This window comes from Notamacropus eugenii, chromosome 4 (assembly GCF_028372415.1).
Source record: "Notamacropus eugenii isolate mMacEug1 chromosome 4, mMacEug1.pri_v2, whole genome shotgun sequence".
NCBI classification, from domain to species: Eukaryota; Metazoa; Chordata; class Mammalia; order Diprotodontia; family Macropodidae; genus Notamacropus; species Notamacropus eugenii.
Window position 1 is genome coordinate 299,914,454 of NC_092875.1, and position 72,089 is coordinate 299,986,542.

General features: G+C 34.2%; 1 pseudogene; it reads right to left on the minus strand.

The window, feature by feature from the left end:
• Nucleotides 1-26,696: 26,696 nt before the first annotated feature.
• Nucleotides 26,697-50,376, minus strand: LOC140502519 (oligosaccharyltransferase complex subunit OSTC-like; annotated as a pseudogene).
• Between the last annotated feature and the right edge of the window lie 21,713 nt (nucleotides 50,377-72,089).

Sequence of the window (72,089 nt, forward strand, 5' to 3'; positions counted from 1 at the left end):
TTCAAATACAAAAATCAAGAGAAGCTTGAAAAGGTAAACAGGAGAGAGATATCGTAATGGACTTCCTAAATTTCAACTGTTTACAATCCTATATGGAAAGACAAAATTTGCAAATCTTGAGACTTTTTTCAGTACTAGGATATTTGGAGGGATTATATATACTATACACAGAGGACACAAGATGAGTTGAATATGAAGGAATGATATGTAAAAAAATAAAATTAATGTATGAGAAAGGAATACATTGGGAGAAGGAGTAAGAGAGAAACAGAATGGGGTAAATTATCTCTCACATAAAGCAGGCAAGAGAAAGCTTTTACAATGGAGGGGAAAAGGGAGGAGGTGAGAGTGAAAGAGTGAACCTCATTCTTCTCAGACTTGGATTAAAGAGGGAATAATATGTACACTCAATTTAGTATGAAAATCTCTTACACTACAGAAAAGTAGGGGGGAAGGGAATAAGTAGGGGTGGGAAGATTATAGAAGGGAAGGCAAATGGGAAGATGGACAGGGTAAAAACAGAAAATAGAATAAATGGGTGGGCAGAATAGAATGGAGGGAAATTATCTAGTTTTTCACATTATTATTGTTTTGTAAGTGTTTTGCATGACTACACATGTATAATCTATATCAAATTGCATGCCTTCTCAATGGAAATGGATGAGGAGGAAGGAAGGGAGAGAAGTTTGAACTCAAAATTTAAAAAATGAGAGTTAAAAATTGTTTATATATGCAACTGGAAAATAAAACATATAGTCAATGGGGTAGAGAAATCTATCTTGCCACCCAAGAAAATAGAGGGGAAGGGGATGACAGAAGAGAGAGGTGTGATAGAATGGAGAGCAGATTGAGGGAAGAGGTAATTAGAATTCACAGTCTCTTAGAATGGGCAGGAGGAAGAGAAGGGAGAAAATTTGGAACTCAAAATCTTGAGGAAGTGAATGTTGAAAACTAAAAATTAATTAATAAATTTTTAAAATAAAATAAAATAAAATAAAAACAGAACCAGTTACATGGGGAAAGAAATAACAAGCTTAAAGAAGACAATAATTCCTTAAAAATAAAATTGGTGAGATATCAAGAAACAATAAAACAAAGTCAAGAAATGGAAAAAAATATAAAAGAATTTGAAATATATCACTGGAAAAACAACTGACTTGGGATATATATTAAGGAGAAACATTTTATGAATTATTGAACTATCCAAAACCCACAATAAGTAAAAAAGCCTAGAAATTATATTTCAAGGAATTATCTAGAAAAATATCCTGTCCCAATATCCTGGAAACTGAGACTTAAAAAAGATATTGAGAAAATTCACCAATCACCCCCTAAAGAATATCCCCAAATGAACACTCCCAGAAATATTATACTCAAATTCCAAAGTTCCTAGATCTAAGAAAAATTACTTTGAGTAGTCAGGGGAAAAAAGATTCAAATCATGTGGAGCCATAGTCAGTTTCGCACAAGGTTTAGCAATCACCACTTTAAAGGAACAAAGGATTTGGAATATGATATTCCAAAACACAAAAGAGCTGGGATTGTCATCAAACATAATATATCCAGCCAAACTGAGTTAAATCCTTAAAAAAAAAAAAAAGGATATTTAACGAAATTGAGGACCTTCCAGAATTCCTAATGAAAAGTTGGCACAGAATAAATATGTGACTTGCAAATATAAGGCCCAAGAAAATCATAAAAATCTAAACATGAAAGAAAAATCATAAGGGACTCAATACTAAATCCTATACTTTTCTATATGGAAGATGGTATATGTTATTTCTAAGAGTTTTATCATTTTAGGGAACTTAGAAGGATTCTGCATAGAAAGAGAAAATTGGAATGAGCTGATTACATTAGGATGATGTAAAAGAAAACTGGATAAGGAAGAGAGAGAAATGCCCTGGGAGAAGGGCAAAGGGAGAAGAATGGTGAAACTTATTTTGCATAAAAGAGACAGACCAGGAATTACTTTTATAATAGAAAAGAAATTGTAGAGAATGGGGGCCAATATATATTTACACTCATATACACACATATATACATATACTCAATCTTAGTAGACTCTACCTTACCTAGCAGGAAAGTAGAAGGGAAAGAAGAGAATAAGGGGAGATGGTTTAAAAAAAAACAACAACAAAGGTGGTCAGAAGCAAAGCTGACTTTGCAGTGAGAAAGAATAAAAAGGGAAAGAGAAGGACAAACAGAAGAAAATAGGAGAGATGAAAATACACAGTAATCATAACTGCATATATGACTAGGATAAACTCACCCACAGAATGGAAGTGGATAGCAGAATGGATTAAAAACTAGAGCTTATTATTATTTTGTTTACAATAAACATTCTTAAAGAAGGACATTCACACAAAGTTAAAAGAAGGGCTTAGAGCAGAATCTGTTATGCTTCAGCTAAAGTAAAAAAAGGCAGGAATAGCGATCATGATCTCAGAAAAAGTAAAAACAAAACCAGATCTAATTAAAAGATGTAAACAAGGAAACTACTTAGTGTTAAAATGAATCATAGACAATGAAGTCATATTCATAATAAATATATACACACCAAATGGCAAAGCAACCAAACTCTTTAAAAAAAACTGAATGAAATGCAGAGGAAATAGTAAACTTTACAGGAGGTGAGGGGAGGGAACTTCAACATTCCCTTCTCAGAGCTAGAAAAATCTTACCATAAAATAAATAAGAAAGAAGTCAAGGAAATGAGTAGAATCTTAGAAAACTAAGACACGATATACCTAAAGAAAAAAACTTAATGTGTGTATAAGGGAGTATTTTTTTTTCTTAGACATATGTGGTGCCTTCACAGATTTTCATCATGTACTAGAATATAAGAACTTAACACTCAAATTCAGAAAAGCAGAAATATTGAATGCACCCCTTTCAAACCATAATACCGTGAAAATTACATTCATTAAAGATCTGTGGACACCTAGATTAAAAGTTAATTAGAAACTATATAGTCTCATTTTAAAGAATGAGTAGGTAAAACCACATTATAAAAACAATCAAAACACAGCAATGAGACAACATTCCAAGATTTGTGCAATGCAGCATAAACAACACTTAGAGGAAAATTTATCATTCTAAACATAATAAATTCAACAAAAATCATACAATGTTAACAATAGATGCAGAAAAATCTTCTGACAACATCCAACACTGATTCCTGTTAAAAATACCAGAAAGCTAGGAATAAATGGAACCTTCCTTAAAATAAGTAATATATATATATGTATATATATATATATATGTATATATATATATATATATATATATATATATATATATATATATATATATATATATATATATATATATATATATATATATATATATATAAAACCAAGGGGAAGTGTAACCAATAAGAGCGATAAACTTGAAGCCTTCTCAGGTAGATAAGGGATGGACAAAAAAGTGCAGTTATCACCACTATTGTTCAGTATTGTACTAGAAATGCAAGTTATTGCAGTATAATAAAGGAGATCAATAGAATGAAAAAAATAGACAAGGAGGAAACAAAACTACCACACTTTGCAGTTGATATACTTACATAATCCTAGAGAATCAACTATGAAACTAGTTGAAATAATTAACAACTTCAGGAAAGCTTCCACATATAAAACATATATATAAATTATCTGCATGTCCATATACTAATGACAAAATCTATCATTGAGAAGTAGAAAGAGAAATTCTATTCAAAATTATTGCAGGCACTACCAAATATTTGGGAGTCTACCTGCCAAGGTACTATATGAACCCAGGTACTATATGCACACAATTGCAAAACACTATTTACACAAATAAATACAGATCTAAATATTTGGAGAAATATTAGTTGCTCATGAGTAGGCTGAGCCAATATGATAAAAATACCAGTTCTACCTAAGTTTGTTTACTTATTCAGTGCCATACCAGTCTAACTACAAAAATTATTTTATAGAGTTAGAAAAAATAAAATTATTAATCTGAAAGATCAAAAGGTCAAAAATACCAAGGGAATCAATTAAAAAATGTATTTAAAACAAAGTGGTCTACCAGTTTCAGATTTTTAACTATATTACAAATTGGTGGCTCAGTGTAATAAATTAAATACATAATATTCAGTAGTACCTAACCATAGTAATCTAGTACTTGATAAGCCCAAAGTTTCAAGCAGGCAGTGGAAGACCCCACCAGTTCACAAAAATTGCTTTGACAAAAATTGGGATTTGGCAGAGACTAGACACAGACCAATATTTTATGTCATATGTCAAGATAAGGTCAAAATTGATAAAAAAAATTTTTAGATGTAAAGGGTGATATTATTAGTAAAAATTAGGAGAGCATGGAAATATGTACCTATGAAGTAAATTGGAGACCATGGTGTAAATGAAGAATAGGGTTTGATAATGGAAGACAGAGGGAGAGGAGAAAGGCCGATAGATTGTGTTCAGAGAAGACTATTTAAGGATTCTTGAACGTAGAAGCAGCGTATTTGTGGATGATACCAAGATAAAAAAAAATATGACTATTTTGTGTGTGATTGAGATTAGATGAAGGAATAGCTTATGGGAAGTGAGTAGATTGACGAATTGGCTGGTTAAGGTATTTGAGGGATAATTAACATGTATGCTGAAGTCTTCTAACACGAGGGAAGAAGTTGGAGAGGAAAGGAAAGTTGTATCAAATTCATTGAGGGAGAAAATAGAGAGACTACCCAATTTGCAGACAACACCTACAGGGACTTCAGTTGGGTGGTGGATATGAGTAACATGAAAAGTGGGGGTAAGGGAGAGGGGGGAGGGAAGGTTACTGAGTGAAGGGGGAAGTGGGAAGAACCTGGTTGTAGTGGTAAGAAGCAAGGAGATGAGATTGTGTTTGATCTTCTTTTGTCATTTTTTTTTTTTTAAATTTCACCACAGCATTTGCCAATGAGTTCCTTTTATTTAAAGCAAAGGCACGATGACAGTATGTAGCGGCTCTGAAAAAGGAATTCTTCTGCAGGTACAGTTTGGATTCAGTGGACTCTGAAAATGCAAGGTAAGTCAAAGGTCACTTTTCAGTCTGAGATTCTGTTATTCTGCTCTTGGCCAGAGAGGAACAGGCTATGGCTAACAGGTTCATGTTAGAAGGAAGCACATTTAGACCAAGCACCTAAGCTGGAAAAAATGGAAAAGGTTGGTTGAGGGAGTAAAACTTCTTTTATACTGGAGAGCCTGAAGAAGGGCCTGGATGAACACATGAAGAAGAATTATATATAGATTGTTGCAATATAAAGATATTAAAAGAGATTGTTTAATCACTTTATGTTAAGGGATTATGTTCTTTTAATTTTATAATATGATCTCATGATTTAATCAAATGATTGTGTGTGTGTGTGTGTGTGTGTGTGTGTGTGTTCTCCACTGAAAGAATGTAAGTACCTTGAGGACAGGGACTGTTTAACATTTGTCTTTGAATCCCCAGCATCTAATAATAAATTTAATAAATGTCTGTTGTGTGATCAGCAGCTACATCAATTTAGTGAAATAAGTTCATTGATAGATATTTCAACAAATGCATACTCCAAACAAACAAATAAATAAAATGCACATAAGTGAGGGCAAGAGTCTAAATAGTCACAGTGCTTCATTTATATAGTCATAATCAAATCAATTTTTCATGTTAAATGACTATCCTAGATGAGAATATGATTCAATATCACTCAGTTAATTACTGAACCTAGTAAAACTTTTTCATTAAAAACTTTCCCTTTAAATAAGATACAGTAACTATATTTTTGCTTGCACACATTTATCTGGTCCCCTATACATTATCTCTGTGGATGTACAAGTGGGGATTGAGTTTTGCTCTTGTCACAGGGCAGAATCTCTTTGTCCTTTTGCAAGTTTGCCTGCATCTTTGAGGTTCTGCCCCCCTCCTCATTTTTAAAGGATAGGATCTCTACTTGAAGTGGATATTACCTCTACTTGGGGTGGATGGCAAGGTAAAGCTATTCAATCTTATTTTATTTTATTTTCCACAAAGGAAAATTACATTGCAAATGATGGATCAAAAATAGCTAAAGAAAAGTTGAAATGCAAAATAAATAGAGAAATTGTAAGGGAGCACAAAGCTTTCCTTAATGACTTCAAGTCAATAGGCCAAAGTGAACTACTTGTGCTAGTTCTGAAAGAACTGGGAGATGTGATCACCACTGTCAGTGAAATTAAAAAGAGGGCAAAATGGGAGACAGATCACAAATTTGTAGAAGGATAAATGCTGGCTAATTTTGTAAAAAGAAAAGAGTGGCTTTAAGCTTTAGGTCAGCATTTTAATTTTTTCCCTAGGAAACTTCTATAGTGGATCTTGAAAGAGAAAATTGGTGACCATAGAGAAATGGAAATAAACATTACAAAGAACCAACATGGTTAATCAGTAACAGATCACCCCAGAATGACAAAATTAGTAAACTACTTTGCAAGGAGAATGAATTTATCCAGGTTTTAGTGAAGACTTTTGTGTAGCATACTATTCTTATAGAGAAAAGTAAGAGATGTATAGTGTATACTCAGAGGAATTTATAACTCATTTAATGCCTAGTTTCAGAAAGTACTTGATAATGAGTCAATTCTGATGTGTTGGGATGTTGCCATTTGAGTGCTCCAGAGATCCCTGTGTGTTCATAGCCTATTTAATATTCTTATCAACATCTTGGATAAAGGCATAGGTTTTATGCCTATCAAATTTTCAGAAGAAACAAAGTTGAATGGGATAACCACCAAAGTGAAAGAAAATCAGGACCCAAAAGGATTTTGACAGGCTAGAGGATTGGACTGTGTTTAATAAGATGAAGATCAATATGGATAAATGTAAAGTCTTGCCCTGGGTACAAAAATCAATTTCACTAATAGAAGATGGAGGAGGCATGGATAAACAGCACTGTTGTGAGAAAAAGACATTTGGGATTTTAGTGGATTGCAAGGTCAATATGAAGCTTTAGTATGATGTAGCATCTGAAAGAGCTCATGAGAAACTGGACTCTATTAAGGGTGGTATATCTTCCGGGAATGATAAGATGATAGTTATATACTGCCCCCCTCAGAACTCATCTGGGATATTGAATTCAGTTCTGGGTGCTGTTACTTTAAAAGGATATTGATAATCTGAAGGTTAACCAAGACAGAGAAAATGTCTGAGTCAATGACAAGTTGAAAAATGATTAAAGAAACTGAACCAACCTCCCTAGCCCATTGAAGAGACAACTAAGGGATATGATTACTATCTTTCAGAATTTGAAGCACCCCCATGAGCAAAAGGGATTAAGACTGTTCTATTTGACCTCAGAAAACAGAATCATGAGTCACTGGTAGAATTAATAAATGACAAATTTAGGTTTGATGTTAGGAAAAACTTAACAAATGAAGCTGTCTAAAATGAAATAGATTGCTTTGAGAGGTAGTAGGTACCACCTTTTTAGAGATTTTTAAGCACAATCTGGATGACCATATGTTAGGTATTTTATAATGTGGATTATTTGTGTGTGGGGGGGGCGGCTTTGGAGTAGATAAATATCGACATACCTTCCAACCCTGAGAATCACAAAGTCTGTGATCCTCATATTCAGCACCCTCCAGATTGAGACTACTCTCAGATTGATGCACCTCTCAAGATAGACAATACTGTTGTAAACAGGGATTTGCTCACTCATAAAGTCTGACTGCTTGCATCACATGTGTGAGGAAAGGAAAAATTAGACATTGACTATACCAGAATATTAAAAGCACAGCAGTTTAGAGATACAGGGAACCTTAGAGAATTAGTCTTCAGCTTTCTAATTAAAGAAATGCAAGTGCTGAAATATACCATTTTACTTTCATTAATATATACAAAGGTACAAAATTAGAGTTAAATAGAATTTGAATGGAATAACTTCAGATTAGAATGACTTTCCATTTTGAGACCCATCTTATTCTATAAGGGAGTACTGGGAATCTAATTAATCCTTTTGCTCTAATTGGTAAGGGTGTCAGGGTGAAGGTTACATTTCTGATAGTGCTTTTTAACACATTGTAACCTGGGATCACTAATATACTCACAGCTTCTACATTGCTATAAAAAGAGTGACTTTTATCTCCCTCTTAACTTCTCATCTTCACAGAGAAAAAGGTGTAGGTGCCAGATAGCTTTTATAAAAGTATTTTGAGTTCATTATTAAAATTTTCTACTAACAGTTTTGTTCAGTATAGTGACATTAATCCTGGATTAGGAGTTGTGAACTAATAATCCTAATTCTTCTACTTCTCGTCTTAACTCTACCATCGCATTAGCTATCATGGATTAAATTATCATCTACATGTTGATGATTCTTAGATAATATCTTTCCAGGGATATGCTGGTAAAGGTTTAATAATCAGCTCTTCTGAAAACACATCTGAAAATTTTTAAGTTTAACATGCTTTATTAATGTTTTTCCATCACTTCCTTAAATATGGAATAACCAACAAAATAATAAATCATGCCTCAGTTTATAGCATTTGCTGATTTCTGAGGTATAGAGAATCACACTGAAAATTTAACAGTGGGCTTTCACAAGCTAGTATGAGTAGGCTCCAGCACCCTGCCCCTTAAGATATCCAGACCAAACTTCCATTCTAACCTCCACAGCTGCACTTCAAAGGCCTTGATGTTGATTGTCCTTTGTTCTTGAAGAGGACCATGATATCAGGAAGGTGGTGCCATGACTTGTTATGAATTAGATTTAAGTGAGGGAGAACTGTGCAAAGTCCTGGAAACATTTTATTCAGTTAAGTCAGTTAATAAACTATTATTGAATGCCTATTACATTCCAGGCTCTGTGACAAGTGCTGGGGATTCAGAGGAATGTAAAATGCAGCCCCTGTTCTCAACGAGTTCACATTATAATTAGAGATACATGCAAACAGATGTATAAAAAACAAGCTATAAATAGGATAAAATGGAAATAATCAACAGAGAAGGCACTAGAATTAAGGAGGATCAGGGAGGGCTTACTTTGGAGAGCAAGGTTTTATCTGAGACTTGAAGAAAGCCAGGGAGACTAGGAGTTGGAGCAAAAGAGGCAGCACATAGTAGACTTGGAAAACAGTGAAAATGCCTGAAACTGGAAGATGGCATGTCTTTCACATAGAGCATCAAGACTCATGTCACTTGACTGCAAAGTACGTGTGTGTGTGTGTGTGTGTGTGTGTGTGTGTGTGTGTGTAAGTGTAAGTTAGGGAAAGGTATGTTTATGGGGGGGGGGGGAGTTTTTGAACATCTTTGAATGCCAGAGAATTTTCTATTTGCCTTTGAGGTATTACAGTACAAGCAGTACAGATTATTGAATGGGGGATAGGATGGTCAAACCTGCATGTTAGGAAGATTAACTTGACAGTTGAATGGAAACTGGAATGGAGTGGATAAAGAATTGAGGCAGGAAGACCAGCCTTGAGGCTATTGTAATAGTTCAGTCTTAAGGTGATGAAAGCCTGAAAGAAATATATACTAAAGTTTTACAAAGGTAAAATCAAAAGTTCCTGGCACAGATGAAAGAGAGTGAGGCATTGAGGATGATTCCTAGATTGTGAGCCTGGGTAACGATGATAGTGCACTTGATAATAGGAAAGTGAAGAAAAGGAGAGTGTTTGGGTGGGGGGCAGGAAATGATGTGTTTGGTTTTTAATATATTGAGTAATGTATTTTATCTTCAAAACATTTTTGGTATATGCCCCTTTTTATAGACCTTCATCTCCTCACAGAATTTTTGCAAGTGCCTGCTAATCCTTTTCCTTATCTCAATTATCTATTCACTCTGCCTGAGCCACTACTTAACTGTGAGGGAATTGACAAGATTAGGACAGCAAGTGGTTACTTGTGGGAATTGAGTGAACCTCACTGACTACACCTTGTGACTCAATTCTGGAGCTAACTCAGTTTCCTTTTTATTCATGGCTCTAGTCTAACTTCTGTCTTGTAGAAAAATTTATTCAATGGTGGGAATTGGAGGAAAAGAAACCTTATTGTCTTGTTGTTTTAGTGTAGTCCTGTGCATCTAGAAAACTAGACCACCTCTACCTACTCTTTAGAAACCTTTAACTAAAGACCTAGGTTATGCTAACCAGAAACTCAGTCAGATTCTAAGACTGATGCAAAGAATTTTCTTAGAATTATACATTTCAAGTAATCCATTTGTCCTATCTAAAAACTGGCCTTGTATTGATCAGTCAGTTATGAGTTTCATTTTTCTTTGATTGAATACAGACACTTTGGTGAGTGGGACATGTTCTTCCCTGATTTCAGGAAATTGCACCTGTTTGTTCTCCCCCTTCCAAGCTGGAAAAACCCTAATCTTTCCTCCAATTAGAAATCAGTTTATCTAATTTTGTATCCTGGTTAATTATATTCTTTTAATTAATTTATCTCATTTGATTAATTGTTTTAATGTATCCAAATCTATTTCCTCCTGTATTCAGGGTACAGCCCTACAATGAGTAAAGGGTCAGGTCCTGATTTGTTAGGCAGTTGGCAGGCATTGCTTAATAAAACAATATGCTTGGAAGCTCGAATCTTTGTTTCCTCAATCATTTCATCTTTCACCCTCCACAGCTATCAAATTAATTTTCTTAACATATGTATCTAACTATGTCACTCCCTACTAACTAAACAGCTCCTTATAACCTCCAAGATCAAATATAAAATTCTCTGTTTTATATTCAAATCTCCTCACAACCTGGCTTCCACCTACCTTTCCAGTTTTCTTACATCTCATTCACCTTTTCCTCATTTACTCTGAAATCCAGTGGCATTGACCTCTTCACTCCATCTCTATTTAGAAACTTCATCTCTACATTCCAGGCATTTTCACTGACTGTTCCTCACGCCTTGAATGTTCTCCTTCTTCATGTCTTCCTAATGGATTCTTTGACTTCCTTCAAGTCTGAGGAAAGAAATCATCGTCTATAACTGTCTTTTCTCATCACCTTTAGTGCTAATGATTTGTGTAAATTTATTACCTACAATTTGTCTGGTATATAGCTCATTTGTACATAGCTGTTTTCATGTTGTCTTCTCCATGAGTCATGAGCTCCTTAGAGCAAGGATTGTTCTATTTTTCTTTTAATCTTTCTTCAGAAGTCAAATGCTTACACAGTATCTGAGACATAGGGGGTGCTTAATAATAGCTTATATACTGCCTGACTGTGTGACCTTAATTGAATGTGTTATGCCTTAAGTATGTCCCTATTTGAACTTCACTTTCCTTATTGGCCATTTTAACTTTTGAACACTCTATGTCATACAGCTGATGCAAGAATATAGACAGGAAAAATATACTTGAAATTCTTTGTAAGAAATGAAGCTATATTTCAGGGAATAGTGTTACTGTGATTATTTGAAATGGAAGAAATAGAGTGAGATATATTGTGGAAAATGACCCTTGAGTGTATTATGGTAAAACCATAAGTTCAAGTAAAAGGTTTTGGTCTTAGCTTCCTCAGAATTAAGCTTAGAGGATTATATGATTTACTTATGAGACATAATGGAGTGTGCCCAAATCAACCACCATGGAAACACCCACATGTGGGAGAAGATAGCTCTGCCACTCTAGGAAAAGTAGCCTTCTTCAATTAGCTGCTTAGCTAAACAGGTTGAATTTTAAAAACTGGCACACTGTGACAGTCTTTCTCTCATTCCTCCTGTCTCCCAACAGTCTGAACTCACGTCACACATCCTGAACTAAACTGTTGAGTGGAAGAGGATTACCTTCTTTTCCTCTCTCCTTTTAGGTTCTGTGACCCTGAGAAACAGGCCTGAGTTCTTTGTGCTGGTTTTTTTTGTTGTAATTGCCAACCATGGAATACCCACTGAACCCAGAACTGAGCCACAGTCACCTTGGAATCAACATTTCAGTCAAGAAATTAAAGACAGCCAGTCTGGCAGGGAAGCTCAGAGAAGTTCGGGTGACTGGCATTCAAGTCTAAGGTAGGGATTTGCATTTGGGGCTTGGGATTGTACTATAAAGGAATTGAATTAAACTTTGAATTTAATCTTCTTCCCCTACTTGGAATATGATGTAAATCAGAAATAGATTATACCCCAAATATGTTTGTATATTTATTATAATATCTTTAAAAAGATGAGTACAAATGTTAAATGGTTATAAAGAACTGAGATGCAGGGGATGCTTCTAAAAATTAGCTGGCCTGAAGCCAATTGTAGACAGCCTAGACACTCCCCAGTCCTTTTAAGGGTACCAGAGAACTTTGGAGTGAAATATAGCATACCTGGACTTTAGGCAATGGGGATCAAAGTAGTCACTTTTAAATTTTTTAATATAAATTTTGGTTTTGATTTTTAAATTCTCCCAGTATCCTTGCCCCTCTCTCTCCCAGGTCATACTATATAACAAATACAATTTTTTAAGACAAAAAAAGAAACACAAAAAAGAAGAGGAAAAAATTAGCATAATTGATCAATACGTGGAAAAATTCTTAATAAGACTTGTGGATTTTCCATATTTGGAAAGTGTCACAGTGGGAATATAGTCTATCATTTTTTATCATTGTTTATAATTTTGGAACATTTGATTCTTATATTTTTGTGTATGACCATTCTTTCCTTTTATGTCATTGCAATTATTGTACATTTTGTTCTTTGGGTTGTGCTTACAGCATGGACATCACTTCATGTAGATTTTTTTCACACTTCTCTGTATTCATCACATTCATCATTTCATACAGCACAACAATATTCCATGATATTTATGTACTAAAATTTGTTTAGTCATTCCTCAATTGGCAGGTAGCTACTTTGTTCCCAATTCTTTGCTATCACAAAAAAAAAAAAAAGTTCTGCTATAAATATTTTGCCATTTTTGGGACCTTTCTTCTCATTGACAGGTTCCTTGGAGTATAACTTGAGTAATGGAATTTTTAGTAAAAAATTATGGACATTTGAAAAACTATATTTGTGTAATTATAGATAACTTTTGAAAATGATTGTGCTGGTACAGAACTCTCCCAATAATGAACCAATGGAACTATTTCCTCAATACCATTCAAAGTTGAGTTTTTCCATCTTTACCAATTTAGAAAGTATAAGTTGAAACCTTTGGGCTGTTTTGATGTCTATTTCTTATTGATTTGGGTTATCCATTTATATCATGCTTAAATATTTATAATTTTTTGAGAACTGGTCATATTGACTACTTATTTATTTGGACATATGTATGTATGCATGTGTGTGTATGTGTATATATTGTGTATGTATATATGTATTATCTATTGTGTATGTTTCTTTTTGTGACACTAATTGGAGTTTTCTTGGCCAAGACACTGGAGTGGTTTGCCATTTCTGTCTTCATCTTCTTTTACAGATGAAGAACTGAGGCAAGCAGATTTAAGTGACTTCTCCAGTCACACAGTTAGTAAATGTCTGAGATTAAATTTGGACTCAGGAAGATTTGTCTTTCTGACTTCAGGCCCAGTATTCTATCTACTGTGCCACCTACTTGTTGTTCTGTATATGTCTACATACATACATACTCACACACACACACACACACCCACACACACACACACACCAACACACAGACACATAGTTTATTTATACTGGATATAAAACCCTTATCAGAGAATTTGATGCAAAGATCTTTTGTTTTTTACCGATTTAACCACACCCCTTCTTATCCTAGGTGCATTAACATTCTTTCTGGACAAATTCTTCCTGTACATATAATCGAAGTTATCTATATAATGTTTCTAATTGCCTCCACCTGTTCTTTGGGTAAGAATACACTTACATATAGTAAAAGTTATATGATCTCCCTTTTCCTAGCTTTTTAATAGCACAATCCTTAATTTTAAGGTCACATATCCATTTAGAAAGTACTGTAAAACATGATGTGGAAACTTATGCTCAATTTCAACTGCTTTCTAGAAGTTTTTACCAAATAGGTAGTTCCTTTCTAAGTAATTTGCTTTCCAGTTTATTGAATACTGGGTTGATCATAGTATTTAGGCATGGAAAGAAGCCTATAGATGAGGAAATTAGTGTTCAGACATTGTAAGTGAATTGCCCAATATTACATAGGTGTTATAGGTTAGAATCAAACCTGGGACTTTAGATATAAATCCAATGTCTTTTCTATGGCAATAAAATCATTTCCATTCTTATATGTCCTCTATAAATATTTTTGGCCTTTTTTTCAATTTATTTTTTAAAATAAATATTTCTACTTTTACTTAAGGAGTCTCCAAAACATGTTCTCATTATGCAGGAAATCATATTAAGACCTTTCACCTCAACTAAAAATTTATAGTCCTATGAACACACAGGAAAGGCAAATATGGGAGAGAACATGAGTTCAGGACCACATTCCAGGAACCCATGTGACCAGGGTGACAGTAGTGAAAGCATGTCTAAATTGAACTGAAAGGCCTGAGTATACATGTGGCTAAGAAAAGGAATTCCTGTGATGCTACAGATCTGTGTCCTTTCCAGATAACATTATTCAGCTCACCATTCTCTGCTGAACGGTGTTTCTTGGCTCTCCAGTTGGTAGGTTGTCTTTTCTGACTTCTGTCATTCTTTCTTCTGGGAGTTTCCTCAATTGTCATGGTGGCCAAACTACTCTGCTTTCATCTCCTACACTTCATCTTTTTAGCCTTTTAATGGCCATTTAGACTTTGAGTCATCTGCTGCACTCTGCTACCATCTACTGGGGTGCAGAACCTTTATTGCCTCTTTCTGTCCAGCAGAGCTACCATTTTTAGTATATTCTAAAGCATCCTACCACCACTCCCAGTAATACAATCAACAAGAGCCAGCAGAATACTCCAAGCTAAGAATAGATCTATTCTTTTGACTCTTTCTACTGATGACTAGTCACAAGATTTTTCATTCCAGACAATTAACTGCTTTGATGTTAAATAATTCCTTTTAACTCCTATTAATTTCCTGATTGTGAATTTTCTTTGCTAAACCTATTTCAGGATCTCCATCATCCTTCTTTCTGTTCCACTAAAAATGCACAGGAGATTATTGGACAACTGGAGTTCTTCGGCTCTCTTTGTTTCCATTACCCTAACTGATGGGCAAGCAAATGAAACTAGCAGAAAGAACAAAAAGTTAGGCATAGAAGCATAGCAGTTCTTCACCCTTTCTTTAGATTCATTCTTTGACTGTGTATACATTAATGTCCTTTGCACTGAATTGTGGGTCGTATGAATCATGTTATTCTTCTAACAATTAAAATACTATCAGTGCTGCAAATATTTATCTGTCACTTTACTAAGGTCAAATGCACAATGAACAGCGTTGTTTCCATCTACTTTGCTTGTATGTTTCCTGAAGACCAATAAAGAATTTCCTGTCCCACACAGATTACTCCTTGACACACACTGGAACTGGTCTGTTTTCAATTAACCAGTCAACAAAAATTAATTAAACACCTACTATGTGCCAAATACTCTGCTGATTGTTGGACGAATACATTAATTTCTCACTTGCAAAAGTAGAAAGTTTTTGGTCAGAAACAGTACAAGATTGGCTCCATAGCCAGCATGTATATCGTCCTTTAAGGCTTGCAAAAATACTTTACATACATGACTTTATTTGATTTTAACAAGAAACCTGTATGGTAGTTTCTTTTATTATTCTTGTTTTATTGATGAGGAAACTGAAACTTAGAGGGGTTAACTAGCATTTGCCCAGTGTCATTAACACAACTAGTAAGTATCTGAGGAAGAGGTGAACTCAGGTCTTTCTGACTCTTTTATCAATATTCTGACTACTTTGCCATCTGGCTGAGCTACCTAAAAATCTATAATTTTGTGATTCTATAATAAAAGGCTTAATTTCCTAAATATAAGACTTATATAATTAAAGCAAGTTTCCAAAGATTCTAAAATGACTATGGATATTAATTTGAGAGTAAATTTAAATTGCAAAATACATTAGACTCACTGTTAGGGAAAAAATTAAAAACATACACAAAAAGAAAACTAACTCATTGCCATCTCAATTTCCAAAGGAAAGAACAAAGAGGAACACTAATTTCAATATCCACAGAATATCCCTTGGATATTCATTCACCAGTGAAGAGCTGTCTGTAGTTGTAGTCCCAACTAGGCTAAGGGACTTTAGGCAAATCAGTCTACTTTTCTTGGCCTCTTTTCCTCATCTGTAAAATGATAAAGGTGGACTCAAATGACTTCTAGAATTAAACAAGCATTTATTAAATATCTGTTATATGCGATGTGTGTGTGTGTGTGTGTATGGGTATTCCTCCTTCATTACCATCAGAGAAATGATGACATGACTTGCGCTTGACTTTGTTTTTTGAGTGAGGGAGGGCTGTGCAGGTCACCAGCCTCACTTCTCCTCCAGAGCCATAGGAATCCAGAAACCAAATATTCATCAGGATGACTGGAGATGACCCAGGATTAGGCAATTGGGATTAAATGACTTGCCCAAGGTCACACAGCTAGTGAGTGTCAAGTGTCTGAGGTGAGATTTGAACTCGGGTCCTCCTGACTCCTACACTGGTGCTCTATCCACTATACCACCTAGTTGCTCCTATATGCAATGTACTGTGTTAGGCAATGGTAGTTCTCAAATAGATCTCTGATGTTATTGAAATGGATGCTTTCTCCACTGATATAGATCCCAGCTCTTCCATGTGTGATTCCTGTCTGTCTTATGAAATTTATATTTTGTAGCTCATCCAATGTGAAAATCTTCTATATTGCTTTCTTCTCACATCAAGAAAGAGAGATATCAACCCTGCACCCTTTGCCCTCATCATGTGAACAGCCCATTATTTTTACTTTGGAGTGCATATTTCTCTTGAGACATCTTTTGATCCTTTGTCTTAAAATTTCCTAATTTGTTAAATACAAGTTTGCTCCCAACTACCCTAAATATGGGCATTGATCTCCCCATGTTAATAATTTTCAAATCTTTAGAAGGCTGCTGTATGCTGTGTCTCATGGCTATATAATAATATCAGTAAGATAGTTTTTTTTAACTGACTTTCATTTCAGGGAGAAATTTTATATCATTAAGGGAATTTTACAGTTTTTTAAAGATAAAACATTGTCATTTTCTTGCTTAATTCTGGACCTATTAATTTATTTTGTTATGCCCTCACGCACATACACATGTACACATTGCTCAAAAATGGACAACTTCCATAGGTTTTCCATTCATCTGCACCTTATGATCTAGACAACAAATATTTTCTTTTCATTTACATAGACTGTTAGGTCAAAGTCTTTTAAAATGTTGCATATTAAAAGGAGGTTCCATAGGACTCTGGATCTTGATTTAAACAACAAAATGTCATTAACAAACAGAACTGTTTAGAAGATATTTTATCCATAATGAATCCTACAGCTTATAATAAAAATAATCATGTAATGCATTAGATGGCAAACGCTTTTTATAAACAAATATTTATACCTATTTTATATCTAACCTGACTTTTATGATGAGAGCTTCATTAACCAAGGTTATTCATGCTGTTGTGTCTTTCAAGGTAACTTAAATGATTTTGATGCATGCAATTTGGAGAGCAAGCATACCCTATTGCAAAACACAATGTGGCAAGAGCCTGTAGGGGATTTTTTTTTTTGTTTTTGCATTGTCAGACTGTTTTTTTTTCTTTCTATCCTTGTTTTTTGTAATCAGTAATAGGCATAATCACATAATAGAATTTATTTATTTTTTAAATATTTCAGTAGATTCTGTGATGACAAAAATTTTGTCTGCTGGGAATTTTACTTGGAAAAATTTGCCTGTTCTGTACTAATATTCTCCTCAAGAATGTGTTTGTTTCATAAGCATATAAATTGGTACTTGATTTTTTGTTGGTAAACTTTTATTGGTATTAGCAAGGTCTTTTTTTTTCACCATGCTTTTGTTAACTTTCCCTCTTTCAGATATGAGTTGATCTCATGCCTTCATAGTTGTACTGTCTATATCAGGCCATATGAACACCTCATGTATATATGGTGTAATCCCATGGATGTTCTTGTCTTTGTCTCTTCAGTGCTATTTCTATCTCCTCTTAGTATCTTCAGGATTTTGCTATTATAGTTCAACTGTAACATTTCTGCTCTATATGGTAGTGACAATAGCTGGCTAACAACAATAAACACAAAACAAGCTGTGCATAGCTTTTTTCATGTTTTCTTTCATTTGTTATTCTCATTTCATCTTACATTCTACAGTCTTGGAATGACTTTTTTTTGCTTCCCACTTCTTCTGTATGTTCTTTTTTTTTGAGGTAAATAAATTTTTTGACTTCATAATCCTTCACAGTGTTTCTCTTTAACATTTTTTAAAAAATGAATTTCTATTCTTACATGGCATTTCTTTTAGGTGTCTTCTCCCTGACAAGAAAGGTAAGTGTTTGCTGACTAAGATGATTTTGAGTCTCTTTTGGTCCTCTTTCTACGATAGTTGATTTATGTTAGTTAACCTTCTGATTGAAAATGTTATAATTACTGCTTTGATTTTTCTTCCATCAATTTTCATTTTTTGATTTGTAAAGTTATTTTAATTTCTTTGGGTTGGAGCTTGTTTACTTGCCATCTTTTTTAAAGCTCACTTTTATTCTTCTAGATTTACACTGATTTCAATCTTTGTTAAAAATAAATTGGTGGTGTGACTGTAGTGGACAGCTGATTCAAACGTGATCCCCACATCAATAATTAACACTTTCTTGTTCTTAAAATGTAATCAACTTCTTTTATTGTGATGTGTTGTTCAGTGTTCATCACATTCATTGTTTATTGTTTTATTTCTAGAAGGAAGTATTCATAATTAGCAACATGAAAAGGTAGAGGTGAAATACAAAGATACAAAGGAACAGTTTCTATCTTCAAGGAGCTTATTTTATTGAGAAATAAATACGATATAGTTGAAAGTATATTGCCTGGGGACTCAAAAGGTCTTGGTTAGAATAACGGGGTTACCAGGTATATAAACAATAAAATAGATAACATTAAAGACAAACAGGAGAATAAGTATTTTTGGTATATTGGAGAGGAAAAGGTTAACAAAAAAATTAGAAGATGGACCCTTATTGATATTATAACTTCTTTTTCCACAAGGAAGAAAGTTTTTCTTTTTTAGTTTTTTTATTTGAAGGATCTGAAATTTCAGAAGTACCTTGAATATCTGATTGATAAAAACACAGAATTTGAGAAAGATGCGAATGGCAGGTTTTTGATTAAGATAAGGTATTTCTTCAGAATGGGATGCTTTTCATCTCCTTAAATGTACATTTCTTTGTTTACCCAATTGTGCATTCAACGTATCTTCTCTTGGCCTTTTAGGAAGAGAAATATTAATATGTAGAGAGATATATAAAAATAAAATTTCACACACAAAAATGGGATTAAGAGCTTAAAAGGATAATAGAAATAATCTAGTCCAACTTTCTCATTTTATAGATGAAGAAGTTGATAAGTTAAATGACTTACCTTCACTGAGAAGCTAGAAATCTCACCTAGGTCTCCTGAATACAATCTATATTTTTTGTCATTTATATGGTTTCATTCTCATGAGAATGTAAGATTTTTGATGTCAGGAGTTATTTTGACTTTTTCCTTTGTTTCTCCAGGGTTTTACACAGGACCTTCCACCAGACTGTTTAGCCACTTCAGAGAAAGGCCTCTTTTATAAATGTGTTTTCGTATTCTTCAGAGCTTAACAAAATGTCTCCCACAAAGCTAGGTGTTTAATATTTTTTTACTTGACTTATAATAGGTGTTTCATAAGTACTCTTTAGATTCTAGCTATTAATTTTGTCTGTGAATGTGTGCATAAGTCCATTCTAATTAAGGTATATGTACATATACGTATGTACTTATTTGTATACATAAACATTTTACACACTGTATATGTTGTTTTATTCACATTAGAATATATATACATATATAATATTTGTATATATTAGAAATCACAATTTTGATGCATTTTATTTATCAAGTAACAAATTACAAATGTTGGAACCTCAATGGTTAATCTGAATACGTAAAATATCAGGATAACATAGTATTTTGATCAAATTTAGTTTTATTATTTTCAAATATAGCCAGTGCTCAAATTAAGTTACTATGATGGGCCAAATAAAGTTTCTCAGGGTACTTACTTTCTTGAATCGGTAAATATTATCTGTAATTACAATATCAATGGTTGATATGTAAATAAATGTCTAATTGCTTTAAAACAATCATTTTCTTTTCTATTTAGACACTCATTTTTACTTTAGTCAGTACAGTATTTGCTGATACATAGGAAGAAAGTTATGTCTAAGCCCAGTACTTGGTTAAATTATTTGAAATTATAAATAAATAGAATATTAATAATTATAAATAAATAAATAGAACCCAAGGTACTGAGGATATTTTTTAAAAGTATTTCAAAACATAAGAAAATTGATCACCAAGTCTAAAAGGAAAATAATGAAACATTCTTTTAAATTTTTTTTAACATTTTAAAGTTTTGAGTTCCAAATTCTATCCTTTCTTCTTTCTCTCCCTTTCCCCATCCCTGAGACTGCAAGCAATCAGATATAGGTTATAGATGTGCAATTATATAAAACATTTCCATATTTGTCATTTTGTATAAGAATACTCAAAAGGAAAAAATGAAAGAACGTGAAAAATAGCATCCTTCAGCCTGCATTCAATCAATATTAGTTCTTTCTCTGGAGGTAGATAGTATGCTTTATCATCAGTCCTTTGGGATTTTTGACAGTGAAACATTCTTGAAATATTCTTATTTAAAATAAGATTTTCAATAAAGTTTTTATACCCTTGGGGAATATAAAACCAACCCCAATAAAAAAAAAAACTGCCCGTTACAGGGTTTGAGGTAGTTGGAATAACTTGTAATTGTCACCCAGCAGATACTGCAACAGTTGTTCCAAAGCACATGTCCAAAGTCATCTTGGCTCCCATGCTTAAGAAGACAACTGTACGCTGCAGTGTGCGTTATCAAAGGGACAATAATAATAAAGTTTTACGTGTGTGTGTGTGCATGGATGCATGTATATATGTTCCAGATCTCTGAGAACTGTCATAGGACAGTGCTGAACAAATCTGTTAACTCAGAAAGTCATTTTCCTTGTAAATTCAATTTGAAGTGAAGTTTATTCCTGGCAGATAATTCACACAGAAAATTTGAAATCAATGTAAACATAAATTTTCTTCAAACATAAGTTTTTAACATAAATTACACTTCTATAAATAATTTACTCCAGTGTGGTTTCACCCTTACATAGCCAATTTGTCAGCAAGGGCTTCATGCTAGGCAGACATAGTCATAAAGACTGTGTCTAAACTTGTCTGCATTGTGCTCTCCGGCTTGGTTCCACTGCTCAGCCCAGGCAGCTTGCTTTGCCCTGAATAGTGTGAATGCATTTAATTACAATCTGACATGTGTATTCGGGAGAAACAAAAGGCTGTGAACCGAGGGCGATGATTAACTGTTCTATCAGATAATTGCTTAAACTACTACTTATATTATGCTGCATTATCTCTTTTGAACAAAGTGATTATTGGCCCTTTGTGTAGCGATTATACAGAGTGAGTGCAATCTTGCTGTTTTAACTGTTGTCAGAGTTTATGTTTAATGTACTCCCATATTAATAAAGGTGCAACTTTTAAGAGTTCAGAACCCCCTTAGAAACAACCTCTTGTGGGATCGTCCCATTTAAAAAAAAAAAAAAAAGAAGTTGTATTCCCAATGTTTCACACATGGTAGGTAGAGAGGAAAGTTGAATTCTGTTAAATTGTTTGAGTTGAATGTGACTTTTTCAGGTTTGTCAATGGAAACAAGTGAGAGTGATATACTCAGTTCATAGGGGAACATATAAGCCATGAGTTTCAGTTATTTCATATGTGGTCTTTAACCTGTGAATCAATGATAACAGTAGATTATGAGAAGTCCTAAATATTAGAGGTTAAATGATGCAAAAATTACTGGATATTGCAGTCCAGATAACAAACTAAACTCAGGCACTAGGACAATCTTTTCAGTGAGAAGTTCTAACTACACCCTTCCTTTCTTCCTATTCCTTTTCTGGAATCTTTCATTTCTGAGATCTTCTATGCCTAGAACCTTCTAATCTAAGAACATTGATTTTCCAAGCTAAATGATGTTTTTCGTACCCTCACAGAAATTCAATCATATACACCAGAACTTGCCCCTACTCCCAAACTGCCTTCTTGAATAAGCTGAACACAGAGGAGGAGAAAGCATGATGTAACAATGTACCATAACCTGAAAGAAGTAACTTCAAAGACAATTGTAGGTCTAATGAAAACTATTTAAAGTTTTGTTTTTGTTGTTGTTTTCTTTATATATCTGGAACTGAGCACATAACTGATACATCATAGACACACAATAAATGTTAACATGTTTAACTTTGTGACAAATTAAAGGAGAAGAGAGCATAAATAGTTAAGTTTTCTAGGTGCTATTATTTTTGGATGAAACTGTGCTAAATATGGCAAGCCCCAGAACATCATAGAGACTCCAAAATTAAATTCATAATTACACAAAGGAATTTGTTTTAACCATTCGTGTAAGAAAATCCAAGGGATTAAAGAACATCAGTTTATAGACTATGATATGCAGCTTGATGGACAATCAGTAGAGCTTCTCTATCAGAAAATCTGTCTTAGATAGACATGGAGGTAGATGATTCACTGGGTCTAGAGTTAAATAGATAGACAAGAATGGACTATATTAATTTCTGAAATGACTCATTGTTACCAATGACTCTGAAATTCTCCCTTCAGTAAAGACCCATTCTTTTAACATTTTTTATTCTTCAAGTGGTATTGCATTACTTCAAGATGTAGGGTTTCACAGTATTTATATCAGATATTCTTAATCTTTTCTATGTGTTTTTTCAGACTGCCATTGCAGTCTGGTGAAGGCTTCAAACCTATGAACTCCATCTCATAATACATAAAATTACACACACATAGATTACAAAGAAAATTATTTATCTTCAAATAGTTATCAAAATGTTGAAAAAGATGTTGAACCCCCAAATTAAATTATCAAAGGACAACCCAAAGGACAATTGAGAAATATAACATATGATAGAAATTGGTAGAGTACAACATAGTACTAATGATGAATTATGGAGGAAAAATAGAATAATAATTATCACAGAGATATATGTTTATAAAAAATTAAGTTGGTTATCATGCAAAACACTGGATAACTAAGAAAAAGCCCATTTAATCCTCTGTCCTAAGATCTTGAAAAAGGCTTATATTACCTAAGGTAGTCCCCATGATTAGCATTCCTGGAAAAGCAGGTGTTTCATATGATGTAAAGACATATTGTGATTGCAATCTATACCACTGGAAAGATTATTTATGTTGATGAAATAATGAATGAATGAAACATTTATTATTTTAATGTATTTTATCCCAAGTACATGTTAAATCAATTTTTTAGCATTTGTTTTTTGAAATTTTGAGTTCACAATTCTATCCCTCACTCTCTCCTTTTGCTCCCACCTCCTTATGACAGTAAGCAATCAGATACATGTTATACATATGCAATCATATATCCTATTTTCACGTTAGTCATTTTGTACAGGAAGACTTGAATGAAAGAAAAACAATTAAGAAAATTGAAAAATAGCATGTTTCAGTCTATATTTAAACAATATCAATTATTCCTTTTTAATTTTTAATTTTAAAATATTTTATTTAATATTTTATTTTTCCGATTACATGTAAAAAAAAACAATTTTTAGCATTCCATTTAAAACTTTGAGTTTCTAAATTCTTTCCCTTCCTCACTTTCCATCCAGGCAATAAATTCGATATAGGTTTTACATGTGTAGACATACAAAATATATCCATAATAGTCATGTTCTAAAAGAAAGACAAGAAAAAAAACTCAAGAAAAATAAATTTAAATAAAAAGGATGCTTCAATCTGTATTCAGACATAATAAGTTCTTTCTTTGGGGATGGAGAGCATTTTTCATTTTATGTCCTTCAGAGTTGTCTTGGATTATTGCATAGCTGAGAATAGCTAAGTCATTCACAGCTGATTATCCTACAATATTGCTGCAAATTTGTTCACAGTACATTTTATTTCGCATCAGCATATGCAAATCTTTCCAGGTTTTTCTGAGAGCTTCCTGCTCATCATTTCTTATAGTACAATAGTATTCCATCATAATCAGATACCCTAACTTGTTCAGTCATTCCCCCATAGATGGGTATCCCCTCAATGTCTAATTCTTTACCCCCAGAAAAGAACAGCTATAAATATATTTGTACATATAGGTTCTTTTCCTTTTATTATCCCTTTTGGAAGATAGACTCAGTAGTGATATTTCTAGGTCAAAGGGTATGCATGATTTCATAGCTCTTTGGGTGTAATTCCATTTGCTCTACAGAATGGTAGTATCAGTTCACAACTCTTCTAACAGTACATTAAAATCTCATTTTTCCCCACATCCCTTCCATTTACTTTTTCTGTCTTCTTAGTCAATCTAATAGGTGTGAGAAGTTCCTCAGAATTGTTTTAATTTGCAATTCTCCAATCAATAGTGAGTTAGAATATTTTTTTTTCACATGGCTATAGAAAGCTTTGATTGCTTCATCTGAAAGCTGATCATATCTTTTTGATCATTTATCAGTTAGAGAATGGCTCTTACTTTTATAAATTTGACTCAATTCTCTGTAAGTATGAGATATAGGACCTTTATCAGAGAAATTTGCTTAAAAATTTTTTTCATAGTTACTATTGCTACCTGTATTTCCTTCCATCCTATCCTCCTATTTATTCTATTCTCTTTTTCTTTTCAATTGTCTCCTCCTCAAAAGTGTTTTACTTCTGATTATCCCTTCCCCCAATTTGCCTTCTCTTCCATGATCCCCACTTTCTTTTATACCCTGCTCCTATTACTTTCCTGTAGGCTAAGTGATATAGATTTCTATACCCAATTGAGTACATTATTCCCTCTTTGAACTAATTCAGATGAGTGTAAAGTTCACTCAATCCTCTTAAACCCCCCTCTTCCCCTCCAGTGTAAAAGCTTTTTGTTGCCTCTTTTAAGTGAGATAGTTTACCCCAATCTACCTCTCCCTTTCACTTTCTTCAATACATTTCTTTCTCACCCCTTAATTATATATTTTAGGTATCATCCCTTCATATTCAACTCATACCTGTGATCTCTGTCTATATATATACTCTTTCTAACTGCCCTAATAATGAGAAAGTTCTTACAATTTACAAGAACCATCTTCCTAATTAGGAATGTAAACAGTTTAATCTTAAGTCTCTTATGATTTCCCTTTCCTGTTTCCCTTTTCATACTTCTCTTGAGTCTTATATTTGAAAGTCGAATTTTCTATTCAGCTCTGTTCTCTTCATCAAGAATACTTGAAAGTCCTTATATTTTTCCCCTGAAAGATTATACTCAGTTTTGCTGGGTGGGTGATTCTTTGTGGTAATTCTAGTTTCTTTGCCCTCTATCATATCATATTCTTGGGCCTCCTATTCTTTAATGTAGAAGCTGCTAACTCTTGTGTTACCTGAACTGTGGCTCAATGGTACTTGAATCATCTCTTTCTGTCTGCTTGCAATATTTTATCCTTGACCAAGAAGGTCTAGAATTTGCCTATAATGTTTCTGGCAGTTTTCATTTGGAGATCTCTTTCAGGAGGTGGTTGGAAAATTCTTTCAATTTCTATTTTACCCTCTGGTTCTAGAATATCAGGGTACTTTTCCTTGATAATTTCTTGAAAGATGATTTCTAGGCTCTTTTTTTATTATGGTTTTCAGTTAGTCCAATAATTTTTAAATGATATCTCTTGAATCTATTTTCCAGATCAGTGGTTTTTCCAGTAAGATATTTCACATTGTCTTCTATTGTTTTCTTTCTTTTGGTTTTGTTTTATTTTTTCTCAATTTCTCATAAGGTCATTAGCTTTTATTTGCTCCATTTTAATTTTTAAGGAATTATTTTCATCAGTGAACTTTTTAACCTCCTTTTCCATTTGGCTAATTCTACTTTTTAAGGTATTCTACTCATTGGCTTTTTGGACCTGTTTTACTATTCTACCTAGTCTCTTTTTTAAAATGTTCTTTTCTTTTTTCAAATAGAAAAATGATTTATTTTGGCTCCTTCCATGCATCTCAATTGTTTAGAGAATACAGTCTCACATAAAATTACAGACCTTGAAAACTACACTTAAAATATCAAAGGGTCAAGGCAAAGTTCATCCTCTATATAGAGTTATCAGCTTGTATCAGTTATCAGACTTTAGCTCCCTGAATTTACTTGTGCACATCTTTACCAGAAGTACAATTTCTTGAACAGGTGAAATTTAAAAATGGCCTTGTAGGAAATAAAGAAATACTTTATTCAATACTTTCATCATTGAAAGGAAGACAGTTTCTCTCAAAAATGGGGAGGAAATAAAGAAGGCAGATATTGTAATTTGAGGTGAATGGTGGAAGGTCAATACAGAAAAACAATGATGTTATTACTACTATTATTTTAAGTTGATCACATCAATGTGGCCTAAAACCTTCTGCATTTTTACAAAGACTTTTCATTATGTCATTTTGAGACATAGTCAATCCATGTTCCATGTTTTGTCCTGGATGACAGAATGACCATTGAAATGCGATTAAAAGGAGCCTTTAAGTTACTGTTGTGGCATCACAAAAGGAACTATAACCTAGCAGATTGCCCAGTAGCTTCCTTCTCACAAACACTCTCCATGAAAAAAATTCAAGAGTACCCTGATAAAACCAATGAATAGAAGAAGAAAACTATTGAACTTGGGAATATTTGGTGCATTGAATCAGTCTAGGATTATGAAACCTAAACCTCCCATTGTAAACAGGAAATTGAATGCAAGTCCTTCCATAATATGTCACCTGTTTACTCTATGCACCAAGAAAGTAACTGGTCTCTGATGTCTATGTTCTTCTGTCATAGATCCAACACTAGGGGGTTCCACAATCACATCATAAATTGTTCCTTCAGTGATGAGGAAGTAAGACACCACCATCAGGTCATACACTGTCATAGCAGATGGCATTTGGGCCCATGGAAGCTTTTTCAGCTTCAGGTTGGGACACTTGAGGACCATGAATGGCATGTGGTACAACAACTCTATGGTGGCTGCAGTGATGCCCAATGGCCCTCAAGCCCTTCACTCTGTGACAAGGTATATTTTTTTGTATCTCCTTTACCAAGATGTTGACTCATTTTTCATGATTTTCATGCATCACTCTCATTTCTCTTCCCAATTTTTCCTCTACCTCCTTTACTTGATTGTCAAAATCCTTTTTGAGCTCTTCCATGGCCAGAAATCAATTCAAATTTTTCTTGACATCTTTGGATGTAGGAGCTTTGACTTTGTTGCATTCTTCTGAATGTGTGTTTTGATTTTCCTTGTCACAACAATAAATTTCAATAGTCAGTTTTTTTCTTTTCCCCAATGTGTGCTCATTTTCCCAAATTATTACTTGACTTGTAACTCTGTTAAAGTAGGTCTCTCCTTTCAGGGTGGAGGGTGCACTGTCTCGAGCTTCTGAGGTTTTGTGCAGCTTTGTTCAGAGATACTTCTAGGGACCTGGAAATTTTTATTGTTCCAAGTTTGTATGATCTAAGGCTGACCTGCACAACTTGGCATTAGTTAGAGGCCAAAATTAAAACACGACAAACTTCTTCAGACCACAAATAGGTTTTTAGTGACTCTTTTTCCAAGTAAAGGTGTAATCAATGACTAAACTATTTTGCAAATAAACAAACTTTTTTAAAAAGGAAATTTCAATTAATATCAATTAATTATACTTGTTACTTAAGTTTTTATTATGAAATCACAGTAATGTTAAAAAAATTACTTTGCTAAGTGTTTTAACACATTTTCTAATTTTCTTACTGTTTGTGTTTAGTTAATGGAACATATTGTGTTTCTTGTCACCTAATTGATTTCTTTAGAAATCTGAAAACTAGCCTTAATACCTGTCTCATTTTCTTCTTATTTAAACATATTTGTTTATTTTTGGTTTTCAACATTCATTTCCACAAGATTTTGAGTTCCAAATTTTCTCCTCATTTCTCTCCTCTCCCCACCCCAAGACACTGTGCATTCTGTTTATTCCTTGCCCCAATCTTCCCTCCCTTCTATCACACCCCTCCCTTCCCTTATCCCCATCTCCTCTAGATAGATTTCTGTACCCCATTGCTTGTATTTCTTATTTCCCAGTTGCATGTAAAAACAATTTTTAACACTTGTTTTTAAGACTTTGAGTTCCAACTTCTCTCCTTTCCCCTCTCCTCAACTATCCCCACTGAGAAGACAAGCAATTCAATATAAGCTATATATGTGTAGTTATGCATAAGACTTCCATAAAAGTCATGTTGTAAAAGACTATATTTCCTTCCATACTGTCCTGCCCCCATTTATTCTATTCTCTCTTTTGAACTTGTCCCTCCCCAAAGTGTTTATTTCTAATTACCCCTCCTCCCATTTGTCCTCCCTTCTATCATCCCCCCCACAACCCACTTATTCCCTTCTCCCCTACTCTTCTTTAATGTAAGATACATTTTTATACCAAATTGAGTGCTCATGTTATTCCCTCCTTAAGGCATATGTGATGACATTAAGCTTCCCTTTTACCCTCTCACCTCCCCACTTTTCTCCTCCAGGGATAAAGCTTTTTCTTGCCTTTTTTATGAGAGACAATTTGCCCCATTCCATTTCTACCTTTCTCCTCCCAATATATATTCCTCTCTCACCCCTTAATTTTATTTTTTAAATATCATCTCTTTCTGTTCAACTCACCCTGCACACTCTGTCTATATGCATATAATCCTTCCAACTACCCAAATACTGAAAAATGTCTCAAGAGTTTCAAATATTATTTTTCCATGTAGGAATGTAAACTGTTTAACTTTAGCAAGTCCCTTATGATTTCTCCTTCATGTTTACCTTTTCATGCTTCTCTTGAATCTTCTGCTGAAAGTCAAATTTTCTATTTAGCTCTGGTCTTTTCATCAGGACTATTTGAAAGTCCTCTATTTCATCGAGTGACCATTTTTTCCCTGAAGTGTTATACTCAGTTTTGCTGGGTGGGTGATTCTTGGTTTTAGTCCTAGTTCCTTTGACTTCTGGAATATAATATTCCAAGCCCTTCAATTCTTTAATGTAGAAATTGCTAGATCTTGTGTTGTCCTGAATGTATTTTCACAATGCTCAAAATGTTTTGTTTTGTTTTGTTTTCTGGATGCTTGCGATATTTTCCCTTGACCTGGGAACTCTGGAATTTGGCTACAATATTCCTAGGAGTTTTTCTTTTCTGATCTCTTTCAGAAGGTGATTGGTGGATTCTGTCAATATTTATTTTACCCTCTTGTCCTAGAATATCAGGGCAGTTTTCCTTGATAATTTCTCGAAAAATGATGTCTAGGCTCTTTTTTTTTTATCATGGCTTTCAGGTAGTCCCATAATTTTTAAATTGTCTCTCCTGGATCTATTTTCCAAGTCAGTTGTTTTTCCAGTGAGATATTTCTCATTGTCTGCTATTTTTTCATTCCTTTGGTTTTGTTTTATAGTTTATAGTTTTATAGTTTATAGCTATAGTTAGCTTCCATCTGCTGCATTCTAGTCTTTAAGGAATTATTTTCTTCAGTGAGCTTTTGGATCTTATTTTCTATCTGGCCAGTTGTGTTTCTTAGGGCATTCTCCTCATTGACTTTTTCAATCTCTTTTGCCATTTGGGTTTGTCTATTTTTTGAAGTGTGATTTTCTTCAGCATTTTTGTGGGTCTCTTTTAGAAAGCAGTTGACTCATTTCTCATGATTTTCTTATGTCACTCTCATTTCTCTTCCCAATTTTTGCTCTACTTTTCTTACTTGATTTTCAAAATCCTTTTTGAGCTCTTCCATGGCCTGTGACCAATTTATATTTTTCTTAGAGGCTTTGGATGGAGGAGTTTTTACTTTGTTTTCTTCTGTTTTGCATGCTTTGGTATTCTTTATCACAATAGTAAGGTTCTATAGTCTGACCCTTTTTCTAGTTTTTGCTCATTTCCCCAGCCATTTACTTGACTTTTCAACTTTTTGTCAAGTTAGTTTTTTGGTTCCAATGGGTGTGGATGGTGTACTGTCAGCTGCTCAATCCTCCCACAATCTGTGGGCCTAGAGCTCCAGAAACAGTGGCTGTAGCTGCTTCTTCTGCTGCTGTGGGTTCTTCTTTCCCCTCCCTCTTCTGCCTCCTGGGGCTGGGGCTGGACCACTCCAGTCTCCTGCACTGGTCCAACAAGCTTTTCCCACTGACCTTCCAAATTATCTTCAGCATTTTGGGGTCATGAAGTCTGGAAACCATGACAGGTGTGAGAGATTCAGTCTCCCCAAGGCCTGCTCATGTCCTCTCTGTGCCCGTGTGTCCCACACTGGACTATGCTCTGCTCCTGGCATAGTGATGGACGCTTCCAGGCACTCTTCTAGGCTGTCTTGGGCTGGAAATTTGCTTCATTCCATCATTTTGTGGGTTCTGCTGCACCAGAATTTGTTTAGAGCCATTTTTTTTGGCTGGACTTGGCAGAAGTGCTCTAGAAAGTCCATGCTGTTACTCCGCCATCTTCAGGTGCTTCATTTTCTTGAAAAACCATTCTCTACCACTGAGACTTTTCAACAATTTGGATGCTTTAATTTGTTTTTCATTGGTGTCAAATCTACTTATGTCAGGATATTGTTATTTGAAATGACAATAAAGGTTTTATTCTTTCAGAATAGCTTTTACTTCTTGGCAAACAAAGCATGATACTTTGTCTCTGATGTAAGTAAAAAAGTATCTATTTGTCCACTCTGGATGAAACATTTTTTGTTCTGATTCAGTCTTCCATTTCTCTTTATCACCTATTTTACAAAGTCACCCCAAAAACTTAAAGATTAGAACCAAAAAGTCTCCACAGCAATTGCTCACATACAAAGAAACACTGAACTGAGTGTCTGACCTTGGAAAGAGGGCCAGACACTCATGCAACCTGGAGGGTGGCCACAAGAGGGAGGGGAAGAAGCACTCCTGTTGTTGCTGTTTCCTGCATAGAGGGCATCAGCGGCATTGAAGCTTGGCTGCACTCACTTTTGACCTGTTCAATGCCAGTAGTTACTTAAAACACAGTGGAGAGATGCAACTTTTGTTCCCCTCGGACTAGATACAGACTGACAATGGTTAGTTGTCATGGGTCACGTGACCAACAGGAAAGAGTGTTCGGTAGCAACACACCCATCAAGTTATATTACGGGCACACTAGTGACAAGTGGAAGGTGGGTTAAGCAGTGAACGTACAAAGTACTCCTTGTATCTTTACTTTCTTTTATATCCTCTACGTTTTGGATGGATTGCCCCAAGTCCTTTGCTGGAACCTAATCACTCTGTAGGCTGCATGTTGTGCAGGCCTCATCTAATAAGGGGCATTTGCCTTATTATTTTTTGTATTTTTATTTTTTTTATTTTGATTTCTGTATATTTTGTACTTTTTACATTTTAAGTATTTGCTCCTAGCCTGTGCTCTGATACATGAAAGGCCTTAAGCACTCTTTTCTGCCCTGCACTGTAAGGTGGGTCTCTGCTCCACTGATGCCACAAGCTCTGCTATATTAGTACTCCTCCTCGCCCCAGGACTGCCACCCAAGACTCACATCCAGATCTGAGTATGGGCAAAGTATCAATATGTTGACTCAATGTTAGTAAAAAGACCCCTGTAATCTCTTTCTGACCAGTGGTTGGACCACTCCCTTACTCTCTATTGGCTGAGAGCTCTGGAAGCAGCAGCTGTTGATTTAATCACTCCCAAGGCCTGATCCTGGTTTACTGGGGCTGAGGTTATGCGGACACATCTTGTGCTTGACTGCACTTGACTTGTACCCAGACATTTCCTTGTGACTTGTGACAGACATTTCCTGCGAGTTGTCTAAACTGTTTTTGGTGTTTGTGAGTTAAGAAACCTAGAAACTGACACTGCTGCCAGTGATTCAGTCACCCCAAAGCCTGCTCCTAGTTTTCTGAGGTCCAGTCTGTGCCTCATTTGGCATGGCCTGCACTGGACTGCTCTCCTTTCCTACTCTGGTCAACAGTCCTTTCCTGTTGATCTTCCAAGTTGTTTCCAAGGGATGCAAATTGATTTTACTCCATTTTTTTGTGGGTTCTACTGCTCTAGAATTGGTTCAGGGTTATTTTTAAAGGTATTTGGAGGTGTTTGTGGAAGAGTTCAGGTGATTCCCTACCTTCATCAATAGTCCTTTGGGATTTTCTTGGATCATTCCATTGAAGAGAATAACTAAGTCATTCACAGTTCATGGAAGAATACCGTTCTTACTTTCTGTGACATTCTCCTAGTCTGTTCACTTCATTTTGCATCAGTGCATGTCTTTATAGATTTTTCTGAAATTTTTATGCTTGTCATTTCTTACAATACAATAATATTCCATTGCAATCACATACCACAGCTTGTTTAGCTATTGATGGGCATCTCTCAGAATTTCAATTCTTAGCTACTGCAGAAAAAAAAAAAAACTGTGAGAAAATTTTTTATACAAATATCTCCTTTTACCCCCTTACTTCTTACTTCTCTTTATTTCTTTGGGTTATAGACCTAGAAATGGTACTGGGAATCAAAGGATATGCACAGTTCTATAGGCCTTTGGGTTTAGCTCCAAATGGCACTCCAGAATGGTTGGATCAGTACACAACTCCTCCAAAAGTACATTACTTTCCCAGTTTTTCCACATTACTTTCCCAGTACTTTCCAACATTCATTATTTTCTGTTTGTGTCATATTAGCCACTCTGATAGGTATGAGATGGTGCCCCTGAGTTGTTTTAATTTGCATTCCTCTGATCAACAGTGATTTAGAGCATTTTTCATATAACTATACATAACTTTGATTTATTTGAAAACTGCCTGCTGATGTTATTTGACCATTTACCAATTGAAGAATGACTTGTATTTTTAATAAATTTGACACAGTTCTATATATATATTCAAGAAATGAGGCCTTCATTAGTGATATCTGTTGCCAATATTTCCCCCAGTTTTCTACTTATAATTTTGGTTGCATTGGTTTTGTTGGTACAAAATTATTAATTTTACAAAATCAAAGTTATCTATTTCATCTTTTGAAATGCTTTCTATCTCGTCTGGTGAAAAATTTTTCCCTTGTCCAATGATTTTACAGAGAAACTATTCCATGTTCTCCTAATTTGCTTATGGCATCACTCTTTATATATAAACCACATAATTTGTGCCTATTCTATTCTACTTATCCATCACTCTATTTCATGGCCAATGTCAGATTTTTTTGATAATTACTACTTTATAATGCAGTTTGAGATCTAATATAGCTGCTGTCTTCCTTCACTTTTTTTCACTTATTCATGTCATCCTTGATCTTTTGATCTCCTAGATTAATTTTATTATTATTTTTTTCTATCTCTATAAAATAATTTGTTGATAGATTGAACTGTATGGCACTGAAGATATAGATTTATTTAGGTAGAATTGTCATTTATATTGTATTGGCTCAATCTAGCCATGAGCAATTAATATTTTTTCCAGTAGTTGAAATATGACTTAATTTGTGTGAAATATTTTTTAGTTGTGTTCATATAATTCCTGGGTTTGTCTTGGTAGATAGACTCCCAAATATTTATATTGTCTGCAATTGCATTAATGGAATTTCTCTTTCTATCTCCTGCTGCTGGACTTTGTTGGCATCATAAGGAAATACTGATGATTTGTGTGGGTTTATTTTGAGTCTTGCAGCTTTGCTAAAGTTGCTAATAACTTCAACTAATTTTAGTTGACTCTCTAGGATTCTCTAAGTATACCCTAATATCATCTGCAAAAAATGGTAGTTTTGTTTCTTCATTACCTAGTCTAGTTCTTTCAATTGATTTTTCTTCTCTTATTGCTATAGCTAATATTTCTAGTACAACTGAATAATAGAGGCGATAACTGACTCACTTGCTTCACCCTTGATTGTATTGGGAGGGCCTGTGGCTTATCCTCATTACAGACAATGCTTGCTGATGGTTTGAAGTAAATATTACTTATCATTTTAACATATGCTCCATTTATTCCTATGCTGCCTAGTGCTCTTTGTTTCTTGATAGAAATGAGTGCTGTATTTTGTCAAAAGCTTTTCCTGCATCTATTGAGATAATCATATGGTGTCTGTTAGTTTTGTTATTAATATGGTCAATTATACTGATAGTTTTCCTAAGATTTATCTAGATCTGCATTCCCGGTGTAAATTCCACCAAGTCAAAGTGTATGTTCTTTGTGATGGATTGGTGTAATCTCTTTGCTAGTATTTAATTTAATTTTTTTTGCATTAATATTCATTAGGGAAATGGTCTATAATTTTCTTTCTCTGTTTTGGCTCCTCTTGATTTAGCTATCAGTATTATAATTGTGTTATGAAAAAAGATTTTGTAGTATTCCTATACTTATTTTTCCAAATAGTTTATATAATATTGAGATTAATTGTTCTTTAAGTATTTGGTAGGATTCACTTGTGAATACATTGGGTCCTTGAAATTTTTTGTTAGGATGCTCATTGATGGTTTGTTCAATTTCTTTATCTATGATTTCTATCATTTTTGATATAATTTTATTTTCTCCCTTTTAAAAAATCAAATTAACAAATATTTTTTATCTATTTTATTGTGGTTTTTTCCATAAAATCAGCTCCTGGTTTTATTTATTAATTCAGTTTTTTTTGCTTTCAATTTTATTAATATCTCTTTTGATTTTCTGTATTTCCAATTTGTTATTTAATTGTGGATGCTTAATTTGTTCTTTTTTCTAGTTTTCTTTTTAGTTGCATGCCTGAATCATATATCTGCTATTTCTCTATATTATTGATGTAAGCAGTTAGAGACATAATTTTTCCCTTAAGTACCACTTTGGTTGCATCCCATAAATTTTAGTATGATGTCTTTTTGTTGTCTTTTTCTTTGATGAAATTATTGATTGTTTTATGATCATTTCTTTTTAGGATCCTATTTAGGATTAGTTTATCTAATTTTCAATTAATTTTAATCTATATTACATTGTCCATTACTGAATGCAATTTTATTGCATGAAAAGCATTCATTGACTATTTCTGCTTTTCTGAATTTGGTTAGGAGATTTTTATGTCCTATTACAAGGTCAATTTTTGTGTAGCTTCTATGCACTGTTGAGATAAAGGTATATTCCTTTCAGTTCCCATTCAATTTTCTCAAGTAACTTTTCAAGAATTTTATTCACCTCCTTAACTTCTTTCTTGTTTATTTTTTTGGTTAGAGTTTTCTAGTTCTGATAGTTTTATTGTTCATTTCATCCTGTAACTCATTCAACTACTTCTTCAAAATTTATACCATTTGTTGTATATATATTTAGTACTGATATCGCTCCATTGTCCATGGTACTTTTCAATAAGATATAGTTTACCTCCTTATCACTTTTAATTAGTTATCCTTTTGCTTTTCTTATTTCTGAGATTATGATTGCTACCTCTTCTTTCTTTGCTTCAACTGAAGCATAATAAGTTCTGTTGCAGGCTCCTACATTTACCTGTGTGTCTCTCTGTTTCAAACATGCTTCCATTGTGTTCTCTCCTTCCATTTTATGGATAAGTTCATTCTATTCCCATTTATAGTTATAATAACTAACTGTATTTCCCTCCATTTCCCCTCGTTTCTCTCTCTGCCTTTCCTTCATCCTTTATCTGCTCTCAAATGTTTTATTTCTGATTGCTCCCTCATACAATCTGCCCTCCCTTTTATCAATCCCCTCCCCTCTCTATTATCCCCATATCTTACTTCCTCATAGGGTAAAATAGATATTTCTTTCCAATTCAGTGTATATATTCCCTCTTCGAACCACTTCTGATGAGAGGAAGGTTTAAACTTGCCCCCCTCCCATATTCTCCTTCATTATAATCCTTTCAAGTCTCTTTTATGTGAGATAATTTCCCTCATTCAATCTCTCCTCTCTTTCTTCCAGTGCAGTCTTCTTTCTTACTTCTTTATTTTGTTTTATAAAGTACCACCTCATAAAAGTCATCTCATGTCCATGCCCTCTGTCTAAGTAAACTCCTAATTAACCTTACATTATTGCATTTAAGAGTTACAAATATTATCTTAACATATAGAAATATAAAGTATAGCTTATTGAATACTCTTGTTTCTTTTTTATGTTTTTTTTTCCTTGAACCTTGTATTTGATGGTCAAATTCTTTTATTCAACTTTGGTCTTTTAAATAAGAATGCTTGAAAATCCATTATTTCATTAAGCATCCATTTTTCTCCCCTGAAATATTATATTCGGTTCTACTGGGTAAATGCTTCTTCGTTTTAATCCTAACTCTTTTGCCTTCCAGTATGTCATGTTTCAAGCCCTGTGATTTTTAATGTAGGAGCTGCCAAATCCTGTGTAATACTGGTGATAGCTCCAGAATATTTGAATTATTTCCTTTTGGCTGTTTCTTGTACTTTTTCCTTGATTCTGTGAGTTCTGGGATTTGGCTGATGTTCCTGGGAGTTTTCATTTTGGGATGTTTTTCAGATGATGATTGCTGAATTATTTCAATTTCTATTTTGCCCCCTTGTTCTAATGTATCAGAGCATTTTCTTTGCAAATTTCTTGCAAGTTTTTTTTTTTTTTTTTTATATTGTGACTTTCACGTAGTCTAATAATTCTTAAATTCTCTCTCCTGGATCTACTTTCCAGGTCAGTTGTTCTTCTAATGAAATATTTCACATTATCTTCTTTTCTCTTTTGTTTTATCATACCTTGATTCTCATGGAGTTATTAACTTTCACTTACGCAATTCTAATTTTTAAGGAATTATTTTCTTCAGTGAGTATTTCCTTTTCCATTTGGCTAATTCTATTTTTAAGTAATTATTTTCTTTAGAGAATTTTTGCATCTTTTTTTCATCCTGATGCTTCTTTTTTTTTCATGATTCTCTCTTCTGTAATTTCTTTTCCCAATTTTTCTTCTACTTCTCTCATTTTTAAAAATCCTGTTAAAGCTTGTCTAGGAGATCTTTTTGGACCTGAGACCAAATTACATTTTTCTTTGAGGCTTCACATGTAGCCATTTTGACACTGTTGTCTTCTTCTAAGTTTATGATTTGATCCTCACTGTCAGCACCATAAATTTTATAGTCTTTTCTTTTTCTTTGTTCATTTTTTGCTCATTTTTTTCTATTTTTCGTGATGTGTTATTTTTATGTGAGAGTTGGTCCTACACTATCTCAAACTTTTCTTTGCTGAGGCTCAGGATCATGCTTCCAGCTTGCACAGGGATTCAGGAACTAGCTGCTTTCTTGCCCTAAAGGGTATTCTCCCTTTCTGACTTGTACTAGGGATTATGGTTCTCTGTTGACCTTTGCATTGTGTGAGGTTTCTCTGCCGCTCTGCTGCAGAGACAGCGTCTTGCTCCTGGGTTGCTATAGAAAGAGTTTCTTAGGTTATCACTGGGGCATGGATTTCGTTGCTTGTCTTCTCCTTGAGCATAGCTCTGCTGCTAGGTTGCCATGGAAGCTAGGCCTTTCTGGGAGACGACCCTGTGGGTGGGGGTTCCCTGTTGGCCAGCCCTGGGGTGGATTCTCACTACTGGTCAGAAAAGGGGTCAAGACTAGGTTAGTGGTTTGTGTTGGGAGTGAGGCTCCTGTGTTGAGGACTTCCTCAGCTTCAGACTGCTGTCTTGGCTATGGGGGCTGCTGGTTTGCAGGAGGGAAGAGTCTTTCCAGTGGATTACCCCAGATTTGGAGCCCTGTTGTAGCCCTTCTGCTATGAGGCTCACCTTGCTGCTCTTGGACATCATTCACCTTCTACTTTGAGACAGACCTTTGCTCTTATGCTTCTCTTCTTATAGATCAATTGTGTGACAGTTTTCAAGTTCCTTTTAGGGGAATTTTGGAGGGCTTCAGAAGTTTCCTTCCTCACTCTGCCATCTTGGCATCAGAAGTCCCAAATGAAGTATTTGTTATTATGTATAAAGGACTTATGAGTGTGCTATGAGCTGGGGAAACAAATAGACAAATAAGCCAAACCCTGTTGTAAAGATAGTCATATTTTAAATCAAGAGAAAACATGTGGAAGGTTTCAACTATAAGTCAGATGGAAGAATCCCATGGTATTTAAGGTACAGTGACAAAGTTGATTTTGATCCCACTTCTTTAATGTTATTACTTGATAGAACCATTCCTAGAGATCTTAGAGAGAGTGTACTCAATGTGGTAGATGTGAGTTGACTTAACTGGCACAAACTATTGCCTTTTATATCTCCCTCAGAGCACACTGCTGCTTCATGTAGGTTGGCCTGCATGTTCTGTGTGTGATAATTCATTGACAGTTGATAGGATTGGCTGACATCTTTTCCATAGAAGTTGCTTTCCCAGATGATTGAGATGAAGGCTAGATTGGCAGCAGAAATGGTGCTCTGGGAGGAGGGGGTGATATACCTCCCAGAGCTTCTGGGTCTACCTGCTTATCGGTGGCAATTGGTTAGCAATTGTGACTGATGGTAATGAGAAAAGTGGGCTCCTTGTCCACAATGATTTCTCCTCTACAGGCTATGGCGCTTGGCATAGCAGTCTTTATGGGGACAGGGTTATTCTTAAGGTTGTCTGACTCAACATCCTGGCTTGTCCCAGTTAGAGTTTGAAAGGAGATACTATCAAGGTGATGGTGGTGCTCTAAGTTGCCTGACACATACTGCCACCCATCTCTTCCCCAGTGTGCCCTGCTATCACATCTAGACTGTTCTGTATACTATGTGTTTTTTTTTAAAGTTACATTGTGCTTTCTTTTTGCTTTTTTATTACTGAAAGAAATACACAATAAGAAAAGAAGAAATATATTATAAAGTTAAATACTGGTACTTAAATATAAAATAAGGAAAAAAATAAAAAGCATATCATGTATGCAGCAGAGTACAAGAAGATTCAAAATATATATCAATAAGTTCCTATGTCAAGAAAGTCTATATAATAAATGCCATGTACCGTATTGAAAACTGTTCATCTTTGTTTCCTTGTAAGTTTGCTTTTGTTCTCTGCTATGAAGTTTTTACTTTGTTCTTTCTCCCTCCTTACCTCCCCCCCAGGCTAACATTAGGCATGAATATATTTACATATAAACATATATATACATTTATATATACATACACATGCACAGATATACACACACATGCATGCATGTACATACATACATATATAGAAGTATACTTTCCATAACAAATTCTACTTCTGATCTTTGATTTATGTTTGTACATATGTCTTATTTCTTATCCTTCCTAACTCCTCTACATTACTCCTACCCTCAATCTTGCCCTCCTATTACTCATCCTACCCCCTCAAGTATTCTTCCTTTTTCCTCCAATTCCCATTAATCTGAACACCCTTCTATAACCCCCTTTAACCTATTTCTTCATCCTCTCCTCTAGAGATCCCTCCCTTATCCTCTTCCCTCACTATCCCCTGACCTTTTAATTTCTTCTGAATTCAGAAAACTTGTATATGCTTCTACATATATATATATGTATTATTCCCTCTTAAACTCATTCATGATGAAATTAGATTTCCACAACTAACAGCACTCTTTCCTCATCTAATTCTTCTGTGTTGGTTCTTTCTCTCACACCTCCTTTCTATAAAATCATTACTTTTTTATCTGTTCCTAAGCAGTTTTATTTTAAAAGTCATATGATACTTGGGTATACCCCAATCTTTCTTGCAATCTGTCCAATTACTAATAGGAAACTTAGACATGCATTTTCACATTTTACATACATAAAAAGCTAGTCTGTCCTTATTGAGTCCCTTGTAAGCAGTTTTGGTATGTACCGGATATTTCTGTTGGCCCTTCTATGTCAAATCTATTAAGTTCATAGTTGGTTTTTTTTTTTTTAAACAAAAGTCCTGAAAGTCTGATAGTTCATTAAATATCCATTTTTTTTCCATTTAAGATTATGCTTCACTTTGATGAGTATGATATTTTCTTTCAGAACTCCAATTCTTTTGCTCTTTGATATATAGTGTTCCAAGACCATTGGTCTTTTAGTGTCACCGCTGTTGTTAGGTCTTGTGTTATTCTAATTGTGACACCAATATATTTAAATTGTTTTTTCCTTGTTGCTCATATTATTTAATCCTTGAGCTGGGGTTTCAGAACTTGTTATAAAATTCATGTGGACTTTTTTCATAGGATCTCTTTCAGGTGGTGATTGGTGGATTTTTTCTATTTCTTCTTACCCCATATACCTTGTTCCAATGTTTCAGAAAATTTTTTTTAAATTATGTCTTGTGTTATTGTATCAAGATTATTGTTTATCATAGCTTTCAGGTAGTCTGATTACTCTTATGTTTTCTCTTCTTATCTATTCTCCAGATAAATTATTTTTCTTAAGGGATGTTTTACATTCTCTATTTTTTCCATTCTTTATATTTTGTTTTATTATTTCTTCATATCTTATAACTTCACTAGTTTCTCCTTCTCCAATTCTGGTTTTTAAGGAGTCATATTCTTCCTTAAGATTCTGAATTTACTTTTCTAATTGGTTGACTTTCTTTTCATAATCTTCTTGTTTTTCTTGGAATGTCCTTATTTTTTAAATTTTTTCTTCAATCTCTTCCATTTGATTTTTAAAGTCTTTTTAAAATACTTTTATGAGTTCTCTTTAAGCAGGTGACTATTTGTCAATACTCTTTGGGTACGAAAAGGAATTCTTTCCTTCAGTATACTCCTCTGAAGATGAACCTCAGTCTTCTTTACTCTCATACAAGCTCTCCGTGGTTGTATTCTTTCTCTGTTGCCTGTACACTTTTAAAAAAAATAATAACTTAGTTTCTGTAATCACCTCTAGTCCTCGGGTACGGGGAGTAGCACCTCTAGCTTCAGATCCTCATTCAGTTTTTCCCTCTGGCATGGAACTGGAACCAAGCCCTCCAACTTCCTTTAAGTACCCACAGCTAGCAGAGCCCCTGCATCACTGCTTAAGTATTCACTGGGCATGTGCTGATTCTTTCTCTCCCTCACTGTGTCTCTGCAGTACAAGGGGTCTGGAATTACTTATCAGCATAAGTTCCCTCAATCTTCCTCTCCTCAGACATCCATTACTCCTACTTTCTCAGGGTTGTAAAAGTTCTTGTGGCTGGGGCCAAGGCAGCTTCCCATCCCAGCTAACCACAAGGGGTGCTTGTTGTTTAAGTAGACCTAGGATCTAGCCTGGAGGTGTTTACTCCTCACACATATGAAACCTAGTCCTTTGACATTCTTCAGATCTTTTCTGATTTTCTGATCCTAATCTTATTTATTTTTATTTCTCAATATTTGCCCTGAGGCATTATTTCACCTCTTTTGTGGGGGAAAATCTTGAGAGCTTGGAGTTTTCTGACCAACTCTGCCATCTTCTTAGAAGACTTTCCGATGTATACTTTGTTAATGGAACCTATGTCCTTCAATCCACAGCTCCTGCAGACAACTAAATGCCCTGCCAGGCACCGAATCTAATAGATCCTAGCAATTAACTGTTATTTCTATTAACATAGTAATATCTCATATTTGTACAGAACTTTGTGGTTTACACAACAATTTACAAATGTTATCTAATTTTGTGCTCATAGCAACCCTAAGAGTCTCCATTGTATGTTTGAGGAATTGGAGGCAGGTAAAGATGAAATGATTTGCTGAGGTCATGTAACTTGTGTCTTCTCTAAGACATGATTTGACCTCCTCTTCCTGAATCCTACTCCAGCAATGGCTGTGCCACTTTGTTGCCATTTTACATGAAAGTAGTAAGAGTAGCTCAAAACTGTTTTCTACGTTAATTATAACTACATTAATGTTTTCTACATTAATTATAACTTTTCAAGTCAATTTGAGCATTTTGTAGTTTCCTAAGTCCCTTTTCATCTCTAAAATGTTGTAATCTTAAAGCCCAGTATATTTTATAAGCAAAAAGTAAGAAAGACATTGAATGAATGGAAATTAATGGTTCACTACACAGCAAAACATAAAAAGAATTTGCCTAATATTCTATTCTACTGTACTATCCAGTTCATGGTAACATACTTCTATGAGCTTATTTCCTAACCTATGTGCTAGATTCTAGATAAAAAGAATATTCAGTCTCTAAAGTACTAATTTTCTACCATTTCAATTTGCAGTGTACTATACATCAAGGAAGCTTTAATAATATGGTCCCAATCAAGTTAAAGAAATTATTTTTCTATGTTATCTTGGGGATACAGTTCTAGAAAAGGTATTGCTGGGTCAGTTCTGAACTTGACATTACATTTATCAGATTGGCTAACACGACAAAACAGGTGATGATAAATATTGGAGAAGATGTGGGAGAGTTGGAAAACTAATTCACTGAGGGTGGAACTGTGAGCTGATCCAAGCATTCTGGAAAGCAATTTGGAACTATGTCCAAAGGGCTACAAAAATGTGTATACCCTTTGACCCAGCAATAACGCTTCTAGGACTGTATCCCCAAGAGACCCTAAAAATGGGAAAGGGTCCCACATGTACAAAAATATTTATAGCAGCATTCTTTGTGGTGGCCAAAAACTGGAAATCAAGAGGATGCCCATCAATTGAGGAATTGCTGAATAAACTGTGCTATTGTGTGTGTGTTCATCCTTCGTTGCTGAAGAAGACCATGCCATCAGAGAAATAATGACATGAGTTGCACTTCAGTTTGTTTTGAGTGAGGGAGAACTGTGCAGGTTACCAGTCTCACTTCTCCTCCAGAGCCATCTGAATCCAGTGACTAGATATACATCAGGATGACTGGAGATGACCCAGGATGAGGCAATTGGGGTTAAGTGACTTTCCCAAGGTTACACAGCTAGTGAGTATCAAATATCTGAGATGAGATTTGAACTCAGATCCTCTTGACTCCTGCACTAGTGCTCTATCCACTGCACCACCTACCTGCCCTAAATTGTGGTATATGAATGTAATGGAATACCATTGTGCTATAAGAAATGATGAACAGGAAGACTTCAGAGATGCCTGAAAAGACTTTTCTGAGAGAAACGAACAAAACCAGGAGAACTTTATACACAGCAACAACCACACTGTGTGAGATTTTTTTTATTTCTGGTAGACTTAGAACTATCTTGCAATGCAAGGACTTAAAAAATTCCCAATGATCCCTTAAGGAAAAATGCCTTCCACATCCAGAGAAGGAACTATAGAATTCAATCTCACAATGTAGCAGATCATTTCCTTTTGTATTGCATTTTGTTTTTGTTTTTTTTGTTTTTTTGTTTTTTTTTTATGATTTCTCCTGTTCTTTTTAATTCTTCTATGAAACATGACTAAGGTGAAAATGTAATATCTTTTACCCTAAATTAATATCTTTTTCAACTCTTTCTGTTATTACATGAGTGAAAAGGAGTTTTTATTTCATTATGTATAAAATAAATCTCTATAAATCCCTTGGTCTGTTCATATTAAGGAAAACAACAACAGAGGATTTGGTGGTTGCACTACAGTTTCTACAGGACAAGAAGTAGAACAGAGAAGTTAAGGTATTCTTAGATTATAATCATATTCTCTTAGTATGGAGTTTATTTATTAAATCTAATGTTGTTTCCCTAGCCATTTTTTATAAGTCTGAAATAGCCTATTTTACAAACCCGGTGTGTTATCTACTGAAAATAATTTGTCCTGCTTCATGATTCTTATTCTGTCTTAAATATCATGGTCAATGCAATTCTCAGTTCTGGGACATTAAACTGTTTCCAGAACTGATAATGATGCTTTAGTTTTGTGTCTTTACCTATTATTTTTTAATCAACAATTTTGGGAATAACAGATTTTTATTCATTTGCCAAATATTTTGGGGGGAATAGAATATATAACATGTTTTAATGGAATATAGTAACTGTTTCTATAACATTAATAGCTAAATGGAATTTTGTAGAAATGACAAATTTGTCAGTTTGGAGAGACTGTCAAGAGTTTTATCTTGAAAGGAGCTGAAAATATTTTTCTGTTGACTTTGAATGAAGCTGGAGAAGGTAGAAGGTAGATGGAAAAGCTTTTTTTTTTTCCCAAAGTGACTATTTTCATTTGGTTGAACAGAATTTTGACAAAGAGATTTTACATTATCCTTTTAAGGAACTAATGGTGTGGACTGTGTTTTCAGAAAGAAAAAGATATTGCTTGCCATTACAGTGATGATTTGAATGGATTCTAGTTCTTGATTATTATAACAGTAAAATATTGAAAATAATTATACATATATTTGTTTTGGCATTGATTTTTGTTAAAGCAATAAATATTATGTATCCTTAATTTTAATATTGAGGGACTTAGGACTTTAATGTGTAAGGAGACAAAAATAACTATTATATTTGATATGTTCAAATTAATAATTATACAATCAGTATAAACAAATATGTGATAATATATATTAAATAACAGTAATATTTGTTTAATCCCAATAGACTAAGAGATTTAATATATGGAGACATGAGTAATTGTTATTTGGAAAGGACATTTTTCTAGTTCAGGTACTCATTAATATTTGATGGTAAACTGGGGTTCTAAGCTTGGCTGTTTAGTTGAGAGAGATTATGACACTTTGTTAATTAAGAAGACATAAAAATATGGCCCTGTATTCCCTAGATTTTAAATTGATAAGATGACTATAGAACAAGTGAAGTAGTAGACTGAAGAATGATCTGTAAGTGAGCATTATTAATTAAGGTCTTTTAAGCTTTATTTTGTGTATAAACAAGCAAAATGCTCACTATATCTCTGTTACTAATATGATAATTTTTCCCAGATGAATTTTTAAATTCATTTGAATGATTATGGTTGCCAGTGAAGGGAATTTGAAGTACTGTGAGACTGGAAACATTCAACACATTATCATCTGCAAACAAGAACATACAGTCACTCCCTCCATCGAATATCCCTTCAATTTGAATTCACCACTGGATATCTTCCACCATCAGTATCTTTAGCAAATATTCATCTCAGTGTTTTATGTTTTGTTAGATCTTGAAATAGGGTTATGTTAGAAAGGCTATTTCTTATTTTATCTCTCAAGGAATCTTGTACAATTTTTCAAAGTCTGAATTTGACACTTGCAAAGTTTGAATTTTCTAGAAGAGAAATTTTTAAATTAAAAAAATTAAACAACAAAACCCTACCTTCTCTTCTTCCACTTAAATATCCTTTCCAGTTGAAGAGAAACAAAACATCTGTAATGATCTTGTATAGGCAAGTGAAACAAGTCACCACCATGTCTACAATATATCTCTCATTTTGCCCTGTGAGTCTTCCACTTCTCTATAAGGAGATTTAAAACATGTTTATTGATTAGTCCTTTGTAATTGGGGTAGGTTAATTATGCACATCAGATTTCCTAATCCTTAAAACTTATTTGTCTTTATCACATTATTTTTATTGAATAATTTATTTTCATGGTTCTGTTTACTTCACTATATAACTTCATGTCTTCCTGAGTTGCTTTAAAAATATATCCTCCCCTTTTTCTTATGGCATAAGAATATTCTATCATATTTCTATACACACATACATACATATCTACATACATGTCTGTCCTCCTTAAAACTTACTTTGCTGAGGATAAATCCCCCCCTTAACCTACCTTCCCTCTTACTTTCCATTCTCTTTTCTTTTTCCGTCTTTCTTCACTATTGTCTAAATTGTATTTTTGTATTTAACTGCATGTGTATATTCTTCCTTTCACCAGTTCATTTCTGAGTTAGGAAGAACTGTCAGCTACTCCCTCCATATTCACATCCATTGCATTGATGTGTAATTGTTCACCCTAATTAGATGAGATACTTTTTCACAGGCCTACTTTCCTTTCTTTATATTGTATTATTTCCGCCCTCTCTTTGTAATCTTCACTTAAGATAATCAAGATATAACAAACCACTCCCCAATCTTCTGTCTAATTAGATTCCTCTATGTTTCTGGATCATGATAGTGTTTAGTGAGGCACATAAATTATCCCCACATATTAGAATATAAGCAGTTTAGCTTTTATTATTATTGATTTATGTTTACCTTTTTATGGTTCTCCTAATTCCTACACTCAAACTTTAAAGTTTCTATACAGCTCTGGTCTATGCACTAGAAATGCTTGAAAATCCTCTAATTCATGCTATGTGCATATTCCCCCTGTAGGGTTATATCAAGTTTTGCTGGATAGGTTTTTCTTTCCTGTAAGCCTAAAATCTATGTGTTCTGGGAAGTCGTTTTCCAAGTTCTCTGCTTCTTTTTAGAGCTTACTGCTAAGTCATGTGTGATCTTGACTGTGACTTCTTGGTATTTGCATCATTTGTTTTTCTGTCTGCTTACTATATTTTTTCTTTGACCTGAAAGCTTTGGATTTCACATATGAGGTTCCTGGGAATTTTCATTTTGGAAATTAATTTTGGAGATAACTTGTGTATTCTTTCTGTTTCAGTGTTGTGCTTTTGTTCCAAGAGATCTGTGACGTTTTCTTTTAGAATTTCACAACATATGCACCTGGGATTTTAAGCACCTGGGAACCAAGATGGTGGAGTAAGAAGTAATTTGCTTTCATGCTCCATTATTGGCCTTGAAAAACCCAGAAAATATTTTCCCTGGAAAAATCCTGGAGTAATGGAGCCAGTCAGTGTATAGCAGTATTTTACCTTGGGAGGCTAGGAAGATTAACAGGAATATTCCCTCTTGCTGTGGCTGAAGGGGACCAGTAGAGGATGGAAGGCATCACAGTAAGCCAGTGGTAAGCTTCACCTCAGTGGACCAGTGGGAGATCCTGAGACCCAGGGTGGAGGGGCAGATAAGCTAAAACATCAGGCACATATAAGCCACCATCATCATCAGCAGTTAAACTGTCAGACCACTACAACATCCAGCTGCCAGCACCTGAGGCCCCAGCACGAGAAGTCTTGGACAGTGTCTCCTGGACCACAGAAGCAGAAATCAAATTTAAAAACTAGGAAAAAAGAAAAACATGAGCAAGATGAATCAATGAAAAAAATAGCCTTAGAGAAATATTTTAATGACAAGGAAGATCAAAACACTAATTCAGGAGAGGACAATATGATCAATATACCCACATTTGGGAAAAGTCAAAATACAGAAAGAAAATTATACAACAATTTCCCTAATGAATATGGTTTCAAAAATTTTAAATAAAATATTAACAAAAAGATTACACCAACTTATCATGAGGATAATATACTTTAATCAACTAGGATTCATTCCAGGAATACCAGGATGGTTCTATATTAGGAAAACTATCAGCATAATTGATAACATCAACAACAAAACTAGCAGAAATCATATGAATAATTCAATAGATGCAGAGAAAGGTTTTGACAAAATATAACACCCATTCCTATTAAAAATACTAGAGAGCATAGGAATAAATGGAGTCTTCCTTAAAATGATAAGTGGTATCTACCTAATACCATCAGTAAGTAATATATGTAATGACGATGAGCTAGAAGCATTTCCAATGTGATTAGGGGTGGAACAAGAATGTCCATTATCATTCCTTTTACTCAATATGGTACTAGCAACATTAGCTTTAGCAATATGAGAAGAAAAAGACATTAAAGAAAATAAAACCAGCAAAGAAGAAACAAACCTATCACTCTCAGCAGATGAAATAATGATATATTTAGAGAATCAAATAAAAAACCTTGAAATAATAAATAACTTTAGCAAACTTGCAGGATATAAAATAAACCTACACAAACCCTTGGCATTCTTATATATTACCAAAAAAGTTACAGCAAGAGACAGAAAAAGAAATTCTATTTAAGGTTACTGCAGATGTTGCAAAATATTTGGGAGTCTACCTGCCAAAATGAACCAGGGAACTCTATGAACACAATTATGAAAACACTTTTCACAGAAATAACATCAGATCTAAATAACTGGAAAAACTAATGGGTTGCTAATGGATAGACTGAGCTATTAAAATAAAAAAAATGTAAGTTCTACCTAATTTAATTTACTTATTTTTGTGCCATACTAGTCAAACTACCAAAAATTATTTTATTGAGCTAGAAAAAAAATAATAAAATTCATCTGGAAGAACAAAAATTTCCATAATATAAAGGGAATTAATGAAAAGAGATGCTAGGAAAGTTAGCCTAGCCATATCAAATCTTAAATTGTTCTGTAAAGCAGCAATGATCAAAACTACTTGGCATTGGCTAAGAAATAGAGTGGTGGATCAGTGGAATAGATTAGATACACAAGACACAGTAGCAATGATTATAGCAATCTATTGTTTGATAAACCCAAAGACTCCAACTTCTGGGATAAGATCTCACTATTTGACAAAAAGTGCTGGGAAAACTGGAAAACTGTATGGCAGAAACTAGACATAGACCAATGTCTCACACCATATACAAAAATAAAGTCTAAATGGGTACAAGACTTAGATATAAAGGCTGATGCTATAAACAAACTGGGAGAGTAAGGAATAGTTTACCTGTCTGATTTATGGAGAATGGAAGAATTTATAATCAAACAAGTGACAGAAAACATTATGATATGTGAAATGAATAATTTTCATTATATTAAATTGAAAAGTTTTTGTACAAACAAAGCCAATGTAACAACGATTAGGAGGGAAGCAGAAAAGTAGGAAAGAATTTTTACAACCACGTTCTCTGGTAAAGACCTCATTTCTAAAATACATAGAGAAGTGAGTTAAATTTATATTAATACAAATCCTTCCCCAGTTGATAAATGGTCAAAGAATATTAACAGGCAATTTTCAGAGGAACAAATTAAATATATCTAGTCATATGAAAAAATACTCTAAATCACTGTGGATTAGAGAGATGCAAATCAAAACATCTCTGAATTACCATATCACACTTATCAGATTGGCAAACATGACAATACAGGAAAATTATAAATGTTGGAGATGATGTGGGAAAATTGGAACAGTAATTTATTGTAGGTGGATTTGTGCACTGATCCAACCATTTTGTAGAATAATTTGAGCTATGCCCAAAGGGCTATTTAATTGTGCATACTCAATACTACTTTCAGAGATGTATCCCAAAGAGATCATACAAATGGTAAAAGGTGGCACATGTACAAAGATATTTATAGCACTTCTTTTTGTAATGACAAAGAATTGGAAACTGTACAAATCCCCATCAATTATGGAATGGTTGAACAAGTTCCGGTATGTAAATATAATGGAATTCTATTATGCTATAAGAAATGATGAGATTGCAGACTTCACAAAAACCTGGAAATTCTTATATGACTTGATGGTGAGTGAAGTAAGCCAAATCAACAACAACAACAACAACAACTAGGAGAACATTGTACACAGTAACAGCCACAGTGTGTGATGATTAACTTTGATAACTTCTCAGCAATGCAAGGTTCTAGGACAACTCCAGAAGGCTCATGATGGAAAATGCTAACCATATCTATGAAAAGAATTATGAAACTTGAAGTCAGATTGAAGCACACTTTTTGTTTTCTCCTTTTTTTGTTTCATTTTGTTTTGTTTTCTTCTTTCTCATGATTCATTCCATTGGCTATAATTCTTCTGTACAACATGACTAATGTTATTATATGCTGAATATGAATGTATATGTTGAGCTTATATCAGATTGAATGCTATCTTGGGGAAGTAGGAGGGGAGGAGGGAAAACATTTAAAACTCAAAAGCATCTGGAACTGAATGTGCTAAAGTAAAATTAATAAATAAATATTTTTTTAAAAGTAAACCATCAAATTAATGACTAAAATAGCCCACTAAAATGCTAACCTTAATGTTTAACTGTTCATTTTCCTTTGAGAATTTAAGCTCACAAATGCTAATGCAGTATGATAATTTTAATGCATTACTATATTATCTTGCCTCTTGACTAATAAATTCATTGTTGAGCCCCCCAAAAGAAATACGTTTTGGGGTTCTTTTTATTGTCATAGTTTTCAGGAAACATAATGAATCAATTTTTTTCTCCATCTATTTTCCGTGGTCACTTGCTTTTATTCTGAGACGCCATTTTTCTACTATATTTTTTTGTCTTGAGTTTGTTTTGATGTACCTTTTCTCATGGACTCTTTGGCTTCTATTTGGTTCATTTTCCATTTTTTTCCTCCAGCACTCCATTTTTTTAGCAACAATTGTTGTAGTTCTTTATTATTGTTTCTTATTTCATCACTTCAAGCATTCTAGTTGAATTTGTTCCCCATATTTTGTTTTGAATCTTTACTTGTAGATATTCTGGAGACATTCTCTTCTTCTGTTTGTTTCTTTAGCATCCCTGTTACCATAGTAGCTTTTAAAGGTGAGATTCATTTTTTGTTTGCTCATTTTCTCAGTCTATTTTTGACTTCAGATTTGATGTTACAAGTGAGCTCTCTGCACTACTGAAGAAAAGATCTGTTTTGGACTTTTTGCTATTTTCTTGGAATTTTGAATGTTGTGTTGTTCCAGGATATCAGGGAGAGCTCAGCATGGAGACTTTCAAGCTTTCTGCACTCCCCAAAGGTAAAGTCTTATTGTTGTCACCATTGTCTGGGCTCTGCAAGTTCCTAACTAGGCTTGCTTCTGAACAACAGTAGAATGTGGCTGAACTCAGTCACTAATAGATAGTTGGGAAGCTCTATCAATCTGGAGAAATAGAAATGCACTGTTCCCTTTGGTCTAGCTATGCCTCTGCTAACTTCAAATTGGGCAAGATACTATAAATTAAATTTTGTTCTGTTCTTGAAAACAACCCTGTACTGTGGGTATTTGCTTCTGAATCTGCTTCATTGGTCCACTTTGAGAATGAAGGATGAACAATGACCTGTGAGTTGTAGTAGCTGAACAACTGGGGACTTAACTAGCCATTTTCAGTTGAGCAATGTAGCTATTTCCTTCTTTCCCTTTCTCCTTCTCCTCTTCTTCTCATCCTTCTCTTCCTGCAGCTTCTCCTTCTCTTCCTCCTCTTCCTCTGTTCACATGAGGAATATACCCTTGTAGATGCTCTGTCCAAAGGTATTTAAATTTTGTTCACTTATACTTTGCAAGATATTTTGGGGTTTGGGGGCTAGACTTTTTTCTTCTCTTCTTATTTATTCTGTACTTTTTAAACCAGGGGAATTAGTTTCTTTTATCTCATGGAGTTTTAATTTATGATTTCTTTAAATGTAGTTCTGAGGGACCAGGCTTTGATAAAGCCCATTGATTTAAATGGAGCTACTTGACCATGTCTTTATAGGTTCCCAGGCAAGCCTCACTTATTCAGTGTTTAGGTTCTAATGGCACATGATGAGTTTAAATAGAAATTGCTTCTACTGTAGCCAGAAACCCTGAGGGTCTTCCCCTCCCAGGCTGATTCTTTTAGGGAGGCAGTCTAGGCAATTTTTTCCTTCTAATCTAGCCTATAAACCTGGGAAAGACCTTAGCTTCAAAGGCCAACGTCCCCTATTGCCATTCACCAGTTGTCCTAACCTATGTCTTGCCACAGGCCTGGTAATGACCCTGGTGGAGAATGTGAGCCTTGCCTCACTTGAATCCAATTAACTTGCAACTCAAGACTTCATTCTCCTGACATCACTGGAAGAACAATGACAAACAACAGTTTTTCTCTAGGCCCAAGGAATAGGGCCTGTGTTGGGTGTGGAGGGCAGGGCAGCATATGTCCCCTTTTTAATCTGCTCTATATCTATAGCTCATATCAATGTTTCTAGTAAACATTTCTCTGTCTTGATGTAACCTAATGTGAATTTAGGGGTGCCTTGGTATGTGCCTCAGTTTGTGAAACCTCAGCTAGCATTGTTGCCTGGTTCACAGCAACTGACTGTCAAGTGGTGTGCTCAGTACTCTTATCTAATCTGTATTCTTTCTAGTATAGGTAAACCCTCTCCCTGTATCTCCCTAAGCTGACCTGGAATGAATAAAACAAACTCACTGTGACTTTTTCTTAGATTTTCTCATCAGAATTTCATCTGGTGCATTTTTTAAAACTGTTTGGAGGAGTTGAACCAAGAGTGGGAAGAGAGCCTGCTCCACTGCTTCCTGCAACTCTGACATCTTTACTTCTTGAAGAGAATCAGGTTGTTTTGTTATAATGAATGTTCTTTTTTTAAAAAAAATATTAAGGACTTCTAGGTATAAAATCAAAATATAGAGTAGAGGAAGCAGTCAGCTCTCCCAACATTCCCCTCCAAATAACTTTAAAATAAGAACTCAGATTGGATTCTGGATTGACAGAGAAAGAAAAAAAAAAAGGTCAGAGTGATATATTCATCCATCCTAAGACTACTTGAGAGGTTAGAGAGATCTGTGACATGGAAATGGAGGCTGACCTGGAACCCATGTGGATACTATACCTCTGCTGGGACTAAGTGGTGGTGAACAGATGCAGCAGCAGTGTTGGGAGTTCCCAGGCAAGAGATGGTAAGGGGACCTATCCTTGTTCCAGTGCTGGGCAAAGGACCAGAGGCTATTTGTCAGATCCATTACCAATTAACACTTCTGAGTCATACTTAAAAGGCAGAGAAGAGAATTTGAGGTCAGAAATTTGAGGCAGCAGAAACACTAGGAAGTGGCATCACTTCTGGTCCCAAAGGATTAGACACCTTGAGAAACAGAATCAATTGAAGTCTCAAGAGAACAGGGCCCCTTCCTGGGTAAGACCAGGGTGCAGGTCAGGAGAGTAGTAGCCACATCTCTCCCCACCTTGGAATAAATGAAACTTCCAAATCTCTAGAACTAGCACTGAAAAAAGTATTTTTTGAATAAGTCTGAAGCTTGACATTTTCCCCCTTCTCAATCCCATTCTGAGGACAGGGGCCAACTGTAAGATAAAGTTCAAAATCAAGACATAATGTGGAAAATATGAACAAACAACGACAACAAACTTGGGCACAAAAAGCTGCTCTGGTTTCAGGGAAGATCAAGACATAAATATCAGAAGATAATGAAGTAAAAAGAGCAACAAGCAAAGCCTTAAAGCTCGATAAATCTAGCTATAAAATAAATCAGAAAGAAGTCATTGAGATAATTAAAATCTTAGGAAATTATATATGATCAGCTTCTGGGGAAAACAATAGGAATAAAAAGGAATATATCTTTCACTTAGTTGTACATGGCACCTTCCCCAAAATTGACTTATTAAAGCATAAGAACCTCATAATCAAGTGCAAAAAATCAGAAATTTTAAATGCACACTTTGTAGATGATAGTTCAATGAAATTTCACTTAACAAATCTTTATAGAATCATAGATTAAGGATTAGTTAAAAACCAAATAATCTAATAAAACAGTTAATTTTTTAATAAGTAACAGAAACAATAAGAAAAATTTCATGAAAGAGAATGAAAACATGGAGATAACATCCAGTTATAGGATGCTGCCAAAGAAGTATGTGTGAGAAATTCTTATCTCTGGATACTTATATCTATATAAAAAAAGAGAGAAAACAGATCAATGAATTGGGTATGCAACCAAAAATAAAAAAAAAGAACAAATTGAAAATCCAAAAGAAAATTCAGAACATCAAGGGAAAAATTGATAAAATTTAAAATAAATACAAAATTTAACTAAAAATACCTAAGAGTTGTTTTTTATAAAAACAAATTCCTTTCATGATGGAAATATAGTGAAGATATCTAAACCAAGAAGAGACAGCAAAGAAGAAAAAGTCAAGAATGTCAAGAGAATCAATGAGAACAATACTACCGATGGGGACCTAGAAGTTCCACATTCAAAATATGTGGCAAAATGGCTATCATCAAAACAATCTGATACTGATTCATAAATAAAGTGTGGATGAATGTAATAAAATAGGGACATAATACTCAGTAGTAAATGATCATAGCAATCTAATGTTTGATAAACTGAAAGATGCAAGCTTTGGGGATAAGAACTCATAATTGGAGAAAACTGCAAGGAAAACTAGAAAGGCATTTGACTAAAATTAAACACAGTCCAACATCTTGTACTATATACTAAGGTAATACCAAAAACAGAAAAATGATTTGAACACAAAGGGTGATATCATAACTAAATTAGAGGAGCATGGAAAAATATACTTTTTCAATCGACTGATAAGGGGAGAGTTTTTCTCAATAATTTATTGAAAGATATCTAGGTCCTTTTTTTGATTGTGACTTTCAGGTCTTAATTATCTCTCCTGCATCTTTTTTTTCCAGGTCATTTGCTTTTTCAATGACATATTTTCCATTGTCTTCTAATTTTTAATTCTTTTCATTTGTTTTATTGTTTCTTAATATCTCAGAAGTCATTAGATTTTATTCATCTGATTCTAATTTTTAAGGGATTGTTTTTCTTCAGCAATTTTTTGTGCATCCTTTTCCATTTGGCTACTTCTCCTTTGTAAATTTTTTTTCCCCAGTGAATTTTATGCTCTTTTCCCATTTTTTTGTCCTTCCTTCACCAATCTGTTGACTCTTTTTCATGACTCTCTTGCATCAGAATTAGCCTCATTTATTTTCCTAATTTTTCTTCTACTTCATTTATTTGGCTTTTCAGATCTTTATTTGAGCTCTTCTGCGAGTTCTTGTTGTGCCTCATACCATTTACATTTCTCTTTTGAGGCTTTTCATTTGCTATTTTAACATAATTGCCTTCTTTCAAGTTTGTATTTGAATCTTCCCTGTCACCATAGTAACTTTCTTAGTTTGGGTCTTTGGGTGACCACATTCACTCTTATGCACCCTAGAGCTGTGTCCAGGATTCCTGCACCCCTGCAATCTCATGCTGTAGAGTGTTACTTCTCTTTATCACCCTGGGAATATGACTGGGATTTGTGACCCAGATTCCCTCTTATGCAATGCAATAGAATCTTGCACCCAGCACCAGCAAAGTATCCCCTGTAATCTTCTCCTGACTAGTTGCCCTTTATTGTCTATGAGTTGAGAGCTCCAACAGTCCCTGGTGCTGATTCAGTTTTACTGCCCTGACTCTCTGAGGCAGAAGCTATTGATGTGTACAAGAATGTTGGAACTCACTAGGGTTTGCATGCCTCAGCACCTTGTGGTTGGCTTGTGCTCACTGTGGGAAGTTACTGCTGGTTTGTGCCTGAGTTTGGAAGTGAGAGTAGTTGCTGGCTTGTCCCAGGGTGGGGAAGGGGGGAAGATGCTGACTTTCACCAGGAATGGGGTCTCACTGATGGCTTTCTAGGGTACAACCTAGCTACTGACTTGCTTCTACCTGTACTTCTACCCTGTACTGCCTTTCACTCTCACTTCATTGAGACATACCTGCCCTGTCAAACCCATTCTTTTGTTGATATTAAAGTTTTTTTGGTAGGGGTACTAGGGAGAGCTCATGTAAGTTCCTGTCTTACTCTGCATCTTGTCTTTAAAGATCTCATTTCTCAAATATATAAAGAACTGAACCAAATTTATAAAAATAAGGGCAACTCCCCACATGAGAAATGGTCAAAGGACATGAATAGGCAGTTTTCAGAGTATGAAATCAAAGCTATCAATAGTCACAAGAAAAAGAATGCTCAGAATCAATAATGATTAGAAAAATACAACTCAAAGCATCTCTTAGGTATCAATTTATGCCAATCAGATTAGCTAACACGATAGAAAAGAAAAAATGACACATGCTGGATGTGGAAAAAATGAGACATTAATGCACTATTGGTGGAGTTGCAAGCTAGTCTAACCATTTTGAAGAAAAATTTGGAAGTGTGCCCAAAATGCTGTAAAACCGTGCATTCCCTCCAACCCTGCAATACCACTGGAGAAAACTGCAAGGAAAACTAGAAAGACATTTGGCCAGAATTAAACACAGTCCAACATCTTGTACCATATACTAAGGTAATGTCAAAAACAGAAAAATGATTTGAACACAAAGGATGATATCATAATTAAATTAGAGGAGCATGGAAAAGTATACTTTTTAGATTGATGGACAGGGGAAGAGTTTTTCTCAATAATTTATTGAAAGATATCTGAATCCAAAAGAAATCAAAGAAAACACATAAATAGCTATTTGTTCAAACATACTTATAATAGCTTTTTCTGTGGTGGAAAAGAATTAAAAAATCAAAGGAATAGACATCAATTCAGAAATGACTGAACAATTTTTGGCAATTGATGGCAACTGAATATTATTGTGATACTGGAATTGATGAAGAAAATTTGTCCCAAAATATGGGTAAAACTTATATGAACTCATGCAAAATTAAATAGACAGAAGCAGGAGAACCTTTAAACAATAAAATAATAATATTTTAAGGATGATCAAATGTTGAAGACTTAGCTATGCTGACAATAAAAAGTATGAAAGACAATTCAGAAGGATCTATGATGAAAAATGGTTTCCACTTTTATAAAGAGAACAGATGAACTCTAAATTCAGATTGAAGCAAACTTAAAATAAAACCTTTTTTTTCTTTTTTCATGTCTATCATCATTTGTAACATGGCTAATATAAAAATAAGTTTTGCATGACTTCACATGTATAAAAATATCAAATTGCCTTCTCAAGGAACAGGAAGGCCCAGGAAGGAGAAAAGTGTTTGGAATTTTTTTTTAAATTAATGTTAAATATTTTTAAATGTAATTGGGAAATATTTAACAAAATAAGAACATATTTAAAATATACAATCATAACAGAATGATCTTCTGTACTCTAATACTTTCAATAAATTCTGTGTATGCAACAGAAAATCACCACTGAAAACCACCATTTTTTCCTGATTTTTCATCAAGGAAATTCTTGAGAAATTGGTAAATCATTCTCCCAAATATTTTCTAGAGTTGATAATGTAAGATTATAGCCAATAATTTTTTGGCTCTTGATCACTTTAAGGAGAGACATGATTTTCTGTGATTTTTCTCTCATTAATTATCTAACTTTTTCTAATATCTTAACAATCCACCTCTCATTTTTTGGCAGCTGTTTTGCCTCTTGTGTTAATTTATTCTATATGTCTTTGGACTCTTCTAGCAGCTTTTTCTTTTTTGAATTTTTCAGTGTTTTTACTTTTTCATATAAAACATCAAAAATTAAATTTTAAATAATTTAGTTAAAAATTTTTGACTAAATTTAAATTTAAATATTATATTTAATAAAGAAATATATTATTTAGGTAAATACTGAAAAATCTGTTACCTTTTTTTAAACTCTTTTCCTCTTTCAAAATGCAAGTGACTGAAATAGAATGCATTAGATTAGAAGTAATGAGGAGTAGATAATTTCAGTGAGACATGGAAAGATGCTACAAACTGACACAGAGTGAAGTGAGCAGAGGCAGAAAAATAATTTATAATATGATGCCATATTATAAATATGAATAATTTTGATATCTGTAAAAACTCTGGTAACACCATGACATTCCAGCATACCAAAGATAAAGGAAAATAGGTACTTTCTGAAAAAAAAAATTAATAGCCTCATCATAAAGAATCCAATATATCTTATTTGGACATTTCCAATTAATGTATTTGTTTTTCTTGACCATTCATATTTATTGCAAGGATTTTTTTTCAGCTGAGAGGGATATAAAATATATTTCTGTTAACTGAAAATGCAATTAATTATAAAAAATGTTCTTCTAATATTTTAGCTCACATACACACAACACACACACACACGCACACACACACACACACACATATATATATACATATTTTTTTTCTTTCATAGTATTCTGTGAAATATTTTTATGATCTTTCCTCATTTGACTCTGGAACTTTTTTTTTTAAATTCCAAATCAGTGTTGTCCTTAGCTTTTCTTTCTCTCTGCTTATTAAGAAAGTTGTTTTTGCTGACTGATGTGATTTATTGGGTCATTAGACTACTATTTTTGTCATGATTATTACATACCGGTTAAATTTATAGAGGGAATTATATTAGTTCATAGTATCATATCTTCCTTTATCTTTTATCTCTTTTGAGAGAATCAATGACTAATTTATGTATGTCAAGATATATTTATTCCAATTGTACACATTATTTTCTCATCTTTATACTTTCGTCTAAGCTGATGTTGGTTTTGACCTGTATTTTAATTATTGATAGTCTCAGTGAAAAGAAGCAGCTGCTTAGAAAGTAACTTGCTCTTCATTAAATTAGATAAATGAATTAAATTTAATTTACTAACAGCTGTAGTTATATTCCATTTCATTTTTGTTTTTCTTATATTGCTTGATATTTACCTGCTCAATGGCTTTTGATAGTCTTTTTAAAAAACATATTGAAAAGGGACTTACTTCCAGGAGCCAACATGGCATAGGAAGTAGTAAGTTGCTGTTGCCCTCCCCCATCTCTATTATTTGATTTTTAAAGTCTTTTAAAAAAAATCTTCTAAGAATTCTTCTTGGGTAGGTGACCATTTGATGTTGCCCTTTGGGGTAGAAGGGGAGGTTTCTTTTTTCTTTACTTCAATATCCTCCTCTGAAGATGAACCCTAGTCTTCTCTATTCTCATAATAGCCTTCTATGGTTAGATTATTTCTCCTTTGCCTACACATTTTTGTGGTAATAGCTTAATTTTAGCAATCACATCTAGCCCTGTGGTATGGGGGATGGTGGCTCTTGTCTCAGATCTTCAGTTGTCCCCTCTAGCCTGTAACCAAAGCCAAACCTCTGACCTCATGTAAGTGCCCACAACCAGGGGCTTTCTGACCCCCTCCTTCTACATTCACCAGGCATGTGTTCATTCCTTCTTGCCCCCACTACTCTTTGCAGCACAGCTGGGTCTGGTGTTCCTTGTCAGCAGAGGTTCCCTGAATCTTCCCTGACTCAGAGGCTCAACTCCCTTCACTATGGGGTATGTGGGTAAAAGTTCCTGTGGCTGGGGTGGAGTCAGTGTTTCAAACCAACAAAACCCAGGACATGCTGCTTGTTGTTAAAGTGGTCCCTAGACTGGAGGTATTAACTCCTCAGAGTTAAATATCAGAAAAATTCCTGGAATATTTCTTCTGATCTTCTTAAATTGTCCCAGAGAGACTCCTGTTGTGCTCCTACTCTTACTTAGTTTTACCTGCACTTTGTTCTCCCTAAGGTACTATTTTATCTCTTTTGTGGGGGAAAAATCTTCAGAGCTTGGAGTTTTCTGACCCACACTGCCACCTTCCAATAATCCTCTCCTCATTTCTAAAATATATAGAGAACTGAATCAAATTTATAAGAATACAAGTCATACTACAACTGATAAATAGTCAAAGAATGTGAACAGACAGTTTTCAGATAAAGAAATTAAAATTACCTATAGTCATATAAAAATACTCTAAATCACTATTGAATAGAGAAATGCAAATTCTGAGATACTACATCACGTCTATTAGTTTGGGTAGCATGATGTAATGGCAAGTAAAATAGAATCATTTGCTATTTTTGTTTTAGTATAATCAAGAATTATAATGGCTCTATTTGAATGTGACTGAGGAGGATCTTTCCCATCCATTGTTAGGTGAGGTAGATTTGTAAGAAGGTCCATGCCATTTGTTAATGAGGCACTGGTTCTCAAGGAATGTGATGCCCTCTGGTTCTAAAAAGTATATAAAGACTCTGAAGGTGAGGATTTTTAGGTTTTACATTGGGATTTAATTTTGGTAAGAAGGTTTGAGTGCCAGATGAGGACTCTGGGAAGATGCTAAGGAGTCTCCTGGCTTTGAGAAACCCAGATATTCCTTCTCTGGTAAAGATGCATGTATGTTAATGGTCAGACATCTTGGAAGCATGTCTGTTGACTTTTAATTTCTCTGCATTTTCTTTGAAGTTCAGCATGCTGACTCCCTTGAAAAAGGTGAATGATATATGTGCTTGATTAAGAATTGATATATGTGTTTGATTAAAGTGATTATAAACACCTCAAAAGTTACCTTCCCTTTTATGAATCCGGATCTAAGAACCTGTGGCAGTGATGGGGTTCATACTCTGGGAGCCTCCTTGAGCTCCCCTTGAATCTCCCCACTTAACCTGGCTTTTCATATACAAATTGAATTCTCCTTGAATCTCCCCACTGAACCTGACTTTTCATACTCAAGTCTGTGACCATTATCTGTTACCTCTTGATTGCCCTACCTGCTTCCCACCCAGATGCTCCATTATCTGCTTTCTCCTGATTACCTCCAGCTGTCTCCAACCCTCCTGAATCCCCTCCTTGGACTTCTCCTCAGGACCCTCCCTGAAACCCTCCTCCCATCACCCTGGACTACCAGACCACCCCCAGATCCCTCCTTTAGTCTTTTCTGTATTTAGTTCCATCTCGCCTCCATGAAGGCATTCAGATTCAATCCAGATCAGATTCTGTCTAGCTGAGATTCTATCTGGCCCACTTGTGAATACAAGCATTACAAATGCTTAGGCTCCTTAAGAGCCATCCCAAGATGGCAAATCTTAAATAAACTCTGGTTTTTTTTGGCTTTAAGAAGTCTTGAGTCAAATTCATTCGAGTAGGACCCGGACTGTAGATATTTTGGGGTCCCCAGCACCCGAAAACCTCATCAGCAGCAGACCCCCATGTGTATGTTGGGGTGCTAACTGATACACATGAAGAAACAGGAAAATGACAAATATTGGAGATATGGGAAAATTGGGACACTAATGTATTTTTGGTGGAGTTGTTAACTGATCCAATCATTCTGGAGAGCTATTTGGAACTTATGCTGAAAGAGCTATAAAAATGCACATATACTCTGACTCTTCAATAACACTTCTGGGTCTATATCCCCAATAGAATATAAAAATGGGAAAAGGATACACATGTACAAAAATATTTATAATAGCTCTTTTTGTGGTGGCCAATAATTGGAAATTAAAGGGATGGCCATAAACTGAGAATGGCTGAACAGGTTTTGTTATATGAATGTAGCAGAAATTGAAATGATGAGCAGATGGAATTCAGAAAAACCTGGACTGACATGAACTTATGTTGAGTGAAGTGAGCAGAACCAGGAGAAAACTGTACACAGCAATAGTGACATTGTGCTACTTTGACCAGCTTTGATGACTTAGCTTTCATAGACTTAACTCTTCTCAGTAAAGCAAGGATCTAAGACACTTTCAAATGACTCAAGATGGAAAATGCTATCCACATCCAAACAAAGAGCTATGAAGTCTGAATGCAGATAAAAGGTACTACTTTTTTCTCTCTCTCTTTATGTGTTCTTTTTCATGTTTTTCCCCTTTGGTTTTAATTCCTTATAAAATCACTAATGTGGAAATGTGTTTAATACAGTTGTGCATGTATAGGCTATATAACATTACACACTCTCTTGGTGAGGGGGTAAGGTTGAGAGAAGGAGAAAATTTAGAACTAAAAATCTTATAAAACTGAATGTTGAAAACAAAAAAATAAATAAATTTATATTTTAAAACAATGTATTAATGACAGACAAGTGTGAAGATTCCTGAGAATTTCCAAAGCCTTTGGCCATTTTGCATCCTTTAATACATGTTTGTAACATTTTTTTATTTCTTTTTCCCAACCCAATAGAAACTGAGGACTACTTGGGAGAATAAAACATATAGGCAAATAAATTTAGATGAGAGACAGAGAAAGACAAAGATGGAATCAGAGACAGAGAGAAAGCAAGTTAAAGAGAGTAATAGAGATAGAAACAGAGAAATGGATATATACGCAGACATATACCATATATAAAACTATATAAACATATATAAAAGTACATATGTAGCTTTGTATATACATATAAAATAAACACACATATTTATATTATATGTTATAGCATATATTTATTCACATATAATGTATAAATAAATGTGGGAGTTCTGGATTTTTAGTTATGAACATACTTCAATTTTTCTTTGTAGAAGTTTTTCTTTTTTTCAGAACATGGTTTGTGAGTTTTTTCTTTCTTTACTTTGCTTCTTAATTCTAATAGAGGCTTGGCAGTTTTAATTTATGAATTATTGAAATGTGCTATCAATATTTTCCCTCTATCATGATTTTCATGTAATCCAATTGTTACTTACTTATCACTCTGACATATTTTCTAGGTCAACTCATTTTCTAAAAATAATAATAGATATCATGAATTTTATTCTACTTTTTATCTTTTTTCTTATTTTGTATTCACATTTCCTACTGCCAGTGGAGCCACTGATTTCTGTTTGATATAGTCTTATTTTCAGAAAGTTCAATACTATTACCAAAGTTTATCTTTACCTCTTCTAGGTACTTTGTATCCTTCCAATTATTTTTTCTACAGAAGATATTGGCAAACATTTTTTGTGAAGCATTAGATAGCAATTATTTTAAACTTTACTGTCTGGGAAACAAAATTGAGGATATGATTTAAGTAGTCATATACAGGAGAGAATATTAATTTCTATGACATATTTTATTAAGTATATAATATTAGTAGTGATGGTAAAAATATATTAAATATATATTCAGCTGTGTAATACATATCTAATGAGAAGACTGGAATTCCTTTTTTTGGGGGGATAGCATTAACTTAATTGGGGATCATAGTGGTCCCTCTCACCAAAATTAGTTGCAAATGTTCATTTGTAAATTTTGGCCTATTATAAGAATTTAAGTAGCTCATCTTTGAAAATGTTTTTTCATACACAGAGGTGCTACCAAATACTGATATGAAACCAGGAGGTGAGGATATGGTTTTAATTGAACTTGTTCATCCCATGGAAATCACCCAGATTCTTCCCCTGATATTTGCCTTTTAATATTTCATTCCAAGGCAGTTAAATCACTTCCATTTGAAAGTGAGGTGGAAACAATTCAATTGCTTAGTTAAATGGATTTTGAAATATGGGGAAAATGTTGCACATCTATAAAACTTTGAAAAAATTCTACTGGAACTGTCATTTGAACTCAGGAAATATATCCACTGTAAATTTGTGTAGGGATGTGAATTTCACTTCTTTCAACTTTTTATAGGAAGTATATAAAGCAACTTGACATTACTTGTGATTCAAACAATGTTAGCTATCATTGGATTGATTTTAATGGAGTATAAATTTTGAATATAAGTAACTGTTTTGTTTTTCAATTGTAGGTCGAATTCACTTTGAAGCATTATTAAACAGCAACAAACTAATTTGTTAAAGCCAGTCAGTGTTGAATAATAGTGGTTGAGAGAGGTTCTTGTTCAGGAAAAAAAAATGAAATCAATAGGCAATGAATTAAAAAAAAATCATAAGATCTTTTCCCTTCTTTTATTCTGACATGATGTATACAAACTGTTATCAAAAAATAAAATAAAATAGGGTTCAGGATTATACATCACACTAAAATGCTGCAGACTTATAAACTGAGTTGCTGCAACTTTTAATGTTCCTTTAAGTAATATAAAGCAATGAGAGTGACACAGATGATCTCTATTGCAACTCATAAAGTCTGCCATGACAGTGTGAAAGTAGCCATAGATAATACGCAAATTAACAAAGGTGCTGAGAAACAAAAATATTTATAAGCATTGACATTTAAATTTTATATAATTTTCATGTTAAAACTATTCTTCAAAAAAGTCTGAAAAATACTATTATCTTACAAACTACAAAAAGTAGTGGCAAAGCAAATTTGGTCAACAGGACATATTTTTCTGACTCTTATTCTAATCATTTTTTTATGTTGCCTAAGTATTCATGTGTTCCTTTTGGAAAATCAATTTTTCCCTTTGAGTCTATTTTTATAGTTTGTAATGTTTTCTCTTTACTTTTTTGTAAACTTTTATAGATCTAGAATAATTTTTATACTGTTTAATGTTTTCTTCCATTGGTGCAACTCTCTAATTTTAGTTCCTGAATTGGGGCTTTGTGTCAGGCCCAAGCTCTGACCCTACTACACATTTCACATTTTGTGATAGGCCCTGCTTGGCTTTATCTTGGGCCACCTGCATTACTGTACTCATTTCTATCTCCTGGGATTAGCTCCTCTGACTCTTTGAGGTTTAACTCATTGTAACTTGAAGGTTCTCTATTGTGTCTCAATTCAAAGTGTTAGGAACTTCAGAGTGCCTTAGCTTCTGTGCTGTTTTACTTTGAATACTGCCATCCCACACTGTTATGACTCCATTAGTGCTTCCAAAATCTCTGTGGTGGATTTGAAATAACCCTGTAGATTTATGAATACAGCGGGGCTTTCTTAGAATAGTGTTCTTCTTCTCTCTAAACAAAGAGTCTAGAAAGTCTTCAGTGAAAATGAGAAGATGCTAGTATTTTAAAAATTTATTGGTTTTTACTTTACCTTTATTAGTTTGCCTTGTATTGGTTCTAGCTCTTTAGCTAGTCCCATTCCTTATTGCCTATGCTCCTACAGCTAATTATTTGTACCATTGCCTAGTGGAAGAAATCTCTTATTGTAGTCACTTCTTAGATTTCTTTATCATTACTCTATTTATTATAAATTTCAGATATTTCCTGTAGTTGGTATGTGGAATGTGGACAGGTTCTATCCATTTAGAAGCCATCTCTACTGGAAATCCCTTACAAACATTTTATCCTTTGATTCCCACAATAATCCTCTGACATAAGGATAACTCAGAAGAGACAGATGTAATTTGAGCACAAATCTTCTGATTCCAAATCTATGATATTTTTCTGTAAGATTCACTATCTGAAAACTTTTTTATTTATTTTAAGCTTTCTTTCTATGAAAAATTAATGATGTTTTAGTGATTCTCTTTGAAGCACATTAAAAAGCAGTTTTTTGTATGAACTCTAGTAAAACTCTCTTGTAGGTGGTTTTCTTTAATCTGCCCAACTCTCACAACAATATTTCCATTCTCAGTAGACCAACGTTTATCAAGCTTATAGATTTTAGTTATAGGCTCACACAGTTTTGATGGAGCTTTCTACTTTGAATGTTTTGGGGTTGGAAAAATACGATATCTCAATGTGTTGTAATCTAATGTAACCACAATTCATTTCTATATGTAGTGAATGTTTCCTTGGTTCTTGATTCCATAGTCTATCCTGCTATATCTTCATTTCAGAAAACTAAGGATTATGCTGAGGGATTTAATGCTATCTTTTCTCTAATGCCTCAAGTGATTATGTTCCCTCCACTGTTAGGTTCCTGTGAATAGCACTGCAGTTCAATTTAACTACTTTACATCAATTAACTTGTATAAAGGTAGATACTTAATTGAAGATACAAGTGAAAACAATTGTACAAATATTCTTCTCTAACACTGCAAGGTCACATTCTCCATATCCCACCTTGGTGTCTGAAAAGAGTAAGCTCCTTTTAAACAAATTTACTACATACTATTAAAATCCATCAATTTCACATCCAAATTCAGCATGATTTCAGGAAGAGTTTTTCTATCAGATACCTTTGATCTGAGTTCTAAAATCACCATAGAAAGTTATTTCTTGTTCTTCAGTACATCACCTTTGCTCTGGCTGAAATACACACACATGTGCACACACACATGCACACACACACACACAGACACACACACACACATACACACACTGTTCACAATTTTCAGAATCCCAGAAGCTCATTTTTTGGATCTTTAAAAATTCACAATGTTGGAACATTCCAGTGAATTTCCAGATAAGAAAGAATGATGGAGCAAAAAGCAAAAAAGGATGAAATCCCATTTTTATGGGGTTACATGCCAGTCTTAAAGAGACAGGTCCAGGCTTCTTCCATTACAATATGGCCTCTTATCACATGCCATCAACAAAAAAGTCAAAACAAGAGTTAGCAGGTAAATTAGAAAATGGTCGGGGCCCTAGTTGCTAGTCCTTTTGAATTCCTCTTTGACTAGTCAAAGATCCTCCTTTTCATCACATTGTTAGTCAACCAGAACAAGTTAAAAAATATTGGCAAATGCTCAATGTCTCTCCTTGTCACTTCCATTGCATATTGTAATAATTACCAGAAGCAAGCTCGCTAGCCTCTCCTTATGGTAAAATTTCATTAGAGGCATAGGTGCTCAAAAATGTGTCAGTCCCTGTTTCATAAAGATAGAATGACATTTTTTAAAATGATCTTAAATAAAAAATCTAAATATGTTTTTGTCATTTCCAAATCCCCAGACATCACCAAACTTTGCTTCTATTGCCAGCCCTTTGGGGAATTTCCCAAATGTCTGGTAATATAGTATTCTGTAAAATAAAGATAATATTTCTCCATTTCTGCCGATGTGGAAATATAATTATGAAAAGAATATAATGCACTATATTCATATATTCAGAATTTTCTTGTCTCTACAAAACTCAAATAATTTGATAGAAATCTTCGCGTACTAGTAAGATATCTGGGAACAACAGCTCTGATGTTAACTTATTATTTTATAGTGGGAATTATAGTGACGTGTACAAATCTTCACTTATTTTGACCATTGAGTTTCATGGCTATAAAACCTTGATTGATGTCTTCTACTCATGTACATGAGTAGGACAAAAGAAAAAGATTTAAGCAACTTTTTTTGGTGTTGTCAAGGAACTAACTACACTGTTTTTCTCTCCTCAGATGATTTTGGTTATTTCAGCCTCATAACAGCATAATTTAAACTACCTACAGGTAAAATTTACATTTTCATTATCTATTATTATTAGAAAATTTATATTTTATCTTTAAATTTAAGGATAGCACACACATGAAAATACATTGTGGCTTTTTAATTTTGTTAGCAAAGTAGCAAAAGAATGTTTACTCGGTGGTCATTTCTATAGATGAGACAAACTACAAAATTAAAGATAGTATTACATGAGGTGTGACATTTTTATGATCATTGTATCCTGGAAAAACATCAAATGTCAATGAAATGCTCCATTGGACATTTTAACATTTTTTTATATGCTCAGAAACATTGAATTCATAGAGTTGTTCACCTGACATTTTTACAGATTGCTTAGATTGTAAAAACGTCATTTAAAAATGACGTTTTTATACTGTCTCAGTCTTAAAAACATCAAAAGAATGATAATTCTTCATTTGCAGTTATTAAACATGACCATAATCATAAAAATGTCAGTTTAAGATAATTCTTCATTTGACCTTTTTGCACACAGCTATTCTTTTCTTCTGTTCCTTAAAAATATGATGCAAGGAGAGAAAGTTAATAGACTTTTAAGGATCTTTTTTAAATCTACAAATCAGAAATTTATCCTTGAAGATGCTATTTTATATAGGAATATAGATTTGCTGTCACTAATCTCTCCAAAAATACTCTGAAATTCTTGATGGCTCATCAATGCATATGTATCTACATATGTACGTACATATGTATACACACATAAACATGCACACAAATATATTCTGTTTAAATTGAATGCAAGTTTAGGTCATATTAAGTTAAATTATTAAAAAGAAAAAATGTGGCCATCCTTCTCAAGGGGTAGTCAATTATTTTTAAGTAAAATAAGACAAAAGTTGTCTAAATATGTGTCAGCATAGACTTTTAAAAATTATAAAAATCAATAGATATGTTAGTAGACCTTCCATTTCATATGGCTAATTCCACAGCACTAATGTAAAAATAGAATGCCATATTACTAGTTTAAAAGGATATACAATATAATTATTTTGCTCTTTTTGGTTAATGATGAATGCACATATGGCTCCATTGTCACATAGCATTTCCTTATTTCCTTTTAATTCCTATTAATTTTATGAATTAAAAAATTCTGATAAGTGTTTCATAGACTTTCCCACAATGCCAAAGAGGTGCAAGACACAAAACAGTTTAAGAACTGCTGGTTTACAATAAAGTAAATCAGGGTGTGGGCATATGACAGGACCCATGGCTTCAGGAGGAGGAAATGGAAGTAGTTCACAATTTGTACCTAAATATCTAGTGTTTAACAATGGCTAATTGCATCATGAGCATTCATTCATGCATTCATTCCATAGCTAACTGAGAAAAGAACTTATCGAAATTTAGACTTTAGGGAGGATAGGGAAGCAGAGTATATGGTATTCAGCTATTATTCTCAAGATTGTTAGGTAATGTAGATATTCACCAGAAGATCTCCATTAGCTACTAGTCATATTATTTACTTGCCCTTCCACTTCCCACATGTAAATCTTTTAATCAACTGTGAACTTGGTGTCAATAGTAGTTCTCAGACTCTACCTAGAACTCAGTCTTCTTGATACAGCAGGCAACAAGACTTAGTGATTATGATTGTGAGCATAAATTCAGGAAGTCATAGGTTCATTTCTTACTTTTGACACTTTCTAACTGTTCTTCCCATAGGCAATTTAATTAACCACTTTAAATCTAATTTTCCTCATCTACAAAATACTGATAACAAGAATCTTACCTCATAGAGTTATTGTGAGGATAAAATACTAAAATGCACATTAAACATTTTGCAAATCATAAAGCATCTTATATGCGAGCTATCCATCCATCCATCCATCCATCCATCCATCCATCCATCCATCCATCCATCCTCATCCTCATCATCATCATCATTACCACCACCATCAATATTCAAATATTTGCCTTATGGCTACACCTCTAAAATAGTCATAGGTATAATGTGAGCAGTTATCTCTCCTGTAAAAATTTCCCAAGAGCTTTCCTGTTAGTGGTCACATTTGACCCAGGCCTAGGGTATAGTGAATCATTTTGTTAATAGTCATAATACTACTGTTGATGTTTTTTTTTTTTTCTCCCATTCTGTTCAACCTAATAGGAACCTTCCTTTTCATCTAAGAGGTTGCTGATATTCAGAACCACAGAAGAATTCATTAAGACAGGGCATATTCTGAATGAAAGAATGTTGGAAATGAAGTATTTTGTAAATCCTAAAATATTAGGTAAATTATATTATTATGCTCCTAATTATATTACTCTATAATAATTGCTGACAATGTTTTATCACTTCTTGCTTGCCAATGTTCTAAAGAGAAAGAACAGTCCATAATATAATTTACAGCCTCCTCTAAAAAACTAAATCCACATTATTATAAGCACAACAATATATCATTAAGTAATATTCTTGTCAGTGGACCTCACCAGTGGAATAAGCCATAAAACTTATGCTCTACTTTATTTGACATCACTATCAGAATGTATTACACTTCCAATCAAAGCATTTCTTAATTGCCCATTACCATTCTTTTTGGTTAAAATATGCCTAGTATCACTAGTCACTCCACAGAATTTTTTTTTTATCCCAGTTCCATTCTTTAGTTACACACATTATGCATTGAACTTTAAATGGATTATTATGAGTCTTCTTGAATACTCTCACATCCCTAGTTATTTATCCCTCAACTCAGGTATTATTTCATCTGATCTCTCCCCTAGACTTCTTCTATATATTTACACTTTTATTGTATAATGATATTATATAATACATTAAAATAATATAATATTTCCTTGAATTTTCCCTTTCATTTCCTTTATTCTTTCTTAAGCAAATTTATATTTCTTTCACATTGGCAATTTTTTCATTGAGATCTCATTTTCCCAAACTTTATTATTAATGTTTTTTTATGGAATTAATGTATTTTTAATGGAATAGGAAGATCTTTCCCATCTATTAATATGCCAATGTGACCTCCTTAAATCACATGGAAGCCTAAGTCACATGAGTATGAGTCACATGAAACTTAAGTGCATGCTGAATAGTGAAACAGGAATGAGTGGAGCAGGAAGAGTGTAATAGGAAAAGGTAGAGTTGGAGCAGAGCTGAGAGAAAGTTAGTCAAACTAGTCAGATCTGGGAAAGACAGAGGAAGCAGGCAACTATCTGTGAATGAGAGAAGGGCATTTTGTTTAGGGGAGCCTGCTCATGGGATGGCCTGATAATGTATGCAGACTTCTTGGTTGCCATGATGGATTTCTTTGTTACTCTGATGGATTTGGCTTCCTGGTGCTGGAATTCGGTTATCTGGTGTTCGAATAAATGTTTTGGTTCTGTCTTCCACATGGAGAGTCTGTTATATTTTCTGATTCAGAACTGTGCTGGCGTATTCATAGCTGCCATGGGCACTGTGAATATCACATTGGTGCTACACTAATGCAGAGCCAAAGTATAATACAACATAAAGCACTATGAAAATAATCAAACCCCATCCACCCAATCAATCCATCAAAATACATTTATTAAGCAATTAATCTGTGCCAGATATTTTGTTAAATGATGGAAAAAACAATTAGAATCAGCACTCAATGCCACTCTTTCTCCTCTCCCTCCTCCCACCCAGATATGTACATATATACATACTCATTAATTCATGATGGTGGTTTTCTCCCTTAGGTTCCTTTAGGTGTATATAATACATACATATATATCTATATATCTATCTATGTGTATCTATCTATCTATCTATGAATGTGTATATATATATGTATGTATGTATGTATGTATGTATGTATGTATGTATGTATACACACCCATTTTAGCCAGATTTTAGTTATAGAAAAACACAAGATATAGGGGCAGGAAAAGGAGTCATAGAGTAGGAATTAATAAAAATCTTGGATCCTATTAGGAATGAACTTACTTTCACTTAAGTATGATATTCTCTTAGTTTACAAAATCTTAATAAAGAGACCTATGTCCATTAGTTGCTAACTTGAAGGTAAAATTTAGCCCCTGTGAATATTATTTTAAGCTTTCTTTATCATCACATTCAAGTCTGGATGAAGACAAAGGATGATAAGGGCATAATAGAGGAATATCCTTTTTCATTTCTGCCCAGAAATGGTGGGAAACATGCGACAGAGATGTATAAAAGAAATCTAAGAAGGGAGCTTCAAGATGAGGGGGTTAGTCAACAAAATTAAATGGGGAAGAAAAGTTCAAGAAAATCCAACTAGGACCCACATCTTTACCTATAAAATATAAATCCCAATCCAGCAATGCATGAATCAATGAAAGGATGATAGTATGGCAGGAATACCCTTGGAAGACTTCATAGAACGTAATTACAGCAGAATGGTGGAAAGAGAAGACAGGCTGCAGGGATTTAAAGTGAGAATGAATAGGAGTGGAAATGGAATCACTGGGGTTAGAGAATACATTTGGAAAATTTCAATGGGGAGAGAGAGAGAGAGAGAGGGAGAGAGAGAGAGAATATGAGAGATATGAGACAATATGAAATAATATGTATCTAGCTAAAACAAAAGAGTCATTGGCTCTGAGTCTCAGGAAACAACAGAACAAAAGAACACAGTTTGAGAAGGCAGATAAATAGAGATATAGTAAATCGAGTGATGATCAACTCAAAGTATATAATATCTATTTTCAAGGTGCCCAAAGGAGTTCAAATGGGAATTTGACCTTAACCAACAGGAGCTAGGAACCAGTAGGAACTGAATATTGGGATGACCTGAGGGTCTAAAGATAAGAAGACAAAGGCAAGAACATCAATCTAAAGACAAACTCTAGTCAGGATAAAGTGCTGTGGACTAATGGATATAGACAGTTTCATAGCAACCACCTTTATAGTCCACCTCAAGTGAACAAGGTGTAGAAACTTATTGGAATTACCATGCAAAGAGAATGCAAGGTATGTTCAGTGAAGACTAGTTAGTAGCTCTGGTGTATGGGCTGCCAAGCCCTTTTCAGGTCTGCTTCTCACATTTGGTGTCCACCTGACTCACCTGACCCTCATCTGTGGCTCCAAGAAGCTGTAACATTTGCAGAGATCTGCATTCCTTTCCAGCAGATGGATTTAAACCAGATTCAGGGTAACCAAGGTGTCTCAAACTCTTTGGTATGTTGATGGGGAGGTATCAACCACAAGCATGGGTAAAGACTTTCACTCTGTGGAATGGGTAGATGAGAACAATTTACTCTAATGGTCATGAAGGTGACTGAAACAGATGCTGTAGAGTGCTTATAACTTGGGTAGACATTCAAGACATCAAGCTCATCCACTGCATTCTGAGCCATCACCAGTCACCTTGACTTTGTCTTGCCATTGGACTTTGATTTCCCTGGAAGAAATAGTGAAGCGGGTAACTTCACACAACTCTGACTTACTTAACTACAATTTATGTGTGAATTAAAATACATTATCCATGCCATTTTACCATTTTTACCTATTTCAAAGTCCTGTTGCAACAGGCAAGTGGCAAAATAGTAGGTGCAGATACACTGGGAGCT